The sequence below is a fragment of the Mobula birostris genome, chromosome 25 (assembly GCF_030028105.1).
Source record: "Mobula birostris isolate sMobBir1 chromosome 25, sMobBir1.hap1, whole genome shotgun sequence".
NCBI lineage: Eukaryota > Metazoa > Chordata > Chondrichthyes > Myliobatiformes > Myliobatidae > Mobula > Mobula birostris.
In genome coordinates this window covers 8,116,310-8,177,257 of record NC_092394.1, presented here as the reverse complement: position 1 = coordinate 8,177,257, position 60,948 = coordinate 8,116,310, and the positions used below count along the sequence as shown (strand labels likewise).

General features: G+C 46.0%; 1 protein-coding gene across 3 annotated transcripts; it reads left to right on the top strand.

The window, feature by feature from the left end:
- Positions 1 to 8,754: 8,754 nt before the first annotated feature.
- Positions 8,755 to 44,165, top strand: ypel2a (yippee-like 2a). Of its 3 annotated transcripts, XM_072243760.1 has the most exons (6): positions 8,755 to 8,955; positions 31,794 to 31,840; positions 33,271 to 33,314; positions 35,325 to 35,375; positions 35,508 to 35,616; positions 40,820 to 44,165. In XM_072243760.1, the coding sequence occupies exons 1-6, from the start codon at positions 8,839 to 8,841 to the stop codon at positions 40,869 to 40,871; spliced, it is 420 nt and encodes a 139-aa protein (XP_072099861.1). In that variant the 5' UTR covers positions 8,755 to 8,838; the 3' UTR covers positions 40,872 to 44,165. The 3 variants fall into 3 exon arrangements, with proteins under 3 accessions (XP_072099861.1, XP_072099862.1, XP_072099863.1); XM_072243761.1 differs by lacking the exons at positions 31,794 to 31,840; positions 35,325 to 35,375; XM_072243762.1 differs by lacking the exons at positions 8,755 to 8,955; positions 31,794 to 31,840; positions 35,325 to 35,375 and adding an exon at positions 8,974 to 9,087.
- Positions 44,166 to 60,948: the final 16,783 nt, after the last annotated feature.

Sequence of the window (60,948 nt, the reverse complement as noted above, 5' to 3'; positions counted from 1 at the left end):
CGATGGAGGATCTTCATCGCCACTCTAAATGCCAGTGGAGTGACGGGCAGTCAGTAAGGTTGCTTCAAGTGGCACAGTGACGTAACACTATTACTGCACCAATGATCAGCGACAGGGGTTCAATTCTCACCACTGTCCATACTGCGTACGTTTCCTCCATGCGTTCCATTTTCTAACGTCCCAAAGGACGTACCGGTTTGGGTTAGTAAACCGTGGGCATGTTATATTGGTGCCAGAAGCAAAGTGACACTTGCAGGCTGTCCCCAGTACAGTCTCGGATTGTGTTGGTTGTAGACGGGAATAACGCTTTCCCCTGTGTGTTTCGATGTACATGTGACAAATAATCTCAATCTTTAAGATCTGGAGCAACTCAAAAGCAATCAGATGAGTTGAATGGACAAGGTGAGCAGAAAGACCTGTCTCAATGCTCTTCTCTATAACTCCTTCTAAAGGGCCTACACAAGCGTAACTCTTCTCAAAAGGAATATGTACAGTCGATCCTGGTTAACTGGGACATCGTTTAATCAGGGCAGCCACTTACTTGGGACAACTTTTAAAGAGCAAAAACTAATGGAGAAAATAGGATTTCCTTCATATGTCTGGGACACTATGCTGCTTAATTGGGGCAGGAGACTGCCACGGAACATTTTCTAACTAGCGTTCATGGCGTGCACTCGTGGGGCCATTAGACGCTACACCACGCTTAGGACCAACGGTTTTTAAATGGTGTGTGTTTGTGTTCAAAAAGCAGTGTTTTTTGTCACTGATAGTTGGCAAGAAATAAGCAGCGACTGCTTTGCTCGCCACAGTTTCGAGCATTCAGACTTGGAGATGCTAGGGATGTCTGGGAGTGAAAATGAAACAATTTCACTACTTCAACAAGTTAGGAACTATGAAGAATTTGAACGTATTGATAATCACCTTGAATGTTAACTTTGGTCCCAGCAGACACTCAGCTCTCACCTGCGGCTCCAAGTAGCAGCTGGCGTGTGACAGCAGTCAAACCCCGGTACACCACTTCCACAGACGGGCTAAACAGGGTGAGTGTAGCTTGCGGGTCTCGTACCCCAGTGAAATAGGGGCATGACTGTCCCAGCATGTAATGTCAGGTCGGACAGACTGAGTGGATGAGACCTACAGTGAGATTCAATGGCTGGGAGGCTGGTTCTACAACGCTACGTGGAGATTGAAAGGCACGACGAAGCACAGAAGAAATTGTGGTTATTAACTGCAGCCAGGGAAGACCCCAGTTGTAATGTCTACTTGTCCCACTCGACTCGGCCCTCCAAGGTTAAGAGAGTGGAACTGCCCCAGTCCAAAGACTATTCCACTTTAAAAACTTGCCAGCACAGGTTTCCTGTCATCATTAGATACAATGGACAATCATGGTGTTCACATTTATTCTGTATTTCATTTAAATACATAATTTGTTACTCAGTTAAACCATAGATTGTCTCTTTCATATGTTTCTAACTATTTCTGTGAAACTTTGGCTAATTGGGCCAAAATGTACTGGTCCCAATGAGCCAGGTTCACGGTATATAAAAACTATAATGATCGTATACGGCATCAATACAAGCACTTATTTATACTGTACCTTTTCATCTACATATTACTTAAGACCATAGGATATAGGAGCAAAATCAGGCCATTCAGCCCATCAAGTCTGTTCCACCATTCCATCAAGGCTGATTTGGTGTCCCTCTCATCCCCATTCTCCTGTCCTCTCCCTGTAACTATTGACACCCTTACTAATCAAGAGCATATCAACCTCCACTTTAAATATACCCATTGGCTTGGTCTCCACAGATTCACCAGCCTCTGGCTAAAGAAATTCCTCCTCGACTCCGTTCAGAGTAAATGACCCTCTATTCCGAGACTGTGTCCTCTGGTCCCAGACTCTCCCATCCTCTTCATATCCACTCTATCCAGGCCTTTCAATGCACAATAGGTTTCAATGAGCTTCCACCCTTTCATTTGACTAAACTCAATTCTAAATTCTTTTAAAGTAATATTTTAAAAAAACTATGAAGATGTCGTATTGATGTGAGTTTTTGTGAAATATGATGTAATTTTGGGTAAAGTAGGGTACTTACACTCTTACTACAAATGGTAGACTAATGCGAGCTCTTTATAAATTGGTGATAAATGTGTAATTAAAGATGCTGTATTAATGGAATCTTGTCAAATATGCAAATCAACTTTAATATTAGATCTGCAAAGTGCATGCAAGATTTTGTTAGAACTGTATTATAGAGTGCAAAACCTTTAGAAGGCGAACATAAATACAGAGTCTCTACACAAAATGAAAGCAAGGTTTTGTTAAACCTGACACAAAAATGTACGGCATTGGTAATTGTTCAAAATAAATACATCAAATGTTCAGGCCACCATATTAAGGCAAGCTTGTTAAACTTGCAAAATAAACACAAGTGTTTGTTAAAACTGGTGAGTAAATACAAGCTCTCGCACAAAGTTTATGTTCCTGTGGTGTCCTGCTAACATTGGATACATAAATGGGAGATCTTGTTAAGGAAGCTATTTAAATCCAAAATCTTGTTAAAGATGTAAACTACGTTTATAAATACATGCAGACTTTTTTAAAGGGCTTACATGAAGGGAAACTCTTGTTCATGGCGCAATATGAAAGCAAGCTTTTGTTAATTGTGCTATTTCAATACATACTTGTAAAATTGTATTTCTAAGTTTAAAAGTTCTTCTTAAAAGTGTAAGTGTGCTTTTATAAGGCATTGACCAGACCGCTGTTGGATATTGTAAGCAGTTTAGGGCCTCGTATCTGAGAAAGGTTGTGCTGGCTTTCTGGAGCACCCAGAGGAGGTTGACCAGAATGATCTTGGGGAAGAAAGGGTTACTATATGAGGAGTCTTTGACGGCTCTGGGCCTGTACTCACTGGTGTTGGGAAGAACGAGGGGGGGATTGCATTGAAATCTATTGAATATTGAAAGGTCTGGATAGAGTGGATGTGGACAGGATGTTCCCTATAGTGGGGGAGTCTAGGACCAGAGGGCACAGCATCAGAATAAAAGGCCATCTCTTTAGAAAACAGATGAGGAGGAATTTATTTAGGCAAAAGGTGGTGAATCTGTGGAATTCATTGCCACAAATGACCGCGGAGGCCAGGTCATTGGGTATATTTAAAGCGGAGGTTGATAGGTTCGTAATTAATATAGGTGTCGAAGACTGTGGGGAGAAGGCGGAAGAAAAGGATAATAAAACAGCCTTGATAGAATGGCGGAGAAGACCTGATGGGCCGAAGGGCCTTCTATATTTTATAGTCTGATGGTAATACCTTATAAAGGCACAAAATACAAATTCTTCAAAATTGTGCAAAAGAAATGTGCACTCTTAATAAAAGTATGAAATGATTTCAAAACTTCTGCTGGGGAGAGAAGGACAGAGTTAATCTTACAGTTTGGTAACTTTATGTTAGAGCCAGCCAGTTCTGACCGTAACAGGAAGGACGGTTGGCGAATTCGTTGTTGAGTGCCCAGGTGCAATGTACCTTATGGCAAAATGAATTTTTGTTTCTTGACTTTACACTGGGTTTTCGTTGGAACAATGCAGGAGATCAGACGCAGAGAGGCTACATTGGGTGAAGGGTGACAGAGACCCTTGTTGGCCAGTCCCAGGTCGGAGGTCTGTATAGGTCTGAAAATTGCGATCCAAAAGTCAAACCTGCGACAGGCAAGTCCTGAGGTCGATTGACTAAGTCTGCAGGACAAAGGCAAAGGCTGAAGTCCAAAGTTCAGCAAGTCCAGAGCTAGAAGCTCTGACGGTAACAGAAACTAACTTTTGCTGGAAGCCCTGGACTCAAAGACCTTAGTCTGGCTTGTCCAGAGGTCAGAAGCTCGATGTCCGTGAGCCTGCGAGCCCAGGCCAGGGACTGGAGGTTGGAGGCCCCAATGTCTGTAAATCTGAGAGACCAGGGCCAACGGCTGGAGGCCCAGAGGTGGCCTGTCCGAGGGTCTGTGTGTGAGAGAGGGGTGGGCAGAGGGCCAGTTTCGCTGTTGTTGTCTTGTTCAAAGTTCAAAGTAAAAAATTATCAAAGTACATATATTATTCTTATATAAAGTACAAGGTATACATACATTCAGCCATGATGAATGGCAGAGAAGACTCGATATACCAAATAGTCCAATTCTCTCCTATGTCTTCTATATGTCACTATTGCACTACTCTGAGATTCATTTTCTTGCTGGAATTTACTCTTGCCCAATGTTATATGAATAAAGATATTCAAAAATACAAATCCATTTCCTTTCCAATCCCGATGAAGGGTCTCAGTCTGAAACGTCGACTTCTAACTTTTCTCCATAGATGCTGCCTGACGTGGTGAGTTAAAGGTGCTCTATAAATCCAAGTTTTACTGAAACGATTTTTGAATTATTATTTTACAAAACTAGGTGCATCGCCACAATCTGCTACGGCATGTGTGCTTAGGGACTAGAAGCTGGAAGGGCAAGTCTGCATTTGCTTTTTTGGTGGAATTTCCTGCAATTATTTCTGGTGCTTGGTTACAATCCAAGTCCGCGCTTTGCTCAACTTTTTTCATGAGCCGCTCGCTGATTGGTCCTCCGGGCGCCCAGGTGACGTCTGCCGCGACTCAACCTACCTTGAATATCCCCACCGTCGCCCCGCCCCTCCTGTGAGACGCGATTGGTGGGAACTCCGCGGCGGGGCGACGGATCTTGACCAATGGCAGTGGTGTTGCTAGGACCCCTCCTGCGCTGGATTGCTGGACGAAACTGTCAATTTCTTGGCGAGCAAGCTAGGATGCGCTCGGTATAAAGTGCGGTGGCTGCAGCTCCTGGGGCTGCAGCTGTTGCAGTTCTTCAGTCTTGCCCGAATTGTGATGTAAATTGTAAAGAAAAATAGGCAAACAGTCGTTTGGTTAGAGAAAAATAATACAAACAAATAGTAGAGGAGTTATAATTTCTTATCTTAAGGTAAGGGTTTGCAAATAGGCTTACATTTGGTTTCAAATGCTACATTTTCCTATTGTGCGTTTCCGCGTTTCCAGATTATATTTTTTACAGAATGTTTGCGCTTTATCTTTATTAATGCAAAGGAATCTGAGACTGCATGATTGGAATTTTGCAGAAACTGCCATGTGTCACAGTTCTGCGGCGTTGTTAAGGCTAGGGAGATGCTGCTGCAGTGGGTATTTGGGTTTGTTTTGCTTGGAGCTGATGTGATGCAGTCGGAAATCTGTGGTTTAGGCCGGCGAGAGGCTCAGCAATTTTTAATCTCCAAGCTCCGCGAATGCTTAGAGAGGTTAAAATTAAATACAACTTGCCAGGAAAACCCAATTTTAATGTTAATTATGATCAGATTTTAAAAAAAAGTTGGGAGCTGTAATGATGCTTTAGCCTCTAAAGCAGTATTTTGTTTCAAGAAAATTAAAATATATTTGTTCCAGTTGATGATCTCAAAGTGTGTTTGTACGAGGTAGTCGTTAAGATTTAGCCCGTTTTCTCACCACCGCCGTGCTCTTTTGTTCCTGTCCCGTGCTCTCGCCAGATGCAACAGTTTAAAAAAAGCACACGAAACGCTTCGAAGATCAGAACAAAGACTTGGAAGGGGCTCCCTGACTACGGTTGAACTTTTAATACACTTTTATTTATTTTGGAAAAAAAAAGTAATTCCTACCTTCCTTGCCTTCGGCGAATGGGTTGAGGAAAAAGTTAATCGGATCTTTGAGGTAGGCTAATCGTGGGGATCTTCACATTTATTTATGCAGACGTCATAGCATTTTGAAATATATTTTGGGGAAATACAAACAATATAACTTAATGGCTTTTTTTTGGGTTGGAGTGTCGTATTTACGGTTGCATTGATGGAGTTGGAAGTTGGATATTGAATTGTTAGTGTTGCACCGGGTCTGTACAGGTCTCTCTCCCTCGATCGTGCCCAGGATTAGTCCTCATCACCCCCCACCCACCCTCGTTCATTTTCCGGGGTTCCCTGTTGTCCCAAGCCTCCTCTCGGGGTAAAGGAGTGATGTGATCTTTCAGTTGCACGGTCTGCCTCCCATTTCTTTTGTTCTGCCTCGTATCCATCGACTTCGTGGTCCCAGGTCGACATGTGACATGTGCCCAGGGGTGTATTTCATCCGACCACCCCCTGTCCCGGCTCCGGTCTGTCCCGCTTCCTACCCCCGCTGGTCCCTGATCATTCCCCCCACCCCCGTGTTTATGATGAGGGATCTTCCCGCCATCTCTGCTCCCGAGACCCCCCCCCCCACCCCCGGTTCCATCTCCTCCCTGCACGGATGGAACGCCCGATCCGGTTGCCTGGCGACGCCGCGGTCCCGTTGCGCGGTAACGGCCCGGTCCTCCCGTTGCTCTTGGGAACCTATGGGGGGGGGGGTGGTTTTAGCTTGTATAGAGATGTTTGTCTGCGGAAGTGACGCCGGGGGGGCAGGTCACGTGCTGCGTTTGTTTACCAACAGTGCGGGGGCGGGGCTGGCGAGCTGTCCGTCACCGGGCGAGGCCCCGCCCCCTCGGTGCCGTTGGCAACCGGCGCCTGATGGCCGGCGATGGCGAAGGCCGCTTGAACCCGTCACTCGGTCAGTCCTCCGGGAAGCCAAGGTTAGGCCTTCGCGTTGCAGGGTTTGGCCGTCCGGCCGGCCGTGTGGGTTCATTGTGTTGGAATATATAATGTAGTTGCCCTGATTGTCCAAATCGGGTTTATTATCACTGGTGCCTACCGTGAAATTTGTTGTTTTCGTGCAGCAGCGCGGTGTCTGGGCGTCAAAATTACTATAAGTTGCCAAAAAAGAGGTTATATTCATGGACCATTCCGAAATCTGATGGCAGAGGGCTGTTAAATCGTTGAGTGTGTGTCTTCGGGCTCCTGTACCCCCGCCCCGATGGTAGCATTGAGAAGAGGCCATGTCTGGGTGGTGAGGGTGCCCACAACGGTGGGGAGGGTTTTGGCCGGGGCAGAGCTGGCTGAATCCATGTCCCTCTGAAGCCATTTTCCAAATCTGCACATTGGAGGCCTTGACACAACCAGTCTGAATCTTCACTGTACTTCCTCATTGTGTTGGTTAGCACAAATGGTGCAATTCCCTTGCATTACACATAGTGAGAATGAGTGATTTTCAAGAGAAGTTGGTTTCGGTTTTGGAAGGAGCTCCCAGTTTGGGGGGGGGGCGGAGTGCAGGAATGAAATGATAAAGATTAGATCCAGGTTCTGTCGGAGAAGCCTCTCCGAAATAATTGGGGGGAGGGAAATTTCAAAACTGAGTTTAAAGGTTGGATGAATGATTAACCTGAAATGTTCACTGTGTTTGTGTCTCTGTAATTGCTGTCTGACTAGCACAGTCTGTGCGTGATTATGTTTTAATTTTCAGAAATCCAATGTTGCAAAGCAGGTTTGCTTAAGAAAATTCCTACACTTTAGTTATTAGGCATTACATCATGGCAGGTGAGAATTGAGATGCAAGTTAGTTCTTATGTAATCAGATAGCAGAATCAACTTGAGGGTTTGAACAGACTCTTTTAGTAACAGAAACAGGCCCTTTGGCCCATCTAGTCCGTGCCAGATTGTTATTCTGCCTAGTGCCATCGACTGGCATGTGGACCATAGCCCTTACAAATGCCAATTCAAATTTCCTTTAAATGTTGAAATCAAACCCACATCCACTACTTCTGCTTGCAGCTTGTTTTACATTTTCACCACTCTGAGTGAAAAAGTTCCCACTCAAGTTCCCCTTAAATATTTCACCTTTCACCCTTAACCTATGAACTCAAGTTCTAGCCTCAATTGACCTCAGTGGAAAGACCTCAGTTGTATTTACTGTATCTATACCTCTGAGTTCAGCGCTGACTGGCAACTCCTGCGATGCTGCTGGTGCCAAGCAGTCTGTTTCTGCTGTTATTTTGGGTTCATCGGATGAGTGAAGAGGGGGAAACTTGCTCTGCATATTGTACTGCCCTGGCTTGTGTATCAAGACAGCTAGGACACCACATCCATGGTCGTCCCTGAGCACAGGGAATAAGTTCCTCACCTATTCAAGCTTTCCCCTATGACTCTGGTCCTGATATCTTTTCTGTAAGTAGGTGAATGTAACTAGACAACTTCAAAGTAGCCTCACTAGTGTCTTACACCTTCAACATAACATCCCAACTCCAGTACTCAGTAGTTTGACTTGTGACAGCCAATGTGCCAAAGTATCCATGAACCTATCTACCTGTGATGCCACTCTAAGGAATTATGGATCTGTATTCCCAGATCATTGCTCACTGTGGCAGTGAATTCCACGGATTCACCAGGTATCCTCGTATTCTGAGGCTGTGCCCTCTGGTCCCAGACTCCCCCACTATTGGAAACATCCTTTCCACATCTACTCTCTCTTGACCTTTCAGGGAAGCTCCAGGCAGAGGGTGTTGGATTTTTCTTGTGAGGAGCTTTGCGATCAAGGAGTGGAGTTGTTGCTTTGCTGACAGTTGTCTGTGTTTGGGCATTTGAATGGTCAAGCAGAACAGAGAATTGCACAGCTTGTTTCTGTATTCTTAACAGTCTTCGGTGCTAAAGTCTTTTAGTCTCTCCACTAACAAATGGTTTTTCTCTGTGCCAGGTTGGTGGGTTAAGACGTCGGTGTCCCGGGCTGTCGCTCCCTCGTTGTGAGGCTGGTGCTACCCCCTCCCTCCTTCCCTGCCCCGGTGCCGCAACAGCGTGTGGAGACCTGCCACACCGCTTGCCCGCACACCACGGCCTTCACCTGCGTGTTCCAGTGTTTCCCGTGCGAGCCCGCCTGCCTCGGCGCCTCGTGGAGCAGCCCAGAGTTTGCGCTGCGTCCGGTGGTCCCCATGGTGAAGATGACAAGATCCAAGACCTTCCAGGCCTACCTCCCCACCTGCCACAGGACGTACAGCTGCATCCACTGCCGGGCGCACCTCGCCAACCACGACGAGCTCATCTCCAAGGTACCTGCTGCCAGGGCAAGGAGGGAATAAAGGGACCTCGGGATCCACCGACGTGGCCTTCTGAAAGTGGTTGCACAGATGATGGGGGTAGTAACGAAGGTGTATGGCATGCTTGCCTACATGAATTACAGGGTATGTTTGATAAGGAGAGGCTCAACAAACTAGGGTTGTTTCTGTGGAGCAGCGTAGGTTGTGAGTAACCTGACATGGGTTTATGATATTATTCAGAATCGGGCAGTTCGGTCACTTGGTGGTTAGCCTAGTGTTTTAGAGCATCGAAGTAAATTTATTATCGAAGTACATGTATGTCATTATGTACAACCCTGAGATTCATGTTCTTGCAGGTACACTCAATAAATCCACTAACCACACCAGGAGGGCAAACAACAACCAGTGTTCAAAAAAACGACAAACTCTGCAAATACAAATTAATAAATAAATAATGAGAACATGAGATGAAAAATCCTTCAAAGTGAGCCCATGGGCTGTGGGAACATTTCAATGATGGGGCAAGTGAGGGTGAGTGAAGTTAACCCCTTTGGTTTAACAGCCTGATGGTTAAGGGGTGATAACCGTTCCATATTCTGGTGCTGTGGGCTCACTGTGCCTGAAGGGCCTGTTACTGTGCTGTATCTCTAAATAAAAATAATGGATGGATGTGGACTCTGTGCTGGCAGAGGGAATTTCACTTAATTTGGCTCTGTGTTTTGCACCATCATTGTGTTCTGGCACAGCACTGTTTTATTAGTCGAGGCACTGAGCTCAGGAGCTGGAAAGTTTTGTTGCCGCTGTATAAGGCTGTGGTTAGGCCACTTGTGTTTATTTCTGGTCGCCTCATAGAAAGGATTTGATGGCTTTGGAGAAGGTACAGTAGAAGTTCACAGGGATGCTACCTGCTTTGGAGGACGTGCTCTGATGAATGGTTAGACGAGCTGAGTCTGTTTTCTCCCAAAGGGGAGGTTTGAATGAAGTTTGTAAAACTGTGAGGTATAGTAGAATTGATGACTACTATCTTTTTCTCAGGATTGAAAAGTTTACAACCGGAGGGAATGTATTTTGGGTGGGGAGGGGGGAAAGACAAAGGAACTATGCATGGCAAATTTTTATAAGAGTGGTCTGGCATGTGCTGCCAGAGACGGTGATAGAGGCAAGACAGCATAGACGTATTTCAGAGACTCTTGGATAGGCAGATGAAAATACAGAGAAGTGAAGGACACTGTCAATGTGCAAGGAAGATTTGTTAGTTAGTTCAGCACAGCACATGAGCTGAAGGACCTGGTCCGTCCTGCACTGTCAGGTTGATCAGGATGAACTTCCCAGGCATGAGAAATGAGAACAGAAGTTGAGGGGGCTTTCAGTCTTCCTATCATTCAGTAAGACCATTTTAACCAAGTCCTGGAAATCTGGAGGTCGCTCCCCAAAATGCTCCAAGAGTCAAAGAACTGAAAGCAATCGAATTTTATAGGATAAGAACATGGAAGATGCAGCTGTACAATGTTCAGATGACACTTAAGTGATGAAGAGCCTCTTCCCAATACTTTTGGTTGTGCCTCATCTGAACCCTGGTGATGGTTGATTCTATTTACTTTTATCTAGAGATGCAGCACAGTAACGAGCCCTTTCAGCCCACTGTGCCCAATTATACCCATTTGACCAATTAACCTACTAACCTGTATGCCTTTTGAATACGAGGGGAAACCAGAGCACTCAGGAAGCCATGCAGTCACAGGGAGAAGGTACAAGCCGGGGTTGCTGACTCTATCGCAGTGTTGTGCTAACCGCTACATTACCACACCACCGCTGGTTGTTATGCTCTTGTGAAGCTTGGCTTTCACTTCCTGCAGTCAGCTGCTTTTATTTTGTAATGTTTGCATTAGTTTGCTTTAAGGAAGTTGAGTCGTATTTATAATATAGTTTCTCTCCAGGTGGCATAGTCAATGAAGTCCTTCAGGATAGTTTGTTTGCATGAAAACAGCCATTTTGTACACAAAATGCTCCCACTTTTTAAAAAAAAAAAAGGTCAGTCAAGTGACCAGGTATGTTTTGATTGGTGATTGAGTGATCTTTAAAGATTGGGCAGGACTTGGTCATTTCTTTACATTATAGTTTTGTGTGTTCTTTAGTGTTCCCAGTAAGAGCAGCCGGATCCCCACCCCAGTAAAGTGCTAGGAGTATTGGCCAGGCTGCAGTCTCCGAACTTGGATCTGCGACCTCCTGACATGTGCTACCCGCTGAGCTGTGTGTTTGGCAAGCCTTGCTAAATATACTCTTGTCAGCCTTAACATTCAGTGTGACAACAAAAACTCTATTCGCAGCCACTGCAGCAAACAATCTCTCTGACCCAGAATACAGGGCTCACAATAAAACTGTTGTTCCTGTCGAGTTCTGCGCCTGCTGCCGTGGTTGAGAGGATTTTGCGAGCTTAATGTGCCCAGCTTCTGAAAGAAAATAAACGTACCCGGCTACCCAGTACACTGATGCTTTTGACTCCTGATCTCTGTCCTATTAATAACTTGGTGATTGCAGTGGACTGACTTTCTGAATGTTGGCTTGTGCTTTTTGTACCAAAAAAAAAGAGAAAAGGGTGTGCTAAACACTCTCTCAAAGTGATACATTTTTCTCTCATAAAAATAATTTAGAAGCCTCTGTCCACTCTCATTTCTCTAATCTGTTGTCTGCCAGCAACTAGCTCTTTGCTCTCCTGGCTGGAGTCTGAGTAAAGTCAGTTCCTTGCATATTGTGGTTTAAGCACTGACCTCAGTCAACCAGCGGTCAGGGACCCTGAGTGGTAAGTTCTAGAATTGAAACTGGATTTTTAAAAGCAACTTGCCAGGGAAGAAATGGATTTCTCTCTGTGCCAAAAAAACTTTACAGAAATAGTGTAGTAAAAAGTTTACAAGTCTTTCAGGTGCTTTTTTTTAATGCTCCTTCAGAGCCAAACAGAACTGTGCAGGTACTTTGAGAGTGCAGTTAGTGTGGGAAACACAGCTGCCAGTTAGTACACAGAAAAGAGCGGCATGACGATGACTCTGTACAAAAGTTGATTGAAGAGCAAACATTGGCCCAGACACCAGGAAGAACTCCCCTGCCTTCTCTTTGAAATATGTTTGTATTCACTTAAGCGAGGTGTGTGTGTTGATGGCACGGCCAGCATTTACAGCCTCTCCATACCTGCCCTTGTGAGGGTGTGTGCGGAATTGCTTCTCACAGTCTACACTGCAGCTGAGGAGGAAGAAGGCGGTTAGTCTTTTGTCAAACGTATGTCAAAACATTGAGTGAAATGTGTTGCTGGCGTCGAATTCAATCATCGATGATTGTGCTAAGTAGCCCACAAGTGCTACCACTTAGCATGACCACAACTCAGTAACCTTAACCGTACGCCTTCAGAATGTGGGAGGAATGCGAAGGACACCCACATCGTCACAGGGAGGATGTACATACAGCAGGAGGAATTGAATCCTGATTATTGGTCACCGGCCTGCGCTGTAAAGCGATGCGCAAACAGCTACCAGACTGCCCTGCCCTTAGTTGTGAGGCTAAGGCTTTGATGCATCATGAAGGGGAATGCGAGCAGGGTGAGGTTCCCATGTGCCTGCTGCCCTTGTCCCCTTTGATAGGGGTTACCAGATGTAGGAGGTGCAACTCTGGTAGCCTGGTAGTAAGTATTGTACCTGCCAGTGGAGGGAGTGTTTAATGTGGGCTGCTTAACCGGAATGGTGTTCTTTTCTTTAATTTGGAGATACAGCACGCTAACAGGTGCTAACGGGCCCTTCCAGCCCAGTGTTCCTATGCCACCCAGTTACACTCGTGACCAATGAGCCTCCTAGCTCGTACGTCTTTGGACTGTGGGAGAAACCTGGAGCACCCAATGGAAACCCACATTGTCACGGAGCATGGGCAAACTCCTTATAGACAGCATGGAATTAAACTCGAGTGGCTGACCCTGTCATAGTGTTATGTTGACCTTGTTGCCCATGTTGGTTTTCATGCTATCATGGGGTCACTACGTGGGGCGGCTGGATCCTCAGCTTAACATTTTCCTGAAGCTTCTGCCATTGCAGCACTCTGTGTTACGATTTTATTTATAATAAAAGTAAAACAATACATGGCTTTCTTCACATTTCTAGTGTTGTCCAGTCTATACATTTGTCATTAAGATGTATGGTGGCACATTAGCGTATTAGTATTATGCTGTTACATCGCCAGCATCCCAGTTTCAATTCCTGCTGCCATTTGTAAGGTGTTTGTGCGTTTTCCCCCCTGTGACCACATGGGTTTCCTCTGGCTGCTCTGGTTTCCTCCCATGCTCCAGAGACCTACAGGTTAGTAGTTTAATCGGTCACGTGGGTGTAATTGACTGGCGTGGACTCGTGCTCGAAGGACCTGTTACTGTGCGGGGTCTCTAAATAAATATACAGGTTTCCCCCGCTAACTGAAGGTAGAGCTTTCCTATGAAACCGTTCGTAAGCCAAAATGGCGTAAAGCGAAGAAGGAATTGCCATTAATTTATTTGGGAAAATTTTTTGAACGTTTTCAGACGCATAAAATAACCCACCAAATCATAGTAAATAGCGCACAAAACCTAAAATAGCACTAACATATAGTAAAAGCAGGAATGATATGATAAATACAGCCTATATAAAGTAGAAGTAATGTATGTACAGTGTAGTTTCACTTACTAGAATGGGGAAGATGCAGCCAAAACCGATTTGTAGAAAAAAATCGGCACATACACGCACGCGCACACACCTGCCCGCACAAGGCTTCATGGTCATGGTAGTCTTTCTCAGAGTAAACACAAGTTTAAAGCGGGCATCTTTTTTCGTAAAAGCGAAAATCCTCTTTTGGTTAGTTAAAACAGGTACTAATGTAGCTCTCTCGTAAAAGCGAAGTGGCGTAAAGTGGGGGACACCTGTAATACATTGTGTGTACAAAGCACCAAAGCCACAGGTGGCTTCTTTGAACAAAACACCCTTCAAGTGTTTGAGGGGCTCTTTCACAAGGTCCGATTCAATGGTAACAGGATCTTGGATTGCTGTCCTTTTTCCCCCTCTTCCCCACCCCCAGTCCTCCACAAAGCCTCTGTGTTGGCTACACCAAGCTTCAATACATTCCTTGGCATGTATTCCTGCAGTCTGGAATGTGCCAGACAGCAGCATTCATTTTTGGACATCTCATTGTAGTGGCAGACCCACACACTTCGAGCAGTGCATCTTTGCTGAGTTAATGATCCTATTGCAGTACTGAATGTTTGCCTTGGGTGTGTGTCCCTGGGAACAGCCTGTACATCAGAGGGTTCTCTTGTGCCACAGATTGAATTAAGCCTCCTTCTGCAGACCCATCTTTACAAATGCAGTCCATTACAGCTGTCCCAGGATGTTAGCCCTCCCTACCGTTACCTGCCTAGTGAGGTCACTATCTTGTTGGTGAGTCGCAGTGTTAAGGCAGTCTGCTGAATGGTTTTGAAATGAACTTGAGGTACCATCCCATAGGAGCTGTCGTATCCTTCTCCTGCAGGGCATGTAGGATGTTCTGTGCTGACCACTGCATGGTGAACTTGTTTGAAGTCAAAGTTGTTGATGTCACTGTTGTTGGGGCTTGAACCCTGACCCTTCAGCTCGCTGTGTTTTCTCGTTGAGTGGGCAAATTGGGTCAGTGACCCAAAATGGGTGGTATGAGAACCGAAGAGTGAAGGGGTGGGGGAAGCAAGGTTGTCAAATGGTTCCCTTTGCTGAATTTCAGGTCCCCAGGAGACCAACAGTTTAGTTCCTTAATTGCAGCTGCTCACGTTTATTTTCAGATACAACATGCAAACAGTCCCTTCTGGCCCAAGGAGCCCAAATTGCCCAATTGCACCTATTAACCTCCTAACCCAGGCATCTTTATGTGGGGGAAACCCACAGAGTCACAGGGGGAATGTACCAACTCCTTCCAGACAGCAGTGGACATTGAACCTGGGTCATTGGGGTTGTAATCGGGTTGAGGTAAACACTATGCTACTGTGCTGCTGTCTTGTACATTTTCCTTCCTCCTAGAGAAAGGAGCATTTCCTTCAGGGAATAACAGAAAAAGCTAATGTTTTCTAGGATTCTTCCTTTGAAGCTTCTGATATTCCTGTCACACACTTCTTGCGCCTCTTCTCAATACTCAGTATTTCTGTATCACCAAGCCTGCAGCCTCCTCCCTCCTCCCTCCTCCCTTTCCCTTCTCACTCCATCACTGCAACCTACTGTTTTCTCATTCCTTGTTTAGTTGGCTGTGGGTGGTGATTGAGACTTCTGGCACTGTCTGGCAGAAGGTTAGGTACTTGAGACTTGCTCAGTGTCTGCAGTGGGCCCCAGCGAATAAGGTGTTTTGAAAAACCAACCTGTTTATTTTCTTGTAGTCAGTTACTCTTTGTTGACTTCGTTCAGCCGGACATAGATGTGAGTCCCTATGTTATCAGAATGGGACCATGAAGATTGATTAATATTTCCCGGTCAGGTCCACAGATATGATGAGGGAGGCATGACTGTTGCTAGATCATCACAAAATGCTGAAGGAACTCAGTAGGCCAAGCAGTGCCCATGTAGGGGAATAAACCATCAATGTTTCTGGGTAAGCCCTTTCATTCTCGTCTTGGTGAAGGGTCACAGCCCGAGAATAAACAGCCCACTTCCTCTTCATGTGGTCTACTGAATTCCTCCAGCATTTTGTCCGTCATTCTGGTTTTCCAGCACTGCCAGATTCTATTTTTTTTTTTTTGACTGTTGCTAGACTTTTCCTGAAGACTATTATACCCACACGATGTTTTATGGGCTGATAGTCAGTTCTATGTAAATCTCATTCAGTTGGCAGTGAAGGGAACAGACTTGCTTTTGCAGCTGTATGCAAATCTTTAGTGTGGTAGCTATCGTGAAAGTGTCAGCACGACCGTATTCCTGGTCGGTCTCAGCGAGCCACGAGTCTGATTACCGATCACAGCCGCTGCTCATTGGGTCCAGAGTGAGGCTCAGTGTGGGACCGATGCTGCTTTCTATTAACAATTTGAACGTGGTGAGGGGGTTGAGGCAGCACCTCTGATAGGACAGAGGTCCCTCAATGACTTATCAGCCTGGGCTATACACAAGTGAGTCAAGTATGACCTCAAACCTCCAGGCTGATAAAGACGACAAGTATACCCCATAACCCAAAGCTGAAATGGGACAATCTTGACATCCCTGGCTAACAGTTATTCCTTCTCCACACAAGGCTTTCATTCTCATTATCTCTTTGCTGTGTGTGGGGAACTTGCTATGTAGACACTGCTTGCCACCTTTCCTATTTTAAATTAAATTAGCTTTATTTGTTACATGTACATCAGCATAGCCTGAGGATGTGCTGGGTGCAGCCCACAAGTGTCGCCATGTTTCCTGTGCCGATATGGCATGCCTACAACTCAGTAACCTTAACCCGTACATCTTTGGAATATAGCAGGAAACCAGAGCACCTGGAGGACACCCACACGGTCATGGGGAGAACGTACAAGCTCGTTGCAGATAGTAGTGGAACTAAACTGAGGTTGCTGGCATTGTAACACACATCAAAGTTGCTGGTGAACGCAGCAGGCCAGGCAGCATCTGTAGGAAGAGGTGCAGTCGACGTTTCAGGCCGAGACCCTTCGTCAGGACTAACTGAAGGAAGAGTGAGTAAGGGATTTGAAAGGGGGAGGGGGAGATCCAAAATGATAGGAGAAGACAGGAGGGGGAGGGATGGAGCCAAGAGCTGGACAGGTGATTGGCAAAAGGGGATACGAGAGGATCATGGGACAGGAGGTCCGGGAAGAAAGACAAGGGGGGGGGGGGAACCCAGAGGATGGGCAAGAGGTATATTCAGAGGGACAGAGGGAGAAAAAGGAGAGTGAGAGAAAGAATGTGTGCATAAAAATGAGTAACAGATAGGGTACGATGGGGAGGTGGGGCCTTAGCGGAAGTTAGAGAAGTCGATGTTCATGCCATCAGGTTGGAGGCTACCCAGACGGAATATAAGGTGTTGTTCCTCCAACCTGAGTGTGGCTTCATCTTTACATTAGAGGAGGCCTTGGATGGACATGTCAGAATGGGAATGGGATGTGGAATTAAAATGTGTGGCCACTGGGAGATCCTGCTTTCTCTGGCGGACAGAGCATAGATGTTCAGCAAAGCGGTCTCCCAGTCTGCGTCGGGTCTCGCCAATATATAAAAGGCCACATCGGGAGCACCGGCCGCAGTATATCACCCCAGTCGACTCACAGGTGAAGTGTTGCCTCACCTGGAAGGACTGTTTGGGGCCCTGAATGGTGGGTAAGGGAGGAAGTGTAAGGGCATGTGTAGCACTTGTTCCGCTTACACGGATAAGTGCCAGGAGGGAGATCAGTGGGGAGGGATGGGGGGGATGAATGGACAAGGGAGTTGTGTAGGGAGCGATCCCTGTGGAATGCAGAGAGAGGGGGGGAGGGAAAGATGTGCTTAGTGGTGGAATCCCGTTGGAGGTGGCAGAAGTTACAGAGAATAATATGTTGGACCCGGAGGCTGGTGGGGTGGTAGATGAGGACCAGGGGAACCCTATTCCTAGTGGGGTGGCGAGAGGATGGAGTGAGAGCAGATGTACGTGAAATGGGGGAGATGCGTTTAAGAGCAGAGTTGATAGTGGAGGAAGGGAAGCCCCTTTCTTTAAAAAAGGAAGACATCTCCCTCGTCCTAGAATGAAAAGCCTCATCCTGAGAGCAGATGCGGCGGAGACAGAGGAATTGCGAGAAGGGGATGGCGTTTTTGCAAGAGACAGGGTGAGAAGAGGAATAGTCCAGATAGCTGTGAGAGTCAGTAGGCTTATAGTAGACATCAGTGATAAGCTGTCTCCAGAGACAGTTTCAGAAAGATCTAGAAAGGGGAGGGAGGTGTCGGAAATGGACCAGGTAAACTTGAGGGCAGGGTGAAAGTTGGAGGCAAAGTTAATAAAGTCAACGAGTTCTGCATGCGTGCAGGAGGCAGCACCAATGCAGTCATCGATGTAGCGAAGGAAAAGTGGGGGACAGATACCAGAATAGGCATGGAACATAGATTGTTCCACAAACCCAACAAAAAGGCAGGCATAGCTAGGACCCATACGGGTGCCCATAGCTACACCTTTAGTTTGGAGGAAGTGGGAGGAGCCAAAGGAGAAATTATTAAGAGTAAGGACTAATTCTGCTAGACGGAGCAGAGTGGTGGTAGAGGGGAACTGATTAGGTCTGGAATCCAAAAAGAAGCGTAGAGCTTTAAGACCTTCCTGATGGGGGATGGAAGTATATAAGGACTGGACATCCATGGTGAAAATAAAGCGGTGGAGGCCAGGGAACTTAAAATCATCGTAAAGTTTAAGAGCGTGAGAAGTGTCACGAACATAGGTCGGAAGGGATTGAACAAGGGGTGATAAAACAGTGTCGAGGTATGCAGAGATGAGTTCGGTGGGGCAGGAGCAAGCTGAGACAATAGGTCGGCCAGGACAGGCAGGGAGATCCCCTGAGCGGATAAAGTCGGTGATGGTGTGGGAGACAATGGCCTGGTGCTCCTTAGTGGGGTCACGATCGAGGGGTAAATAAGAGGAGGTATCATTGTAATAGCATTATGCTAGCCTCTTTGCGATGATGCTGCTTGTCCCTTAGTTTGTTCATTCGTTTTGAGCAGTGTCATATGATATGGGTCATCATAGTCTTTCCATGACCATGCTTGTTCATGGCTAATTTTTCTATGCAAGTGGTTTGCCATTGTCACTTTCTGGGCAGTGTCTTTACAAGGCAGGTGACCCTAGCCATTATCAATACTCTTCAGAGAGCATCTGCCTGGTGTCAGTGGTTGCATAACCAGGACTTGTGATATGCACCGGTTGCTCATACACCCATCCGCCACCTGCTCCCATGGCTTCACGTGACTCTGACTGGGGGGCGGGAGGCTAAACAGGTGCTACACCTTGCCCAAGGGTGATCTGGCTTGTGGAGGGAAGGAGCACCTTGCACCTCCTTTGGAGTTGTGCCGTCCAGTTCTTTAGTGCATTGGCCAAATAAGCAAAAAGCAGCTATTTTTTAAACTTACAACAGTGACCACACTTCAGAATTATTGCAATGGCAGTGGGTTACTTTGGAACATCTGAAAGTGATATGGTTGCTAATACAGAGTGCAGTGTCTTTGATTGTGATAGCTGCAGTCTGTCCTCCTCTCACAGCAGAGCACCTGGTGTTAACCCGATACTGCTCATGCTTGAACTCGAGTACAGCTGAGGATGACACTCACTGTGTCCCTGTGTGTGTGTGTTTGTGTGTGTATCACTATTTGTCCAATACTGTCAAGCATAGATGGGAAACACTCTTATTGGAAGAGGGGGTATAATTATGTGCTTGAGGACCTGAGAAATCTTTTAAACCCAGATTTGTTGATATCTTGGACATGCAGGAAGGAGGTGCCATGATCGAGCATAGCAGTTAGCATAGCATTTTACATTGCTACAGGTGAGCAATTGGGATTCTATTCCTACTGCTGTCCTTTTAGAAAGGAGTTCTCCCCATGACCACTTGGATTTCCTCCGGGTGCTCCAGTTTCCTCCCATGTTCCTCAGATGTTCGGGTTAGTAAGTTGTGGGCATGCTGTGTTGCTGCTGGAAGCATGGTGACACTTGTAGGCCTCCCCAGCACATCTTCAGACTGTTTTGGTCATTGAGGCAAACGATGCAAACGTGTGACAAATAAAGTTAATCTTTAAAATCTCTGAGGTGGAGGAAGTCAGATATGATCAGTACATTTGAGAAGTATTTAGGCAGGCAGTTAAGTAAGCAGAACATAGCAGGAAACAGTCCAAAAGCAGGTAAAGGTTGGTGTAGATGGTGAGGCAAAGGGCTCTATCTTGGAGAAATAAAGGTAAGATTTTTATCCTGGGGGTGGGGGGGTAAATCCTCTCTCAGAAATGAGAGTGGGGTACTCTGGCTCTACCCAATTGTCATTATGTGCTGTGTCATTATGATGTGGGCAGTCATGATCCTATGGCCAAGCTTGTTCATGGCAATTTTTTTCTGCAGAAGGTGGCTTACCACTGCCTCCTTCTGGACAGTGTCTTTACAAGGCGGATGACCCCAGCCATTATCAGAGACTGGCTGATATCAGTGGTTGCATAACCAGGACTTGTGATCTGCACCATCTGCACCACAGCTTCACGTGACTCTCATCCAGGGGCGAGGTGGCTAAGCAAGTACTACACCTTGCCCAAGGGTGACCTGCAAGCTAGCAGAGGGAAGGAGTGCCTTCCACCTCCTTTGGTAGAGATGTAACTCCATGCCGCCACCATCCCTGTATTGGTGCCAGGTTTTCTCATCAAGGCCTTTGTGCTGAACTGATTGCAAGCTGTAATCTTTGCCTCTCTAGCTGATGAAACCTTGAATTGTTTTTTTCCCAAATATATGAAGTCACCTTAACCAGTAGGTATGTTGCAATTGTTTTCAGATCTCCTAATGTGATGAGCTTTTGTGTTCTGAGGAGGCTAAATAGTCAAAAGGCAGGTGATCATATTCAGTCATGCATGTGAATATTTAATGATTAAAGCACTAGATTTGTGTCGAGTTATTGATTGTGATTCAGCTGATAAAAATGCTGCCCTATCTTGTACTAAGCCTTATAATAAACAAGGCCCAGAATGCCAAGCTAAATGTAGACATGTACATCTTGTGTTTACATAGCACCAATTCTGTTGCAAAGGTCCTGAGGCTGTTTATCAGTGGACAGATGCTTGTTGCCTAACCAGAATCCAAATCGGGTTTAACATCACCAGCATATGTTGTGTACAATGCCACATGTACAATAGAGGGAAAAAATAACCATGTTCAATAATTCCATTTAATATCAGAAAATGTATACAATACACACCCTGAAATTCTTACAAATGTATATTAAATAAGTAGTACAAAAATTTTTTTTAAAAGTATGGTCATGGGTTCAGTGGCCATTCTGAAATTGGATGGCATTGGGGAAGGAGCTGTTCCTGAATTGTTGAGCGAGCCCTCAGGTTTCTGTACCTCCTCCTTGATGGTAGCAATGAGGTGTCCTGGGCGATGGGGGTCCTTGATGATGGATGCAGCCTTTTTTCTGAGGCATCGCTCCTTGAAGATGTCCTGGATACTACGGAGGCTAGTGCTTGTGATGGAGCTGACTGAGTTCACAACTCTGTAGCTTATTTTGATCCTGTGCAGTTCCCCCTCTTTCTCCCCCCCCCACCCATACCAGACAGTGATGCAGCCAGTTAGAATGCTCTGCACAAATTTCTGTAGAAATTTGTGGCTGTCTTTGGTGACTTGCTAAATCTCCTCAAACTCCTAGTGAACATCAGTCAAGTTAAAAATTTAACAATGAGCTTTGTTCGTCACATGTACATCGAAGCACAGTGAAATGTATTGTTTGTGCTTGTGACCAGCACAGTCCATGGATCTGCTCGGGCAGCCCATACACGTCATCGTGCTTCTGGTGCCAACATAGTCTGTCCACAACTTACTACCCCTAACCTGTATGCCTTTGGAATGCGGAGGGAAACTGGAGCACCTGGAAGAAACCCAGGCAGTCATGGGGACAGTGTACAAACTCCTTGCAGGCAGCAGTGCAAATTGAGCTCTGATTGCTTTCGCTGATTGAGTTTATCCCTGCATCCAGTACCAGAATAGCTACTTACACAGTTGATATTTAAGTGACTTTAAGCCCCTTTATAAAATCATTGTTTGCAGTTCATTGGATGCTTAAAGTGAGATTATAGTCTTGTAATTGGCTTGGGTGCTCTGAGAAGTTGCTGCTTCCTGTTTGAATTAATGTTTTCACAGCTTGGTGACTCACTAGCCCACTTCTAAAGTCAGTGAGGAAGAGAAATTGATACATACAATGCTGGAGGAACTCAGCAAGTCAGGTAGCATCTATGGAGGGGAATAAACTCAATGTTTCAGGCTGAGAGCCTTAATCAGGACTAGAAAGGAATGGGGAAGAAGTCCCAATAATGTCGGGGGAGAGGAAAGAGCACAAGCTGGCAGGTGAGAGGTGAAGCCAGCATGTTCTGTAGATTTCCAGCATCTATCAAATCTCTAGTGTTTAAGAAGTGAGATTAGCTTTATTTGTCACTTGTACATCGAAACATGCAGTGAAATGTGTCAGTGAGCAGCACAACCTGACGCTGTGCTGAGAAGCCTGCAAATGTCGCCATGTTTCTGGCACCAACATAGTATGCTCACAAATTAGTAACCCTGATCTTTTGATCAGTGACACTGTAAAGTGTTAATGCTAACTGCTATGCTGCTGTTTTGTCCCCACTACTCTGATTAAAGAATATGACTGGGTGAGACCAGTGGTCCCTCCTGAAGTGTTGCCCTTCCTCTGATGCCCCTGGCCTAATGGTGCTGAGCTTGTTGTAGTGAGGATGTACTACATACCACCAAGGTGTGACGACTGACCGTGGCTCTCCTGGTAGTGACCCATCGAGCAGGTAAGTGGTAAATGCTTGGCTGTAATGGATTAGTCAGTTGAGATGTTAGTGTTGGTTTAGTATATGCTCTTCCTGTGAAGCTGGTCTCTCCCAGTAGGTGGACGCAAGAATATGGTGGTCTTTACTCCAAGATTCAGTTTCAGTACTTGATGTTCATCTAAAAAGGCAAGATCTTCATTTCTACCTCCTAGTGATATACCATCAGCAGGGCCTTTTTACATTTTCTTCCGGAAGCTCACACAGCATTTTGAAAGAAAAATTCCTGCTTCAGTTTGACAGTCTTTGGCTCAGTGATTTGACTCTGATCCAGGATATCCAAAGTGAAAATACTGCAGAATCTGGAAATCTGCAATGCAAACAAGCTGCGCGAAATCTGTCAGCTCGTATTTGAACCGTACTGACACAAGACTGTAAACCCTGTTTCTCTCTTCACAGCTGCTACCTGACCTACTGAGAATTTCCAACAGTTTCTGTTTGTACTTCAGCATATTGACAAGCACACCTTCGTTCCATCTGTTGAGTACTTTTTTATAAACAAGCTGACTTTGCAATAACATCAACATCGTGTGTTTGTGTGCTGTGTAAGGACATGAGGCAACATGCAGAAGCATCCAATTTGATCCTGAACCACATGAGAGGATCGAAGCTCAAACATAAAACACTACAACACAGTCCAGGCCTATGACTCATGATGATGTGCCAACCATTCCAAGATCAATCTAACCCTTCCCTCCTGCATAGCTCTCATTTTTCTATCATTCATGTGCCTATTTAAAGGTCCCTTAAATGTCCCTGATATGTTTCTGCCACCACTCATTGCATTCATTCCATGACTTTTCTTTTAAAAAGCTACTTCTGACATGTTGCCTGTACTTCTCTTCAAGCACCTTAAAGCTATGCCCCTTTGTGTTAATCATTTCTGCCTTAGGGGAAAAAAGGCATTGAATGTCCCCTTTAACACTGCCTCTTGTCATTCGGTACACCTCTAGCAAGTCGCCCTCATCTCCAAAGAAAAGCTCTAGCTCGTTCAACCTTTCGGCAGAAGACATGCTGCCTAATCCAGGTAGCATTTCTGAGCATGTGTGATCAGAGATGATAGTGGCTTAAAGGAAGTGGGTTAAGAAGCAGGTTCCAGGGGATGGGGACTTGGTAGCTGAAAGGGTGGCCACCACTGATGGAGAGGGATTGACAAAGCAAGCCTGCTGACACCACACCAACAATGACTTAACCACATGATGACAGGAAGGAGGTGATTCTGACACGATGGTGTTATAGCTGGAATGTGCTGCTCAGATGCGCATTCAGTAGCAACTCTCACACTACAGAATTGAGGGCAAATGCAAGCAGGATTTTTCCATTGAGGTTAGGTGAAACTAAAGGTCATAGGTTAAGGTGAAATATTTAAGGGGAACTTCTTCACTCATAGGGTGATGCAAGTAAGGAACACACTGCCAATGGAAGTGGTGGATGTGGGTTCATTTGCAATATCAAAGAAGTTCCGATAAGTACATGGATTGGAGGGCTATGGTCCGATGGGACTAGGCACAGAGGAGATAGGCCGATGGGCCTCTTTGAACTGTAATGCTTTATGACTATACATTTGAAGAATCCTCAAGTTTTATTTTGGAGAACTGAGCTCAATGGCATTCATTTGAGTATTGGACGATTTGTACTGGGGGGGGTGGGTGTTTACAGTGGATCTCTTTATTGACTCACTGCAGTGTTATGAACACAGATGACTCCTGCTCATTCAGACAGGGTAAGAGTCAGCAACTGACAGGTTCCTGAGGCAGCATGTTAGAGTAGTGGTTAGCATAATGCTCTACAGAATCAGTGATCAGGGTTCAATTCCATTGCTCTCTGTAAGGAGTTTGTACATTCTTTCCATGACTGGGTGGGATTCCTTTGGGTGCTCCAGTTTCCTCCCATGTCCCAAAGAAGTATGGATTAGTAAGTTAGTTAGTCACATGGGTGTAACTGAGTGGTGCAGGTCCGTTAGACCGGACCAGAAGGGCCTATTTATTACTGTGGTCTATCTCTAGTATAAAAATGTAATTTTAAAAATCACTTAGGCAGGGGAAGGGCAGAGGTTTAGCAAGTTGCTCTTCAGTTCCTGAACAGTATTCTTGTCTTCACCCCCACCTGTTCATCCTGTGCACGTTGCACCCAAGGTGAGAAGAGGGGAAGGAGTACAAGCTGGCAGGTGATAAGTCACACCAGCTGAGGGGGAAGGTAGGTGAGTGGGGCAAGGAGGAAGAAGTAAGAAACTTTGGCATCTACCCCTTTTTCAGCCGTGATGAAGGGTTTCTGGCTGAAACGTTGACAGTTTATTCATTTCTGTAGATGCTGCCCGACCTGCTGAGTTCCTCCAGCACTTTGAATGTGTATTGCTCTGGATTTCCAGCATCCACACATTCCCTTGTTTTATTCGAAGTTCTGAGTGATTTTATTGCAACTGTGAAGTCACAGGGACATACCAGAAGAGAACCATCTCGGTGAGCTGGCATCATACCACCATCCCAGAGCACAGGCCTGCTCTGGGGACCCCTGCAAGGCAGGTGACAGACAGCAGCCCACTGCAATGCACTGGGGGTTGGACGGTGTAGACGTTGGGTGCAAGATGCATGGGGTGGACTGATGTGGTGGGGGTGTGTTGCTCTGAATAAAACATCTCTCTTCCAGAATCTCCTTGCTGGGAAATTCTGTGAGAATCGGAAAACTGATTTCCACTGTCCCTTGGGTTGTTCCTGAGCCTCTGGATGTAAAAGCACTGTCGGCCCAGTGGCTTGAAGCTGGGATCCCTAATTATGGGGTCAGAGCAGGCTTCCCACTGCCTCCCACCCTCTCCCCACCACTTGACTTCCTGGCCCATACCCATCCTATCTCATTTAATCTCTCAGGTTGACATTTCATTGCAATCTGTGGGAATTTTCCTCTGCTAGTGAGCTTCAGCGCATTTCACCAGGTACTGCACCGAGTGTATGTCATCGGATGTGAAATGTTTGAGCTCTTCATTGTGAGGAAATAGTAGGAGCGATGATGGGAATGTGCCCTTTTATCCGTCAGTCCCCAGCAACGCTCAGCCCTGCCCGTGTGTTGTCCCACTGTTACCTCTGGGTCGGCGCTGCTGTGATGTGACGTGGCCTGTCACAAACAGGACAGCACGAGGCAGTTGTTTTCTGTTTGTGTTCCATCTTTATTTAGAGCCTGTGATCTGGGTTCTGGCAGAGTTGAAGCACCTGGGAGGATGATGTGTTCTTGTTGCTCATCTGGCTTAGTACTGTGACACTGGCCCACACTCAGTGCCGCTTCTGCATGAGCCATTGTGGTGTTGGAGCACTTGTATATTGTCAAAGTAAAACTTATTATCAGAGTATGTATATGTTACCGTGTACTCCCTTGAGGTTCATTTCTTGGGAGGCAGGTACATTAGAGGTGATGGAAGATTCGTTTATTATCAAAAATGTATAAATTATACAGCCATGAGATTTGCTTGCTTACAGGTAGTCACAAATCAAGAAACCTGAAAGAACTCAGTTTTTTTAGAAAGTCCCACACTTGACCAACACACTTAAACTCTAAGATAGGCACATGGATGATAGAAAAATGGAGGATTTCTAGGAACAAAGGGTTAGATTGATCCTAGAATAGGTTAAAAGATCAACATATTGTGGACCAAAGGGCCTGTGCTGTGAGGTTCCATGTTCATTTGCAGGAAAGATGTACAATGGAATTTATGAAAATCTATACACTAATAAAGGCTGACAAATAACATGTAAAAGGAAGCTAATTGTGCTAATAAAAAAATAATGCTGAGAACATGGATTGTAAGGTCCTTAAAAATAATTCTACTGGTTATGGAATCAGTGAAGAGTTGAGTGAAGTTATCCACACTGATGGTTGTTGGGTAATAACCGTTCCTGAACCTGGTGGTGCTGGACCTGAGGCTCCTGTACCTCCTGCCTGATGTTCACAGCGAGAAGAGAGCATGGTCATGCTCTGGAGTGTGGGAACTTTGAAGATGGATGCTGATTTCTTGTGGCAGCCCTCCTTGGAAATTCATGACTGTTTATTGTCATTCTTCAGTGCAGAAGTATAAAGGAGAACCAAATGATTGTTACTCTGGATCCGATGTGGCAGGAAAAAAAAACAAGAATAAGCATAAAGAACACAATATAACTAACAATCAATAAATATAAAAGCAATCCTCTAAAACACAATATAACTATTATATACATAAAGAGATTGAATATACGTAAAGTAACGCGATGTGACACGGTGTGGTGGGTTAATGGGTGGCAGTATTGATCAAGCTAACTGCTTTGGGAAAGAAATAGTTTTTGAGTCTGGTGGTCCTGGTGTGGATGCTGCCTATTTCTTCCCTGATGGGAGTGAGATAAACAGAGTGGGTGGGATCCTTCGTGATATTGCTGGCCTTTTTCCAGCATCTTTCTGTATACGTGTTGTTGATAGCAGCATCTAGGATGGTGTCAGTGATGTGTTGGGCAGTTTTAACTACATGTTGCAGAGCCGCCTTGTCTGCCTCAGTGAAGTTTCCAAACGTGTTTTTGGTGCTTGATATCCCACAAAATGTGGAAGAGCCAAACCTTGTGGCCTCTGGCCATGATGAATACAGTCAAAATTGTCGCAGTGTTTGATGGTGAGGAATTCTGTAGGATTCTGGCATAGAAACTGGCCATTTGGCCCAGCTGGTCTAGGCTGGTGTTTTCATCCTATGTGTGAGACTGAGGTTGTATTGCAGGGAGAGGATGGTGAGGATACAGAAGACTGGAAACCACCTGTTTACAGGGATGTTGAGGGATGTTGTCTACTGTTAGTTTTTTTAAAAAAACTGACTTGCTTTCATGCAATCTCGGGGAACCATTTATGATCATAGAAAGGTTGTTGAAAAGTTATCACTATTGTAATGTTTGTGTTTGATAAATGTAGTGGCATTTCAGGAAATTGTTTCTCGCTCCTCACTTGCCAGCTCATAGAGGGATGGATGGGACACTAGTGTAATGCTTTACAGCAACTAGTGGCGGGCTCTATAAAGAGTTTGCATGTTCTCCTGGTGATCATGTGAGTTTCCTCCTATTACTCTGGTTTCTTCCCACATACATGTTCGGGTTAGTAAATGTGGGTAGGCTATATTGGTGCCAGAAGCATGGTGAGGTTTGCAGGCTGCTTCGGCACATCTTGGACTGTACTGGTCTTTGATGCAAACAATGCATTTCACTGTATAAGTTTTGTTGTACATGTGACAAATTATCCAGTTTTTCTAACGATTAATCCCACTGGGCAGAGAAGGCTGCAGACTCAGTGTTAGTGAATGGACTTGTATCAGTAAGTCTGCTTCTGTGCTGTGTAACTGACGCTCTTCCAAAATGGTGCAGGAACTTGGCAGGGCAGACAGCATCTATGAAAAGGAATAAACAGTCAATGTTTTGGGCTCAGACCCTTCATCAAGACTTCATCTTTATTCCTTTCCATAGATGGTGCCTGACCAGAGTTCCTCCAGTGTGTTATTCTGGAGTTCAAGCATCTGCAGAACTCTCGAGTTTCTGCCGTCCATCCACACTTTGCTAGAAATGATCTACAGTGGCGAATCTACCAACTAACATGAATTTTGGAGATGGGAGAAATCTGGAGCACCTGGGAGATCCCTACACAATCAGAGGCAGATGGTGCAGACTTGAACGGAGCAAGATCAGAGTCTGTGTTACCGGAGCTTTGAGGCGGCAGCTCTGCGAAACCATATCGCTCTGTTCTCATCGGTGTTGCTCTGCACCTCTCCCCAGTCCCTGGTGATAGAGTAATGTCCTGTGGGAGCTGAGGGAAATTTCCATTTGTCTCAGTAAGCTGGGTTTGCACCATGGCCTCTGACCTGTAGCTGGAGCCTGTCCAGAGGGAGCTGGCTCTTCTCGTGCTTTGCAGTTCTCTTCCTTGGCAGGCTGAGTCAGAGCAGGAAGCTGGCAGTGAACACAAGATATTTATATTTCTGGGGAAAACGAACCAGCACTCTAGTTGCGGCACTAATTGAGGGATGGCACTCCCATTTGATTTACTAGCCTGAACTTTCTGTTGTAAATGATTTGTCTTCAATTATGGAATCCCAAAGACAAAAATAAAAATAAACAAATAAGGACAGCTGGTAGCACGATGCTTTACAGCATGGGCATTTGGGGGTTCAATACCCACTGTTGTCTCTGAGGAGTTTACATTCTCCCTGTGACTGCATGGGTTTCCTCCCCACAGGTTGTAAGTTGTGTTCATACTGTTGATGCTGGAAATGTTGCAAGAACAAGGGCTATCCCTAGGACAATGCTCGGACTGTGTTAGTTGTTGACACAAACAATGGATTTCACTATGTTTTTAGGTACACATGACAAATAAAGCTAATCTTTGTCTTTATTTCTTTTTTAAAAGGCAGCACTTACAATTAGCAGTACTGACTAGCATTTGCGCAGCCCCCAGTGAAACACCCCAAGACAGCAATGTATGATGTAATGAAGCCCTGTGGAATCAAAGACTGATTTTCAAGGGCTGTTTTGAGGAAAGAAAGGGGTATAGTGTTAGAAAGGGAATTCCAGAGCTGGGGGCCCAGCGGCTGAAGGCATAGTTGCTAATGGAGGGGGAAGGAAATGGACTGGAGGCACATCAATATCTGAGGATGGAGGACATTGCGGGGATGGGGAGGTAAGGGATTTGAAACTAAGGTTAAGAATTTTCAAACCAGAATAATATCACCAGTCATAGGAGAACAATACCTCCTGCTATCACACCAGGGATAGGGTTCCTCATCCTCACCTACCAACCCACTGGCCTCCACATCCAGCACATAATTCTCTAACTTTTGCCACCTCCAATGGAATCCCAGCACCATGTACATCTTTCCTTCATCACCACCCCCTGCGACTCTTTTCCACTCATCCCTCTCCACTGATCTCCCTCCTAGTAATTATCCTTGCAAACAAAACAAGAGCCACCCCTGCCCCTACACCACCTCCCTCATTACCGTTCAGGGTCTCAAACAGTCCTTCCAGGTGTGGCGACAGTTCACCTGAGAGTCTGTTGGTGTTACCTGTTGTATCTGGTGCTCCTGGTGGGGCATCCTGTATGTCAGTGAGACCCGATGTAGATTGGGAGACTGCTTTGCCAGGCACCTATGGTCCGTCGACCAGAAAGTGCGGTATCTCCAGGTAACCACCATTCCAATTGTACTTTCCATTTCCATTCTGACCTGTCAGTCCATGGCCTTCTCTACACTCGCGATGAGGTCATGCTCAGATTGGAGGAGCAACACCTTGTATTCTGTCTGAGTAGCCTCCAACCTAATGGCATGATCATCTATTACTTTTCAACTTCCAGTACTTGCCCCCTCCACCATTCCCATCACCTTTTTCCCTCCCCTCTCACCTTATCTCCTTACCTGCCCACCACCTCCCTCTGGTGGTGCTCCTTCCATTTCTTCCATGGTCTTCTATCCTCTCCTATCAGATTACCCCTTCTCCAGCCCTTTATCTCTTTTGCCAGGCAACTTCCCAGCTCTTTACTTCACCCTCCCCCACTCCCAGTTTCACCAACCAGCCTCACCCTTTCCCTCTCCCTCTCCCAGCTTCACCCTCCTCAACTCCCCGTGTCACCTATCACCCACCAGCTTCACCCATTCACCCGTCACCCACCAGCCTTACCCTCTCCCACTCCCCATGTCACTCATCACCCACCAGCTTCACCTTCCCCCACCCATTCACCCATCACCCACCAGCCTCCCCCTCCCCGTTCCCTGCTTCACCCATCACCCACCAGCCTCACTCTCCCCGACCCATTCACCCGTCACCCACCAGCCTCACCCTCCCCCATCTTCTTACTCTGACTCCTCTTCCTTTCCAGTCCTGCTGAAGGGTCTTGTCCTGAAATGTCGACTGTTTACTCTTTTCCATAGATGCTGCCTGTCCTGAGTTCCTCCAGCATTTTGAATGTATTGCTTGGATTTCCAGTATTCCAGTACCTGCAGATTTTCTTGTGCTTGTAATGTCACAGTAGCGCACAAATTTTAGGAAGTCAGGGATCAGCCTGGGTGCTGGAGTTGATGGTATCACAGTAAATTTATTATCAAGGTACTGAAATGTGATCACATGTTTCCTTAATTCATTTACAGGAAAATGTTAAAATACAATGGAATTTATGAGAAACTACACTACATGATAAAACTGTGGTAGCAAAGAAGCCCTACTTTGATTATGGAGTAAAACTATTTCCGGTGCAAGTAGCAAGGGAGAGAACAGACCAGCTTCATGTATCGGTATCCATCTCCTTGCTCTCCAGGGCAGACAGCTAGGGAATCCAATAGAACAAGACCTTTCTTAAAGGTATCAAAGGTTATGGGGAGAAGGCAGTAGAATGAGGTTTGAGAGGGATAATAAATCAGCTGTGATCAAATGGCAGAGCAGCCTCAATGGGCCGAATGGCCTCATTCTGCTCCTAGTCTTATGGTCTTCTATGAACAGTGGCTGGGTTATTTGCCACAGTTACAACATCTCAGCTATTTAGAGTGGTAATAAAAGGGTTAATTGTCAAGTTTGCAAGTTAAAACATGTCTGTGTGGTGGAGGCCTCCCCCTCCACCCCCACTGACTTCTTCATGCCTGACCACCACATTGCATTTGTCAACTGTTGCTGAGCTTCCCTTCAAATGAATCGGCATAATTCACCTCTGCTTCCTGAGGAAGCGAGTTCCATGTGGAGCAGTAATTCAATATTTTCCTTCCCCCACCTCCTTCGAACAGTTCCTTGTGTGAACACAGCAGGCCAGACGTGCTACACAAATAGCAAGAGTGCCTGTGGCACTTATCCACATAACAAGCAGGATAGTGTGGAGAGCTACTGGATTTAAAGAGTCTTGCTTGCCTGACTCGAAGTGGTCAACGAGCAACTGAGTTCTTTAATACAGCTTAGCTTGTGAATGGATTCTATCAAAGTTCCTTGGAAACTGTAGCAATTGTCATGGAAAGAAAGAGGAATCTGTATCCTTAAGTTGTTTTTTTTTTAAAGTCCAGTTTGCAGCTGGGAAGGGGAATAGCTGGTGCTTCCTGTTCAATGAAAACATTTTTCTTCACCAGCCGTCCTCTTGACTGCATCATGGTTGAGTCTTGGAAATCGGCAGTATAGTTATCTTGCGACACATTTTTCACTCTGGTGGTCCCTCCCCACTGATTTGTCTTTGAAACGTTTCCCTCCCCAACATTGTCATTGTGACACCCTCGCCATCATCTCTGATTGCAGTGGCCTCTGTGTTTAGCAGCCAAGGCTCTGAGTTGTCCCTGCTGATAGCTCTGTCCCTTTCCTTTCTCTTTTTTAGATGAGGGTTCAGAGGAGGTTTGCAAGAATGATCCCAGGAACGAAAGGGTAAGGTGTGGAGCGTTTGTCTCTGGGCCTGTAATCACTGTAGTTTAGAAGAATGAAGGGGGATCTTTTTGAAACATTGGAAGGCCGAGATGGAGTGGATGTCGAGAGAGTTGGGGGGGGGTTAGGACCAGAGGGCACAGCCTCAGAAGAGAAGATTGTCCCTTCTGAGGAGGAATTTCTTTAGCCAGTGGATGTTGGATCTGTGGAATTCATTGCCACACAGCTGTGGAGGCCAAGTCATTGATAATTGTTAAAGTGGATGTTGATAGGTTCTTGATTATTTAGGGCATCAAAGGTTACAGATGGAAGGCAGAAGAGTGGGGCTGAGAGGGATAATCAGCTGTGATGGAATGGCAGAGCAGACTCAATGGACTGAATTCTGCTCCTTTGTCTTGTGCTTACCTCTTGACTTGGACTTGTCTTTTGGTCACCTGCCCTTTTTTCTCCCAAAACAGCTTGGTATCAAGTCAGTTACTGTGGCCAGCTGAAAGCCTCACCTTTTTCTGTGCAGTGACATTAATATATTGGAGGAACTACACCTCACTATGATATTCTGCTTGGCTCCCCTTGCTCCCTGAACTCAGGCTTGTAGGTACCTATTTCATCTTTCAACTTGAAAGCATGGGTTCAAGTTATAGAGCACTACAGCACAGAAACAGGCTCTTGGCCCATCTAGATCATGCCAACCTGTTATTCTGCCTATTCCCATTGACTAGCACCTGGACCACAACCAACACCCCCACATATCCCTCCCATCCAAGTACTTATCCAAACTTCTCTTATATATTCTATGGAACCTCCATCCGCCACCTGTGACAACAGCTCTTTCCTGCTCTAGAAATTCATACTTCAGTGTAGGACCAGCAGTGCCTTCCTGCAGAATAGTCTTGAATCACTCACTAGATAAAGATTAAAGATTTAAAGTTAACTTTATTTGTCACGTGTGCATCAAGACAAACTGAAATGCATCGCTCGTGTCAAATCAGCAAAGATTGTGCTGGGGGAAACCCACAAGTGTTGCTACGCTTAGGACGCCAACGTAACACGCCTACAACTCACTAACCCTCACCCGCACTTCTTTGGAATGTGAGAAGAAACCAGAACACCCAGAGGAAACCCACAGAGTCACAAAACATACAAATTCCTTACAGACAGTGGGGGGAATTGAGCCCCAATCGGCACTAATCACTGTGCCAGCATGCTGTCCTTTCTCTGGAAGAAGAGCAGGCTCTTAGTTTAATTGCTTGCAGAAACTTGCGGTGCACAAGCTCTCTATTCAACCAAGTTGTAGCAGTTATAATTTAAAACATTATTGGCTGTTACGGTGCAGAGTTTGTAAAATTTGCTGAATCAATACACACTCTGATGGGTTCCTTTTATCCTTTGGCTTTGAAATATTCAATGATTTTTTGTTTCCGTTTCCTTTGCAGTCTTTTCAAGGGAGCCAAGGCCGAGCTTACCTGTTCAACTCAGTGTGAGTATCACGGTAATGAGGCCGTAGCACTAAACTGCCCAGAGATGCCATCCTCAAACCCATACTCCTGCATCCTACACCACTTCCCTGCCTCAACTTTCTCTGGTTTGTTCCTTCCCTTTGTATTTTTTTTTTAAAAACCGTAGAAATGGAAGCAGGAGGGAGCCATTTCAGCATTGCACAGCCATTCAGAATTGGGTTTATTACCACTGAATTGTAGGGTATGAAAACTTTTGCAGTAGCATCAGTACATACAAAGACTTAATTACTACAAATCACAAAAATACAACAGTGCAAACCAAGATTGAGGTGTGTTCATAGACCATTCTAAGATCTATGGAAGGGAAGAAGCTGTTCCTGAAACGTTGAGTATGGGTCTTCAGGCTTCAGTACCTCCCCGATGGAGAGCAGGGCATGTCCTGGATGGTGAGGATCCTCAATGGTGGATGCCGTTGCTTCAGGCATTGCCTTTTGAAGATACTCTTGATGGTGGGGAGGATTGTGCCCGTGATTGAACTGACTGGAGTTTACAACCCTCTGCAGCCTATTGTGATCCTGTGTGTTGGAGGCTCCATAGCAGGCTGTGATGCAGCAATCAGACTACTCTCCATTGCATGTTTGTAGAAATTTGTAAGAGTGATGACATATCAAACCTCCTGACTTCTGACAAAGTAGATCTGCTGATGTCCCTTCATGATTGCAGTGTGTTGGGCCCAGGATAGATCCGTTGAGATGTTGATGCCCTGGAACTTGAAGTTGCACACCCTTTCCACCACTGAACCCTCAACAGGGACTGGTGTGTGTTCTCCCACCCTACCCCACAATCAATTCTTTGGTCTTAATGGCATTGATCCCCCCCCCCACCCCCTCAACACCAAAATGGAAGGCTTTGCAGTTTTTCATAGTCATACTTTATTGATCCTGAGGGAAATTTGGTTTCGTTACAGTTGCACCAACCAAGAACAGAGTATAAATATAGCAATATAAAACAATAAATAATTAAATTATAATATGTGAATTATGCCAGGAAATAAGTCCAGGACCAGCCTATTGGCTCAGGGTGTCTGACCCTCCAAGGGAGGAGTTATAAAGTTTGATGGCCACAGGCAGGAATGACTTCCTATGACGCTCTGTGCTGCATCTTGGTGGAATGAGTCTCTGGCTGAATGTACTCCTGTGCCCACCCAGTACATTATGTAGTGGATGGGACACATTGACCAAGATGGCATGCAATTCAATGTACAGTAATTCCACATTACTGTATATTCCATCTGCCATGTCCTTGCTGAATCATTGTCTACAGCCCCCTTGCTCCCTTGTCACCCAAACTACCAACCTACTACCCATGTTGTGGTGGAACTGGTTTATTGTTCCCTGTTTTTATTCTCCCTTCAAAGGTTCAAAGTAATTTTATTATCAATGTTCATATTCTACCCTGAGATTCACTGCACTTCAACTGTTGTGGTTATATTTGAGACCATCCAGTCTACAGCAACAACTCCATAATCTCTGAAACTTTGAGAGATGATGGTCAATGCATCGATTAAAGCTTAATCTTTCCTTCTAAACCATAGGTTCCCAACCTGGGGTCCAGGGACCCTTTGCTTAGTAGTATTGTGCGTGGCATAATAAAGGTTGGGAACCCCTGTTCTAAACATTAAGATTCAGTCCCTTGGGCCCCGGGGGTTTATTGGTTTTCAGTCCTATTAACTTCTCCAAAGTGTTGTTTTTTTAAAGCCAGAATCAGGTCAAAGTAGATCTATTATTTATGTATCTGTCATCATATGTAAATCTGAGATTCATTTCTTGCAGGTATTTACATAAGAATAAGGAAATGCAGTAGAATTTATGAAAACCTATACATAAATACTGACAACCAATATGCAGAAGAAGACAAATTGTGGAAATAATAAAATAATAGAGAACACTATTAAGAGTGACAACTTTAAGCTCCATCTTTACTCTGTACCTGAAGCTGTCTATTTAAGGAGGTTTCTGTGTTGCTTTCAGTGAAGACCGACAGAATATTGGATGTTGGCTGCTCTAGTGTCTGTCACCAAGGTGGGCAGGAGGGTGGGGTGTCAGTTGTTAAGGACCCACACCCCAGCCCAGTACTATTTCATTTCTCAGGCTATTGCCCAGCATGTGTGTAGACCAATGTTAACCCAATCATTTGCTTGCATCTCTTTGCAGAGTTAATGTGGGCTGTGGACCAGCTGAGGAGCGAGTTTTACTCACAGGCCTGCATGCGGTGGCGGATATATACTGTGAAAACTGTAAAACCACGCTGGGCTGGAAATATGTAAGTTGCAGTGTCTGTTAGCGCTCCAGTGAAGTGCCTCGTAACATTTTGCTACATTCTGGGTGTTATGTACAAGTAAACTGTGGTTAATATTGCGCTGTCCTCCTCTAGACAGTATATTGTTGCCTTTTTACACAAATCTTCATTTGGCAAACTGACATAACCTTAAACCGAGCGTGAAGTTGTTCTAGGATGTAATGTCAGTGTGACCGAGCTTGCCTAACTATCTTTGTGTGCCGATAAATAATGAAGCTACCACACATTAATGTTTTCCTTACATTAGTGAGTTGGCTTGTGAGATGAGGGGAAGTTCCTAACCAGATTCTGACATTCCAGTGCTGAATTTGGGAATGATCCAAGCCTAGCAGCTTCCTGAATATGAGAATCAAAAACTCTGAATATGTTGGAAATTTGAAGTAAAAATGGGAAACGCTCGACAGGTCAGGCATTGCCATTCCATTATGGCTGATTTATCTTCCCTCTCAATCCCAGTTCTCCTGCCTTCTCCTAGTAACTTTTTGATGCCCTTGCCAATTCAAGAACTTCCACTTTAAATATACCCAGTGACTTGTCATTTACAGCTGCCAGTGGTAATGAATTCCACAGATTCACTACTCTCTGCCTAAGGAAATTCCTCCATCTCTTTTCTAAAGGGACATCCTTCTATTCTGAGGCTGTGCCCTGTGGTCCTAGACTCCCCTACTGTAGGAGACATCCTCTCCATGTCTACTGTGTCTACGCGTTTCAATATTTGATAGGTTCCAATAGACGCCCCCCCCCCCACCACCACCACCACCACTACCACCATTATTCTGAAATGGTTTCGTTATATTGATGGGTTGGCTTGTGTATTGAGGGAACTTTTTAACCAGATTCTAACATTCCAGTGCTGAACCTAGGATTGATACAAGCCTAACAGATCCCTTAATATGAAAATCAAAAACACTACAGATGTTGTAAATCTGAAGTACAAATCTGAGGTAAAAATGGGAAACTCCAAAGCACTCAGCAGATCAGATAGTGTCTGTGGAAGGAGAGATGGGTGAGTGTTTTGGGTCAGTCTGATTTAATTTCCTTCTCAAGTCCATTCTCCTGCCTTCTCCCCATAACTTTTGGCGTCCTTACTAATCAAGAACTTATCAACCTCCACTTCAAGTGCAGCCAATGAATTGGACTCCAGAGCCATCTGTGGCAATGAATTCCACAGTGTCACCTCCCTCTGGTTAAAGAAATTCCTCTGCATCTCTGTTCTAAAGGGATGTTCTAGTATTCTGAAGCAGTGCCTTCTGGTCCTAGACTCTCCCATGATTTGGAACATCCTCTCCATGACCACTTTATCTCGGCTTTACTATATTCCTTAGGTTTCAGTGAGATTTCTCCCAAAACCACTCTCAAACTCGAGTGAGTACAGGCCTAGAGCCATCAAAAGCTCCTGATTCATTAATGGCTTCATTCCTGGAATCATTCTCATGAACCTCTCTGGACCCTCTCCTTTCACAGCACATCATTAGATACGAAGTCCAGAACTGCTCGTAGTACTCCAAGTGAGGCCTCACCAATGCCTTGTAAAGGCTCAGCATTACACCCTTGCTTTTATATTCCAGTCCTCTCAAATGAATACTCACATTGCATTTGCCTTCCTTACGACCAACTCAACCTCTCAACCTGCAAATTAGACTTCGGGATTCCTGCACAGTGACTCCCAAGTCCCTTTGCACCTCTGATTTTATTTTTTTTTTTGTCTCCCCATTTAGAAAATAGTCTGCACTTTCATTCCTTCTACCAAAGTTATTCCATCTGCCACTTCTTTGCCCATTCTCTTAATCTTTGTGTAGACTCCTTGCTTCCTCAACACTATCTGTCCCACCACATACCTTTGTAAAATCTGCAAGCGAGGCCACATAACTATCAATTCCGCCATCTCGATCATTGACATACAACGTAAAAAGAATCTGTCCCAATACCAACCCCTTCAGGACACCACTAGTCACCAGCAGCCAACCAGGAAAGGCTCCCTTTATTCCCACTCTTTGCCTCCTGCCAATCGGCCAATGCTTAATCCATGCTAGTATCTTTCCTGTAATACCATGAGTTTGCTTTGTGCTACATTGTTCTGCCGAGCTTTGTGGGCAAGCTGTGTTTGTGCCGGAATGTATGGTGACACTTGTGGGTTGCCGCCAGCACATCCTTGGGTGAGTTGGTTGTTAATGTAAATGACACATTTCACTCTGTGATGTATCTGAATTTAAATCTAATCCCTATAGCGTGCAGTACAAAGCAGCTGCTAGGTTTGCACTCCACCCATTATTGTAAGTACACGCTCCCTCCCCATTGCCATCACACTGTGGCTCCTTTGTTTACCATCTGTGAAATATACTGATGTAGCTGTCACAGAAATTGCCTCCCAAATCCTAAACTTTAGCCGGAGTGACAAAGTATCAGGCAGATGGGGAGTTTACCAGGTCTTGGTTCCCTCTGAGACAGCATAGTGAGACTGTCTTGCAAGCCCCAGTAACGTGGATCCAGTTCTAACTTTCAGTGCTGTTTGTGTGGAGGTTGCATATCGTCCCTGTGACTGTGGGTCCCCGCACACCCCACCCCTGTACCTCCCCTGGTGGGAGAATCGGAATTGGAGGGGGTCATGAGTGAGTGAAAACATTAGTTACAGGGAAAAGGATTTTTTTTCATTTAGAGATTCAGCACAGTAACAGGCCCTTTCAGCCCAACCCAATTACACCCATGTGGCCTACTTAACCGTAGGTCTTTGGAACGTGGGAAGCAACTGGAGCACCCAGAGGAAACCTGCGCCGTCACAGGGAGAACGTACAAACTCCTTACCGACAGTGGTGGGAACTGAACCCAAGTCACTGGTGGTGTATTAGTGCTGTGCCACCATACCCCACAAATTGATTGGATTATTGAGGGTCAACATAGAATTAATGTGCTGAATGTAAGACCATAAGACCAACATCTACCAATTCTCCTTTGTCTACCCTGCTTGTTATTTCTTCAAAGAATTCCAACAGATCTGTCAAGCAAGATTTTCCCTTAAGGAAACCATGCCAACATTTGGCCTATTTTATCATGTGCCTCCAACTACCCTGAAACTTCATCCTTAACAATCAACTCCAACATCTTCCCAACCACTGAGGTCAGACTAACTGGCCTATAGTTTTCTTTCTTCTGCCTCCCTCCCTTCAGGAGTTCCAGTCCTCTGGAACATTGCCAGGATCTATTGATTCTTGAAAGATCGCTACCAATGCCTCCACAATCTCTTCAGCCATCTCTTTCTGAACGTGTGGGTGTAGACCATCTGGTCCAGGTGAATTCTCTACCCTCAGACCTTTCAGTCTCCCAAGCACCTTCTCCATAGCAATGACAATTTCACACACTTCTGGCTCCTGACACTCAAACTTCCGGCATACTGCGAGTGTCTTCCACAGTGAAGGCTGATGCAAAATATTTATACAGTTCGTTCACCAATATCCCCCTATATTGTAAGGAAATACAAATTGGCCCTCCCTCCTGACTTGGAAGTACTATCATTCCTTTGTAGGTTAGTCAAAAAAAACTCCCTCCATAGTAGCAATCTGAGAGTCCTGTCACGGAGTGGTTAAAATGGGAGCTCAGTCACCATGAGCATTTGGGGATTGATGGTAAATGCTGACCTTAAATGAAATCTATTGCATTTCTCTGCTCTCAGTTGCCTGTCCTGATATCTGATTGGGTGATTCAGTGTCATGTTTTGTCCAACCACCCCTGTGGATGTTCTGTTACTTTGAAAACACCATATTCCAACAAGCAGCACACACAAAAAATGCTCAAGGAACTCAGCAAGAGGGGAATAAAAGCTGACATTTCAGGCTGAGACCCTTCAACAGGAGTGGAAAGGAAAGGAGCAGAAGCTAGAAACGGCTTCTTAACTTCATAGTCATACTTTATTAATCCGGGGGGAAATTGGTTTTCGTTACAGTTGCACCATAAATAATAAATAGTAATAGAACCATAAATAGTTAAATAGTAATATGTAAGTTATGCCAGTAAATTATGAACTAAGTCCAGGACCAGCCTATTGGCTCAGGATGTCTGACCCTTCAAGGGAGGAGTTGTAAAGTTTGATGGCCACAGGCAGGAATGACTTCCTATGACTCTCTGTGCTGCATCTCGGTGGAATGAGTCTCTGGCTGAATGTACTCCTGTGCCCACCCAGTACATTATGTAGTGGATGGGAGACATTGACCAAGATGGCATGCAACTTAGACAGCAACACGCATCAAAGTTGCTTGAATTTCCAGCATCTGCAGAATTCCTGTTGTTAACTTAGACAGCATCCTCTTTTCAGACACCACCGTGAGAGAGTCCAGTTCCATCCCCACAACATCACTGGCCTTATGAATGAGTGGGTTGATTCTGTTGGTGTCTGCTACCCTTGGCCTGCTGCCCCAGCACACAACAGCAAACATGATAGCACTGGCCACCACAGACTCGTAGAACATCCTCAGCATCGTCCGGCAGATGTTAAAGGACCTCAGTCTCCTCAGGAAATAGAGACGGCTCTGACCCTTCTTGTAGACAGCCTCAGTGTTCTTTGACCAGACCAGTTTATTGTCAATTCGTATCCCCAGGTATTTGTAATCCTCCACCATGATCGTTCCCCTTCCCACCCACCTTCCCCCCCCCTCATCTGGTCTCAACTATCACACGCCTCCTTCCCCTCCCCCCCCATCTTATTCTGGCTGCTTCTGCCCTCTCCCCTGGTCCTGATGAAGGGTCTTGGCCTGAAATGTTGGCTTTTTTTATTCCTTTGCCTGACCTGCAGAGTTCCTTCAGCACTGTGGCCTGGTGGTTAGCAGAATGCTTTGCAGTACCAGCAGACCAGGTTCAATTCCTGCTGCTGTATGTAAGGAGTTTGTACGTTCTCCCTGTGACTACCTGGGTTTCCTCCAGGTGCTCTGGTTTCCTCCCAAAATCCAAAGACGTACAGGTTGATAAGGTTAATTGGTCATTGTAAATTGTTCTGTGGTTAGGCCAGGGTTAAATCGGGGGTTACTGGAGGTGCAGCTGGAAGGGCCTGGTCCACACTGTATCTGAATAAATAGGTAGTTTTTTTAAAATTGTGTGTGTGTAGCTCAAGATTTCCTGCATCTTTTGTGTTTATATTCTGACAAGCTCTTGTTGCTACCACCACTCTGTTTGTTGACAGGAGCACGCCTTTGAGAGCAGCCAGAAGTACAAGGAAGGGAAGTATATCATAGAGCTTGCTCACATGATTAAGGACAATGGCTGGGAGTGACTGAAGGAGGTGCTGGGACCGACCGCCGACTTGTCGACCCTGGAACCAGAGAAGTAACGGAAGGCTTTGGTTAGAAGTGGATTGGGGTTGGGGGGGAAGATGGGCTGCTCAAATCCACCTGCCAGATGCCTGCCTCTGCGTTTCTCTCTCATCACTGTTATCCCTCCGCATCCCAGGTCCTTTCTGCTTCTGCTCTGGCCAAATGTCCCTGGCCCCTCTCCATTACAGTGTCGGCTGAGCGAACACATTGAAGCTTGAGAGGCCGTTCCGCTTCCCATTCCGTTTTCCCAACGTGCATTGAGAGCAGTTCTGCTGACGTCTGTCCAAGCGCAGGCCTCATTTGGGATTAGTGTGGGAGGGAGGGAGCTTCAGGGGTGGGTTGAATGTGGAGCTTGTGGCCAACTCCTTGGGCCTTGAAGCCTTGACAGGACCAGGATATTCAGTTTGTTCCATCTGTCAGTTCAACTGATATAACCCTCTCCCTTGTGTTCTCCCATGCTGGTTAGTTATTGGGAGTGTTCAACTCCTGCAAACACTGGGAGCTGCCCACCCTTCTCAGAAAATATAAATTTGGCCCTAATGCCTTGAGACAAAGTGTACCCCACCATACCTCTTCGCTCTAGCTGTGCATTTGATTGGTGCACTGACTGGAGCAGGAAAACAATGAAGGGCAGAATGGCCTCATCTCTTCTCTTACTCCCGCCCCCCCCCCCCCCCCCCCAAAAGGATGGATGTTTTTGGACCAATGAGAGGGAACTCTAGTCACTCAACAAAAAATCCCTCTAAAAGTGCCACAGATATGTTGGGATGAACATTGCCAAGGGAAAGCATAGTGTCATAATTTTAAGGGAATTATGATGGGTTCAGGGCAGTCTCTGCCCTGTAAAGCTGCTCAGTCATTGTCTCCCATTTTCCTTGTTTTCCCCTCTCCACGTCCAGCCTTCCAGACTTGACCCTGTGTCATTCATTTGGGGTGTTGTCTCTGGCTGAAGAAGGTTTGCCCTCTCATGGCTTTTAGTTCGGCCTTCTGGCTGCCTTTGCCAGTGCTTCAGTTTGTGAGGAGGGAGCATCTTGGCTACCCTGTGGGTGACTGTGCCTCAGCTGTAGATCAGGGCAAAGACACCGAAATGAAGAGAATAGAGCCTCCTACCAAGGTGTTGTGAAGGAGTGGAACCCCAAATCCTAAACGATGGCCCTGATAAAACTTCGGAGGGACTGAATTACTTGCCTGGGGAGAGGTGGCTGGCCAATTTGGCTCTTCCTATTGGTCTTGGTGAGGCTGCTAGTTGCAATAATTGTCACAGATTCATGGGAGGGCCTGTGTTAGGACTGAAGTCCCAACAACAATGACACCACACACCTCTTGGTCCCCTACAGTTTTCCCACTCCCACCCCCATTTGCTTGGGTTACCTTGATCTTGTCCATGGTTTTTGCTCAGTTCTGGGTGCTTTCCCTCAGGGGAGATACTTGGGCTGGAAAGGGTTGCACTAAGGCAGTGGTTCCCAACCTTTTTTTAATATACCATGGACCAATATAATTAAACAAGGGTTCTGTGGACCTCAGGTTGGGAACCCCTGCACTAAGGATTGGTCAGGATAATACCAAAGTCAATGACTTTAAGATTTGGACAGGTTACATCAGCAGTGGTTGTTGCTCTGAATATTGCAGATGATTAAGGACTGATTAATTGAGATTTGTACAGTAGGGCCTAACCTCTTGTCTGTACTGGATGGTCTCCAGAATTTGGAGACGGCCTTGACATTAGATCCAGGATATTGAATATAATGTCAGAAAGCTCTTCCTTACACACGCGGGTGGAAACCTGGAACCCTCCCACCCAGAAAACTGAGACTGAGCATCAGTTGAAGTAGAGGGTGGGAGATTTAAAGGGTAATGAGGGACTGTCATCAGACCAAGACGGGTAGGTGGAACTGAGATGCAGATCAACCATAAATCTAATTGAATGGCAGAACAGGTGTGAGGCTGAATGGCCTCTTCCTGGTCATTGCACACAGGATTGGTCCAAAAGACACTTGTGTCAGACCAGTTTCCTTCCTTCCTCCTGAAGGTGTGACTGTGGGAGGGATTTAGCATGTACATTGAATCTTCTGTTGATCAACTTGTAAGTATTGGGAATCATTTTCTATCAACATCAGCCCTCCCACCATTAAGTGACCTGTAGGCCTTTTACACTTAACTGCATTAGACTCTGGTCCCAGTAAGCTTTCTGCGATCCTTACAAAGTAAAGACAGTGATGGCTGAGCAACTTGGCCACAAGCACTGTGAAATCCTTGGCTTGGGCAGACAGACTGACCTCAGAGTTTTCATGTGTAGCCCGTCATGGGCACCCATTAATATGTTGACCAAAGCACCTCAGTTTGTACACTGTTAAATGGATTGACCTTGTAAGGCCGACCATATGAGGCTGTGTTGTCACTGGACTGTGGTTGGTTGGTACCCAAACGGTACAAGATCCTTCCCTCCCCTACTAAGTTTTGAGTGCTAGGTCCTCTCTTCTGGTGCAGGGGGAGCTTTGCACTGTTCACTGTGGTGCATACAGTATGTGAATTTTGCACACTGGCTATGGGGCACCGCCCAGTGACCCAGTGACAGCACTGCCAGTAACACCATTGAAATCAATGGCTAAAGAGCCTTTTGTTTCCCAATTTTGGGCATGGGTGGGTTAAGGTGGAGCAGAGACTGTTGAGATGCTCGGACTTACTGTCCAAAGAACAAACCCAACAGAGTGTGGCCGGTTCACTTGGATGATGTTGGTGTTTTAAGGGGGTGGGGGGGAGAGAACAGAACTTCCAGTAGCGTGTTAGTGGATATATTGTAAATCCTGCTGTGCCTGTCTTCTCTGCCACGCATGTAAAACCACGTGTCCAAAGTAATACCATGCAGCCTCAGTCACTGGACCTGTCATCCACCAGGCAAGTCCAATTGATCCACGCAGCCAATTCTGTTTCCTGGTGGCCAAAGCTGGCTTGTGATTGGACACTGCTTTGATCTGACTTTCTCCAACTCCGGCCCCCTCATTGGCTGCTTGTGGAAAAAGCAGTCCCCTTGACATCACCTGATTGGCTGGAGGACACGCACTCTGCTGAATCATCTCTCGTGTGATAATGTGCTGTGCCCCTATTTAAACAAATTGCTAATATATATATACAGAATTTTGTCTTATATTGTGTACTCTTGTAAATATTCATATTTAAAAATGTTTTTTATAATATATTCAGCAATGCCTGATCCAATCCTCTGACTTAATTTGTATTTCAAAGTAAGGACTTTACGTTTGGTCTTGGTTGTCTCTGGGGAAAGTTCCTGTGATTGCCGGTGGTGTCACCCGCAAGCAAATACCAGATACCCCATGCTTGGCAGAATTCACGGAGTCATCCCGCCCCGAACTTGCGCAACACACACAAAATTCTGGAGGAACTCAGCAGGCCAGGCAGCATCCATGGAAGATATTTCAGGCTAAGACCCTTTGTCATGACTGGAAAGGAATGGGTCAGAAGCCAGAATAAGGTGGGGAGAGGGAAAGGGGTACAAGCTGGCAGATGATAGGTAAGACCAGGTGAGGGGGAAGAGGGGATGAAGTGAGAAGGTGATGAGTGGAAGAGGTAAAGGGCTGCAGAAGGAATCAAATAGACATTGGAGCTTGGGAGAAAGGGAAGGAAAAGGGACACTGGAAGGAGATGATGGGCTGGTAAGGAGAAGGGAACGTGAATGGGAAACTGAATGGGGGGGGGTGAGGAAATTAGCAGAAGTTGGAGAAATGTCCTCAGTTTGGTGGGTACCCAGACAGAATGAGATCATTACTCCCTCAACCTCAGTGTGGCAGCAGAGGAGGCCATGGGCAGAAATGTTGGAACGTGACCTCGAACTGAAATGGGTTGCCACCAGCAGACCCTTTTGTGGTGGATGGAGTGAAAGTGTTCCTTCTCTTACGATCAATTGCTGGAAATGGAGGAGGAGTTCAGTGGGTCAGTCAGCATCTGTGGAGGGAGGGACATCCTGAAATGTCAACTGTCCCTCTTCCTCTACAGATGCTACCTGACCTGCTGAGTTCCATCACGTTTTTTTAATGCTCCCTCTTCTAGCATCTTCAGCCTCCTGTCTCCTCCCAGTATTGGTATGGACCCTGTTTGCAGGAGTCAGCTTCTCTTGTTCACAACCAGGTCACATTTCGGGGAGGGGCTGGACTGTTTTAATTTAACCTGCTGCCTTTCTGGGGACTGAGTGCTGTTATCACGGGTGGAGGTTGGCTGCGAACATTACAATTTAAACCACCCCTACCTGCCCTCTCCCTTTTCCACCCGAGCATGTTGCACTGTTGGGATGGAACGCCATCGACGCTTTGCCTGTGCTAGCAACATGGGTGGTTGGGGAGATTAGAAGGGCAATACCCTCTGCCTTGTAGTGTATCCAAGCATTCTGATGTTTAATGCTGCTGGAGAAAACACGGATGTACAGCAAGTTCCATAAACAGCACTGCCAGAGGCACATAGTTGTAATGATTGGTGAGACGTGGGACATGGGCCAAACTCTCAAATACTGACCTGCTGGCCGGGGTTTTTTGTTGCTGCACCAGGACAGTGTTTGCGGTTCCATTGAGAAGATGGACACTCCATGGTGCAGTGATCACTGGTCAGCCTGGTGTTCAACTTTGGAAATTGGACTATTACCATCAAGTCAGTGTGGAAACAAGATCCTTCATCCTAACTTATCAATGCTGACCAAGATGCCCATATCCCTGTAAATCTTTCCTAGCTGTGTACCTTGCCAAGTACCCTTTACATAAGACATTGGAGCAAAATTAGGCCATCTAACCCATTGAGTCCACTCTGGCCACTCATGGCTGATTTATTATCTATCTCAGCCCAATTTTCCTGCCTTTTCCCTGTAACCTTTGGCACCCTTACTATCAAGAACCTATCAACCTCCACTTTAAATCTACCCAATGAGGACCTCCGCAGCCGTCGGCAATGAATGTTACATGTAAAGATATCCACCTCAACCACTTCCTCTGGCAGCTCATTCTATATACACATCACACCCTGTGTGAAGAAGTTGCCCCTCACCTTAAACCAATGCCCTCTGTAATTTTTGATTAGGAAGGGGGGAATTCTGTCCATTCACCCTCATTATTTTATACACCTGTGACGTCTCCTCGGCTTTAAGGAATAAACATGTCCAACTTCTTGCGGTAACTTGAGCGCTGGCAACGTTTTTGCACTCTTCCCAGTTTACCGATGCCCCCCCTATAACTGTTGCCTCATCGACACGAGATCCTGCAGATGCTGGAAATCGTGGGCAATGCACATAAACTGCTGGAAGAGTTCAACAGGTCAGGCCGCATCTATGGAGGGAAATAAACAGCCGAGGGAAATAAACGTCCCACACACGACTTTTGCAGCCTATCTTCTGTACGCAATGCCCCGATCACTGAAGGCCAAATGTCTCGCAGAGCTTAACCGGGGACCTCTAACCCGGGTGTGAGTCCTGCTCCGTCCTCTTCTTACCCCGTCTCCCAGATTTGTGCAGAGGCAGCAGCTCGCCTGCTGGCTGTCCTCTCTCTCTGAAGCATCGTCTTTGGAACGTTGTTTACTTGAGGTGTTAGTCGCTGATTCAGGGAGATTTGGCTGTAGCAGCGAGCAACAAAGACCGGACGTGTCCACTGACCGCAGGCTGACTGAATAGCCGGGCGATAACACCTCCCGCAGACCAGCGAACGCTCTGGCTGGCCCATTCACTTCACCCCTGAACCGGTGCCAGCCAGCTCGCTGCGCCGTCCGCCTCGCCGATCTCTCCTGTAAGTATTCAATTCTCCCGCGGCAACTGTTTATTCTGCTCCTAACAATAAATCCTAAACTGGAAATCTTGATCCACACACACGCGCAATGCTGGAGGAACTCAGCAGGTCATGTAGCATCTGTCAACAGGACCAAACAGTCGACGTTTCGGGCCAAGACCCGTCATCGGGACTAATAAATCCATTCTCCAAATGCAGGAGTTCAGACTCAGTGAAGTGAGGCGCTTGCCTTAACAACCAGCGGAGGTTGTGCCGGGGGCAGTCCGCGGGTGTCGCGATGCATTCCGACGCCGAGCATAACGTGCCCGCAATGTTCAGTGCCACTTCCCCCATCATTTGGAGGGTTTTTTTGGTGGGGGAGACGAGCTTCATTCATTCTACAAAAAGCCATTCAGATTCGGAACAATTCGATCAAATCTCTTTGCAAGCATCTCTTCCAGAGGGGGAAAAAAGGGTTTCTTTAGTAAAGAGGATTCCCCGAATCACTTACAAATAGATTATAATGTTCAAAAAATGGATGATTATATAGATAAACGGATTAGGAGATGGGCCCCCGCAGGGTGGAGTGGACAATGTCTGCGCTCAGACGCTGAACGTAAAACGCGATCACAGCAGTGGGGTTAAGTCGCCGAACACGAGAGATTCTGTAGACGCTGGAAATCTAAAGCAACAGACACAAAATGCTGGAGGAACTCAGCAGATCCATAAAACCATAATACATAGGAGCAGAAAAGGCCGTTCAGCCCATCGAGTGCTCCGCCATTTCATCATGGCTGATCCTGGTTCCCATTCAACTCCATACGCCAGCCCTCTCACCATGTTCCCCGATGCCCCGACGAATCAGGGATCCATCAACCGCATTGAATATATCCACAGATTTGGCCTCCGCCGAAGTCCGTGGCAGAGCCTTCCACAGAATCACCATTAAATAAATAAATTACTCCTTCTTCCTGTTCTATAAGGCCGCCTCTCAATTTTGAGGCTGTGCCCTCCATTTCTGGATACCCCCACCATAGGAAACAAACTCTCTACATCCACTCTATCTAGTCCTTTCAACATTTGGTAGATTCAAATAAGATCCCCATACATTCTTCTAAGTTCCACTGAGTGCAGGTCCAGATCTACCAAATGCTCCTCATATGTTAACTCCTTCATTCCTGGAATCATCCTCGTGAACTTCCTCTGGACTCTTCTCCAATGACAGCACATCCTTTCTGAGATTAGGGAGCCAAAACTGTTGACAGTACAGTACTCCAAGTGCAGCCTGACTAGTGTCTTATAAAGCTTCAGCATTATCTCCTTGCTTTTACATTCTATTCCCCTTGAAATAAATGGCAACATTGTATTTGCCTTCTTTACCACAGATTCAACCAGTAGATTAACCTATGGGAGTCTTGCACGAGCACTCCTAAGTCCCTTTGCATCTCTGGTATGTAAATTTTCTCCCCATTTTGATAATAATCTGCACTATTCCTTTTACAGTACCAAAATTCATTATCATACTGTACTCCATCTGCCACTTTTTTTGCCCTTTCTTCCAATTTGTCCAAGCCCTGCTGCAATTGTGTTGTTTCCTCTAGCTACCCCTCCATCTACCTTTGTATCATTCACAAATGTTGCCACAAAACTATCAATTCCATAATCTAAATTATTGACAATGTGAAAAGAAGTATCACAAAACTGACCCCCCGATGAACACCACTAGTCACCGGCAGCTAACCAGAAAAGGCCTCCTTTATTCCCACTGGCTGCCTCCTGCCTGTCAGCCATTCCTCTACCCATGCCCGTATCTTTCCTGTAATGGCATAGGATTTTATCTTCTTAAGCAGCCTTATGTGTGGCAATTTATCAAATGCCTTCTGAAAATCCAAGTAAATGACATCCACCACCTCTCCTTTATCCACCCTGCCTCTTACTTCCTCGAAGAACTCCAACAGATTTGTCAGGCAAGATTTCCTTTTACAGAAACCATGCTGACTTATTTTATCATTAGTCTCCAAGTACCCAGAAACCTCGTCCTTAATAAGGGACTCCAACACTTTCCCAAGCACTGAGGTGAGGCTAACTGGCCTATAATTTCCTCTCTTTTGCCTCCCTCCCTTCTTAAAGAGTGGAGTGACATTTGCAATTTTCCAGTCCTCCGAGACCATGCCAGAATCAAGTGATTTTTGAAAGATTACAACCCATGCATCCATTGTCTCTTCAGCAACCTTTCTCAGGACTCTGGGATGTAGTCCATCTGGTCCAGATGACTTATCCACCTTAAGACAATAGGTGCAGGAGTAAGCCATTCAGCCCTTCGAGCCAGCACCACCATTCACTGTGATCATGGCTGATCATCCACAATCAGTACCCTTTTCTGCCTTCTCCCCATATCCCTTCACTCTGCTATCTTTAAGAGCTCTATCTAACTCTTTCTTAAAAGAATCCAGAGAATTGACCTCCACTGCCTTCTGGGGCAGAGCATTCCACAGAACCACAACCCTCTGTGAAAAAGTTTTTCCTCAACTCCGTTCTAAATTATCTACCCCTTATTCTTAAACCTCTTAAGCCTCTGGTTCTGGACTCCCCCAACATCAGGAACATGTTTCCTGCCTCTAGCATGTCCAATCCCTTAATAATCTTATGTTTCAATCAGATCCCCTCTCATCCTTCTAAATTCCAGTGTACACAAGCCCAGTCGCTCCAATCTTTCAACATATGACAGTCCCGCCATCCCAGGAATTAACTTCATGAACCTACGCTGCACTCCCTTAATAGCTAGAATGTCCTTCCTCAAATTTGGAGACCAAAACTGTACGCAATATTCCAGGTGTGGTCTCACCAGGGCCCTGTACAACTGCAGAAGGACCTCTTTGCTTCTATACTCAATTCCCCTTTCAGTTTGCCTCACACTTCTTCCTTGTAATAGTAATGGCACTCATTCCTGCTTTCTGACGCTCACGGACCTCTGGCATACAGCTAGTGTCTTCCACAGCAAAGACTGAAGCAAAGTGCTTATTAAGTTTGTTTGCCATGTCTTTGTCCCCCATTACTACCTCAACAGCATCATTTTCCAGTTGTCCAATAACAACTCTCATCTCCATTTTATTCATTATATAACTGAAAAACTTTCAGGATCCTGCTTTATATTATTGGCTAGTTTGCCCTTATATTTAATCTTTTCCCTTCCTTTAGTTTTTTTAGTTGCCTTTTGTTGGATTGTAAAAGCTTCTCAATCATCCAACTTCCCACTCACTGTTGTTACCTTATACTCCCTTTCCTTGGCTTTTATGCAGTCCTTAATTTCCCTTGTCAGCCACGATCACCTAGCCCTGACACATGAGAACAACTTCTTCCATGGGACATATCTATCCCTTGAACTATTCCCAGAAATTTCAGCCACCTCTTTTCTGCCGTGATCCCCCTCCAACCCACCTGGGAAGCTCATCTCTCATGCCTCTAAATTCCCTTTATTCCATTGTGATACTGATACATGAGACTTGTGCTTCTCCCTCTCAAATTGCAGTATGAATTCAATCATATTATGATCACTGCCTTCTAAAGGGTCCCTTTGCATTAAGCTGACTTCTAAAATCTGGACTATTACACAACACCCAATCTAAGATAGCCTTTCCCCAAGTAGGCTCAAGCACAAGCCGCTCTCAAAAGCCATCTCGTAGGCATTCCGACATCAACCTGATTTTTCCAATCCCCTTGCATATTGAAGTTCCCCCATTACGATTATGACATTACCCTGCTTACATGCCTTTTCCAGATCCCTTTGCAATCTCAACCCCTCATCTTGGCTACTATTTGGAGGCCTATATATGACTTCCATAATGTTTTTTTTTAACTGTTACAGTTTCTTAACTCTGCCTACAAAAATGTGACATTCTCTGATCCCAAGTCCCCTTTTTCAAAGATGTAATTCCGTCTCTCATCAACAGAGCCACACCACCCGCCTATGTCTTCCTGCCTGTCCTTTCTATACAAAGTATATTATTTGAGGTTGGACGCCCAACTACGGCCTTCTTTCAGCCATGACTCCGTGATGCCCAAACGTCATACTGACCAATCTCTAATTGCGTAACGAGTTCCGATTGGTCCACCTTATTCCGAATGCTACATTCATTTAAGTACGGCACCGGGTCAGGCAGCGTCTATGGAGGGAAATAAACAGTCGACCGAGGCCGATGAAGGATCGACTCCTTATTGCTCTCCAGAGACGCTGCCTGGCCTGCTGAGTTCCGCCAGCATTTTGTGTGCGTCAAGCCGCCGTCGTCTTTGGCTGGGATGAGTGTGTGGAGGAGAGGGGGGCCGTCTTAAACACTGGCCAGGTGATCAGCGTGGTACCCCCTCCACCCGGCGATGTGTGTGTATGTCCTTTGCCCCAGGTGACCTCCCAGCAGCGAGGCTGGCTTTCGCTCATGTTCCCACCGTCTCTTTGTGTTTTACTGTGCCCCGTCGAGCGGATGCGATCCGCGCTACGAAAGCTCCGGCCTTCTGTAGGCGCTAAGGTTTGTCGCCCGGGGCTTTACTCCAGCCTGACAGCGGCACAGCAAGATCCCATAGGGGTAGTCCATTCAAATACAATGGAACTAAAATAAGATATTCCCTTCGCTTAGTGTCCCCCGCCGTCCCTGGAGTTGTTCCAGCTCTGCACTGCTCCCTCTGCCTTTCGACTTTGTAAGTTCGAGACTCGCATAATTGTGATCTTGCTGCTCAAAGTTAAGGGGTTGCTTGCTACCTGTGAGCACCGTGCAGGCGCTCCTATACCCCCAAGGTACAGAAGGCTTGTCCAAGCGACCAGTTCCCTGTCTGGGCCAAACCCTTCAGAGTCAGGGATCCCAATGCCGTCAACAGGAGTCCCGCGCAGCGAGGAGGACTTGCCGAGCGGGGTCCCAGAGGATGGTTGTTTCGGCAAACCAGTAATCCGGCGCTTTGTGCAACCCTGGACTCCCCCCCCCCCCCCCCCGCCGCCACCCCAACACCTAGGACGTGCTCTCTTCTCATTACCACCACCAGGGAGGGGGTACAGGAGCCGAAAGAACCACACTCAATGTTCTAGGCACAGTTTCTCTTCTCCCCCGCCATCAGATTTCTGAACGGTCCATGAACGAACACTACAGTACTTATTTTACATACGTATATACATTTTGTAATTTATAGCTGTGTATGTGTTGTACTGCATTGCTGCCGGAAAACAACAAATTTCACGACATAATAAACCTGATTCAGATTCAGATGACGAGCAGTGGTCACATTGGACCTCCCCTCCCACTGGAGCAAACTCTACCTCGCTGCGTAATATGTCTCATCCCCTTCTCTTGCCCCTCCCCTGAATTTTCTAACGGTTAATGTTATGAGCTCTTTAATTCCCACTTCTCTGTCCAGCTCGCACACTGTGTCATTTCACCAGCCCCTGCATCGTCATCCACGCCCGCACTTTGCCGTGAGACGCTGTTTGTCCTTCCGAGGCAGAACCCAGACGTTCGGAATCTATCACGAATACACTTTTTGACATCAGAAACACTGTCTGATTCTTTTTGTTAGTGTCTTTAATTTCACAAGCCTCAGGGTTACGCACCGCTGCCAGGGGTGGGATAAGCGGTCGCGGTAATGCAATTTTAATTTTTCCTTTGTTGACAGCGCAACTGATAGCGTCTCTCTCGTTAAAACAACGCTTTACAGTTCCAGCGACCCAGGTTCATGTCCCGACGCCGTCTGTGAGAAGTTTGCACATTCTCCCTGTGACCGCGTGGATTTCCTCTGGGTGCTCCTTTCCTTCCCAAAGACCAAGTGTTTGGTCATTGTAAATTGTCCCATGAAAGAGCTTTTTTCTTCCCAGCGGGCAATTGGGATATTGGAAGTTTTGGGAGGGGGTGACTTCAATTAGGTCCACTGCCTGATTACAAAAGGCAGGAGTGTGGTCGGTACAGTGAGAAAGAGCTTTGGCCAGCGACCGATCGGCGTTTGGAATTGATTAGCGAATTAAAGATAGCGCAGCGGCCATTGAGGACAGAGTCAGAGTGATGATCTTGAGGCTTTAGCTCCTCGGGGCTTCTGGAAGAGAGGCTTCAGTCAGAGAAAGCAAAAGAAAAGCTCTAAGTTAAGTTTTTTTCCTTCCCTTATTTATATCTGCTCAGCTAGGACAGTCGAGGTGCCAGGTAGGATAGTTGAATGCTCCACTTGCGGGATGTGGGAAGGCAGGGAGACCTCCAGCGTCCCTGACTACTCCAACTGCGAGAAGTGCATCCAGCTGCAGCTTCTAATGATTGGAGTTCAGGAGTTGGAGCTGGAATTGGATAAATCCCGGATCAATCAGGAGGCTGAAGGGGTGATAGATGGGACATATCGAGAGGTAGTTACACCCAAGGTGCAGGACACAGGAGACTGGGTGACAGTAGGAAGTGGAAAGGGGTTAAGGAGCCAGTGCAGAGCCTCCCCCCAGCCATCCCCCTCATCAACAGGTTTATCACTGGATACTGTCGTGGGGGGGGGGAATGACCTAACCACGGAAAGTCACAGTTGTCGGGTCTCTGGCACTGAGTCTGCCTCTGTGATTCAGAAGGGAAGGGGGGAGGAAGAAGAGGTATGTTGTGGTGATAGAGGATTCATTGTTTAGGGGAAGTTCTGTGGGTGAGAATGAGATTTCCAGATGGTATGTTGCCTCCCGGATGCCAGGGTCTGGGATATCTTAGATTAAGTCCCCAGCATTCTTAAGTGGGAGGGTGAACAGCTAGAAGTCATGGTCCATGTAGGTACCAATGACATGGTGAGAATGAGTGATGAGGTTCTGCATACGAAGTTCAGGGAGTTAGGTGCCAAGTTAAAGGGCAGGACCTCCACAGTTGTGATCTCAGGATTGCTACCCACGCCACATGCTAGGAAGATTATACAGTTTAATACGTGGCTAAGGAGTTGGTGGAGGAGGGAGGGCATAAGATTTTTGGATCATTGGGCTCTTTTCCAGGGAAGCTGGGACCAGTACAGAAGGGACAGTCTGCACCTGACCTGGAGGGGGACTAATATCCTAGTGGGAAGGTTTGTTAATGCTGAACCATAGGGTTTAAACTAGAGTTGCAGGGAGATGGGAACCAGAGTGCCAGAACAGTTAGTGGAGAGGTTGTGGAGGCAGATGTAGGTAAGACCTCCAATAGTCAGGAATCAAAAGGTTGAGTATGTTTGAGAACAGTGCCTGAGCTGCCTATATTTCAATGCAAGAAGTATTGTAGGAAAGGCGGATGATAGTGCTGAAGGTGAGGCAGCTGGCTCACAAAGAGAAGCAATGTGTGGTGAGGAGAGGCTGTTGATAGCACAAAATTGCACTCAACAAGATGAGTCGAAATGTAAAAGGCAGATAAAATCAAGAAGGGTGAATACGGGACTGAAGGTGTTGATTTGAATGTGTGCAGTATACAGAATAAGGTAGATGAACTTGCAACACATTTGCAGATGTTGTAGGCATCACTGAATTATGGCTGAAAGAAGATTATAGCTGGGAGATTAATGTCCAAGGATACACATTGTATCGAAAGGACAGGCAGGAAGGCAGAGGGGGTGACATTGCTCTGTTGGTAAGAAATGAAATCAAGTCATTAGAAAGCGATGACATGGGGTTGGAAGATGTTGAATTGATTGGCCAGATGGCCTACTCGTTTCCTATGAATTATTGTGGATAGAGCTAAGGAACTGCAAGGGTAAAAAGACCCTGCTGGGAGTTGTATACAGACCGTCAAACAGTAGGAAGGGTGTGGCCTACAAATTACAACTGCCTCTCCTTTGTCCACCCTGCTTAACAGATTTAGAAAACCTACAGCACAACACAGACTCTTCGGCCCACAAAGCTGTGCCGAACATGTCCTTACCTTAGAACTACCTAGGCTTCACCCATAGCCCTCTATTTTTCTAAGCTCCATGTACCTATCCACGAATCTTTTAAAAGACCCTATCGTTTCCACCTCCATCACTGCTGCTGGCAGCCCATTCCACGCACTCACCACTCTCTGCGTAAATACTTACCCCTGACATCTCCTCTGTTTGTCAGCGAAGATTTCCCTTGACAGAAACCATGCTGACTTTGACTTATTTTACCTTTAGTCTCTACAAGTACCTTGAAACCTCATCCTTAATAATAGACTCCAACACTTTCCTAACCACTGAGGTTAGACTAACTGGCCTATAATTTCCTTTCTTTTGCCTTCCTCCTTTCTTGCCTGACAAATCTGTTGGAATTCTTTGAAAAAATAACAAGCAGGGTAGACAAAGGAGAATCAGCTATTGTTGTGTACTTGGATTTTCAGAGGACCTTTGACAAGGTGCCACACATGAGGCTGTTTAACAAGCTACATGCCCATGGTATTACAGGAAAGATTTTAGCATGGATAAAGCAGTGGATGATTGCAGGAGGCAAAGAGTGGAAATAAAAGGAGCCTTTTCTGGTGTTCCACAAGGGACTGATTGTTTTTATGTTACATGTCATGTCAATGATTTAAATGATGGAATCGATGGCTTTGTTGCAAAGTTTGCAGATGGTATGAAGATAGATGGATGAGCAGGTAGTTTGGAGGGAGTAGAGAGGCTGCAAAAGGACTTAGACAGATTAGGAGAAAGGGCAAAGAAGTGGCAGATGGAATACAGTGCCTGGAAGTGTATGATCATGCAATTTAGAAGAAATGAAAGGGTTCACTATTTTCTAAATGGAGAGAAATACAAAAACTGAGGTGCAAAGGGACTTGGAGTCCTTGCGCAGGATTCCCTAAGGGTTAATTTGCAGGTTGAGTGTGTGGTGAGGAAGGCAAATGCAATGTTAGCATTCATTTCAAGAGGACTAGAGTGTAAAAGCAAGGATGTAATGTTGAGACTTTATAAAGCACTGGTGAGGCCTCACTTGGAGTATTGTGAGCAGTTTTGGGCCTCTTAGAAAGGATGTGCTGAAACTGGAGAGGGTTCAAAGGAGGTTCGGGATTGAATGGCTTGTCATATGAAGAGTGTTTGATGGCCGTGGGCCTCAGTGAGTGGATGTGGAGAGGATGCTACCTTTGATGGAAGAGCTTAAGGCCAGAGGACACAGCCTCGAAATAGAGGGGCGTTCTTTTAGAATGGAGATGAGGAGTAATTTCTTTAGCCAAAGAGTGGTGAATCTGTGGAATTCTTTGCCACAGGCAGCTGTGGAGGCCAGGTCTTTAATTAAGGCAGAGGTTGACAGATTCCTGATTGGTCAGGGCATGAAGGAATACAGGAGAAGGCAGGAGATTAGTAGGAGAAATATGTACACAATAATAAAATAAACTCAGGATTTACTCACCTTTGAATATTGAGGATGAAGGGATGAATTGATGGAAATATTTAAAGGAGTTGAGAATATGGAAGGAAGTGGTTTTTGCTGCTGACAGAGTCCAGTAAAAAGATTTACTGAGAGGCTGTTCAGATGGGAGCGCCAAGAAGGATTTTTTTCTCAAACAAATGATAACAAAGACCTGGAGGTCCTCTCTCTAAATGTTTCTGAACTTGGGGATTAACTATAAATATTAAATGTAGATCAGTGGCTTTTTATTTAGCAAGGAGATCAAAGGTACAGAACAGCCATACCAAAAACCTTCCCCATTTCTGTTTGCACATAGCACTGAAGGGCAAATATGGTGACGTTGGTTCTTAATTATAACAGATAATTTTTAAAAATACTTTGTGAGAGTGATCCAATTTTTTGTTACCCTTCAGTCAAGGAAATAGAACTAGCTTTTCTGTTAACTTTATCAACCGTTCTTGAAACTTGAAACTCAGCTGGATCACCCCCGAATTAAAGGTGACTTTAAGAGTGATTGGAAGAAAGTGTAGGGGGGATGTGAGAGGTACATTTTTTACACTGTGGTTGGCAGTTGTGTGGAGTGTGCTGTCAGGGGTGGCAGTAGAGGCAGATACATAGTGACACTTAGACTGTTAGCTGGGCACATGGGTGAAAGAAAAATGGAGAGTTATGTGGGAGGAAAGGGTTAGATTGATCTTGGAGTTGGTTCGAGAGTCAGCACAACATTGTGGGTGAAGGGCTCGCACTGTTCCAGGTTCTAAACAGACTGTTTTCTGAGATTCTTTCTCATCTTTTATCCCCTTGAATCTGGGCATCGTTCTTGTCTATCTCTGATGCTCTCTTGAGAGATGGAGAACCCAGAGTATCTTTCAAAGTTCCATGTGAGAGGCTGGTCCAACATCTGAAATTAGGAGGACAGGACCTGACTCAATGGAGAGTGACAATAATAAACCAACATTAAAAGTAAACGTTTACCTCCAGATAGAATCGGCTCCATCACAGCCAGTTTCTGCCTTCTCTCCCTGTCTGTCTCTCCCCCTCTCTCTCTTTCTGTGTCTGTTTGCCTGTGTCTTTCTCTCTGTCTCTCCCTCTTCCCCCCATCTGTCTCACTCTCTCTCACTTGCCCTCTCTCTCTCTCTCTCCATCCTTCTGTCTGTATCTGCCTGTATGTATCTTTTTCTCTGCCTCTCCCTCTCTCTTCTCTCTCTCTGTGCCATTCTCTGTCTCTGCCTCTGTCTCTCTCTGTCCTTAGCTTGTCTGTCTGTGTCTTCCTCTGTCTCTCCTTCTCTCCTCTCTCTGCCTGCCCGAGTCTTTCTCTCCCTCTCTCCCCCTCTCCCCCTCTCCCCTCTCCCCCCTCTTCCCCCTCTCTCCCCCATCCCCTCTCTCTCTCTACCCCCTTCCCCTCTCTACCCCCCTCTCTCCTCCCTCCCCTCTCTCTCCCCCTCCCCTCTCTCCCCCCCTCCCCTCCCTCCCCTCTCTCTCCCCTCCCCTCTCTCTCCCCCTCCCCTCTCTCTCCCCCTCCCCTCCCTCCCCTCTCTCTCCCCCTCCCCTCCCTCCCCTCTCTCTCCCCCTCCCCTCTCCCCTGTCTCTCCCCTCTCTTCCTGTCTGTCATTCTCTCTCTGTCACTCTCTCTCTGTCTGTCAGTCTGCTTGTGTCTTTCTTTCTGTCTCTCTTTCTCGCCTCTATCTATCTCTTTGTCTCTCCCTCTCTCCTCTGTCTGTGTCATTCTCTCTTTCTGTTTGTCTTTCTGTCTCCCTCTCTCTCTCTTCCTGTCTGTGTCTTTGTCTCTCTCTCCTCTCTGTCTATCTTTCTGTCTTTCCCTCTCTCCTCTCTCTCTGTCTGTGTCACTCTCTCTCTCTCGCTGTCTGTATCTGCCTGCCTGTGTCTTTCTCTCTGTCTCTATCTTTCCCTCTCTCCTCTCTCTCTGTCTCTCTCTATCTCTCCCTCTCTCCTCTCTCTCTTTCTTTATCTCTCTCTCTCTCTCAATCAAGTGTCTAGAGCACTGGGGAGGAAAGTGTAGGCCAAGAGCAGATCAGACATGCTGTTATTGAATGGCAGGAGAATGGCCTACATCTGCTCCTCTTTCTTCCGTCCTTATGAGACACAAACAGTCTCTATGGTGACAGCTCTGCCAACGTGGTGTCGCCAGGGGAACAGACTGGGTGACGGGCAGCCCCGGGCAGCATCAGCGTACAGTCGACATGTAAGTCAGAGAGAGATCGCAGCAAAGAGCCGAGGCTGGATCTTGTGATAGGAGCTCCTTATTTTCCCTGGATTCAGGTTCAGTGTGTTGCAGAGAATCGGTTTCTTTGCAACAGGAAAAGTGTTTTTAAAAGGATTTCATGGCTGAAGCTGAATGAACAGTATAGCAATCGGTTGTTTAGACATCTGCAGTATTGGAAACCCCAAATGATGATTAATAAACACCAAGATGAAGGTTTCTTGGGGATCAAGGGGTAGAAGATTCAGGTGGGAAAGCAGGTGTGAGGAGAAGGATTAGCCATAATTTTACTGAACAGCAGCTGAAGAAACCCAGCCAGTACAGCACTCCCTCAGTACTGCATAAGACCATAAGATAAAGGAGCGTAATTAGGCCATTTGGCCCATCGAGTCTGCTCTGCCATTTGATCATGGCTGATTTATTATCCCTCCTGTATTGGTAGTTAATCCTACGCCACTCAGCACTCCCACGTGGGAGGAGTTCACATACCGTACAAGCAGGGTTATCAATAAAGTTCATTTGAATCTCCTGCATGCTGGCATCCTGGTGTGCTCTGCACTCTCCCTCAATATCGAACACAACACCTCCCAAACCCACTCTCCTGTCTTCTCCCTCTAACCTTACTGTTTGTAATTAACAACCTATCAGCTATTTTAAATATACCCAATGACTTGGCCTATGGCAAATGAATGCCACAGCTTCACCACTCTCTGACTAAAGAAATTCTTCCTTGTTTCTGTTCCAAAGGGACGCCCCTCTATTCTGAGTCTGTGCCCTCTGGTCCTAGACTCTCCCGCTATCGGAAACATCCTCTCCAAGTTCAATCTATATGCAATGAGATTCCCTCTCATTCTTCTGAACTCCAGCGAATACAGGTTCAGGGCCATCAGATGCTCCTCATATTTTAACCCTTTCGTTCCCAGGATCATTCTCATGAACCTCCAGTGCCAGCACATCCTTTCTTAGGTAAAGGCCCAATGATCGATGGGCCCACTAGTGCATCATTGTGCTGGAGTGCCACCTTAAACCCCGTGCCCATCTGCAGGGTGGACTTAATTATTTCATGATTTATTTATTACTTAGAGATACATTGCGGTAACAGGTCCTTCCAGCCTAACGAGCCTGTGCCACCCAATTCCACCCATCCAACCACTCACTCTACCAATCTTTGGACTGTGGGGGGAGTCCAGAGCACCCAGGGGAAACCCCTGTGTTCACGGCAATAACGTGCAAACTCCTCACTGACAGTGGCGGCAACTGAGCCCAGATCGCTGGCGTGATAATAACGTCACGCTAATCGCAACACTGGTGCACTGCCCCAACCTTCTTGTTAAAGCACGATACGATTTTGTGTTTAAAGTCCACCAGGGAAGATCTACAGAACCTTGGTCTAATGTCTCAGCTGACAGTCGGATGTAGATATTTGAGCAGTAATCAGACTCATCCTGCAGAGGATCCTGATGACATCAGATGCCTCTGAGCTATTTCTGGTCTTACGCATTGATTTTTCCACAGACATGGACAGCATTTGTAACAAATCCTGAAGATAAGATCCAACACAGATGCCAAGTATTTAATTTGCTGCAGTCTGCATTTCAAACTCTGCCCAACTCCACCTATAAGATCATTTTTGCAGTTCTATATCATCACTATTCCTACCTCCTTCCCAATATTAGGCTCTCTGACAATGTTCCCTCTCATTTTTTTTATAGCTATGCAGACCAACCATTGCTCTGCCCAGGAGCTCTTTAAACAGCCTGCAAGCTGCTTGGCACTTTAATTTTTTTTTGTAGTATGTATACTATAAATATTTAGAATGAAAATTGAAAAATCACATTTGATTTTATTTATGAATTATAGTACAACCAAAAATATTTTAGTTTCGTAAATTTTTTAACTTAGACGGCATCGGTGTTCAGGGGGCCAGTGGTCTATTAATAAGCTACTTTTTTTTTAGATTATGAGAACACTCAGTCCTCTTTTATTGTCATTTAGAAATGCATACATGCATTAAGAAATGATACAATGTTTCTCTAGAGTGATATCACAGAAAACAGGACAAACCAAAGACTAACACTGACAGAACCACATAATTATAACATATAGTTACAGCAGTGCAAAGCAATACCATAATTTGATGAAGAACAGACCATGGGCACGGTTAAAAAAACTCTCAAAGTCCCAAGTCGATCGACTCCCGAGTTCCCGATAGCAGATGGCAAAAGGGAGAAACTCCCTGCCATAAACCTCCAGACACCGTCAACTTGCCGATGCCTTGTAAGCAGCCGACCACAGCCAACACTGAGTCCATCCATCTGAAAACTTTAAGCCTTTGACCAGCCCCTCTAATACAGCCTCCTGAGCGCCATCCTCTGCCAAGCACCTTCAACCTCTCCCCGGCTGCTGAAACACACAAAGTCAAGGATTTCAGGGCCTTCAGCTCCAGAGATTCCAGTGAGAGGAGAGGGAAGGGCAAGAAACAGGTGCTAGAGAGTACCCCTGTGGCTGTCCCCCTTAACAATAAGTACTCCTGTTTGAGTACCACTGGGGGAAACGGCCTACCTGAGGGAAGCAACAGTGGCCGTACCTTTGGCATAGAGTCTGGCCCTGTGGCTCAGAAGGGTAGGGAAAGGAAGAGGATGGCAGCAGTGATAGGGGACTCTATAGTTAGGGGGTCAGACAGGCGATTCTGTGGAGGCAGGAAATAAATGC

Excerpts from the sequence above, each read along its gene's own strand:
- ypel2a (XM_072243760.1), top strand. The coding sequence starts at position 8,839 with ATGGTGAAGATGACAAGATCCAAGACCTTCCAGGCCTACCTCCCCACC. Across the intron at positions 8,956-31,793 it reads ACGACGAGCTCATCTCCAAG|ATGAGGGTTCAGAGGAGGTT; the intron begins GTACCTGCTGCC and ends TCTCTTTTTTAG. Across the intron at positions 33,315-35,324 it reads GCTTACCTGTTCAACTCAGT|TGAAGACCGACAGAATATTG; the intron begins GTGAGTATCACG and ends TGTTGCTTTCAG.